Source organism: Taudactylus pleione, unplaced genomic scaffold (genome assembly GCF_031769625.1).
Source record: "Taudactylus pleione unplaced genomic scaffold, aTauple2 ptg000300l, whole genome shotgun sequence".
Taxonomy (NCBI): Eukaryota; Metazoa; Chordata; class Amphibia; order Anura; family Myobatrachidae; genus Taudactylus; species Taudactylus pleione.
Window position 1 is genome coordinate 1,621 of NW_028284701.1, and position 72,089 is coordinate 73,709.

The 72,089-nt window shown below is 47.4% G+C and overlaps 1 protein-coding gene across 1 annotated transcript; it reads left to right on the top strand.

Annotated features, from left to right (window-relative positions):
* The first annotated feature begins 13,200 nt into the window (after positions 1–13,200).
* Positions 13,201–41,475, top strand: LOC148511644 (cathelicidin-2-like). Its single transcript, XM_088482943.1, has 4 exons — positions 13,201–13,421; positions 20,327–20,428; positions 28,665–28,724; positions 41,256–41,475. The coding sequence occupies exons 1-4, from the start codon at positions 13,233–13,235 to the stop codon at positions 41,328–41,330; spliced, it is 426 nt and encodes a 141-aa protein (XP_088339069.1). The 5' UTR covers positions 13,201–13,232; the 3' UTR covers positions 41,331–41,475.
* The last annotated feature ends 30,614 nt before the right edge of the window (positions 41,476–72,089 follow it).

Here is a 72,089-nt window from a genome sequence, read left to right on the forward strand (position 1 = left end):
TACTCAGTGCAATCTATGTCACAACATCTGTACTCAGTGCAATCTATGTCACAACATCTGTACTCAGTGCAATCTATGTCACAACATCTGTACTCAGTGCAATCTATGTCACAACATCTGTACTCAGTGCAATCTATGTCACAACATCTGTACTCAGTGCAATCTATGTCACAACATCTGTACTCAGTGCAATCTATGTCACAACATCTGTACTCAGTGCAATCTATGTCACAACATCTGTACTCAGTGCAATCTATGTCACAACATCTGTACTCAGTGCAATCTATGTCACAACATCTGTACTCAGTGCAATCTATGTCACAACATCTGTACTCAGTGCAATCTATGTCACAACATCTGTACTCAGTGCAATCTATGTCACAACATCTGTACTCAGTGCAATCTATGTCACAACATCTGTACTCAGTGCAATCTATGTCACAACATCTGTACTCAGTGCAATCTATGTCACAACATCTGTACTCAGTGCAATCTATGTCACAACATCTGTACTCAGTGCAATCTATGTCACAACATCTGTACTCAGTGCAATCTATGTCACAACATCTGTACTCAGTGCAATCTATGTCACAACATCTGTACTCAGTGCAATCTATGTCACAACATCTGTACTCAGTGCAATCTATGTCACAACATCTGTGCTCAGTGCAATCTATGTCACAACATCTGTGACTCAGTGCAATCTATGTCACAACATCTGTGACTCAGTGCAATCTATGTCACAACATCTGTAGCTCAGTGCAATCTATGTCACAACATCTGTGCTCAGTGCAATCTATGTCACAACATCTGTGCTCAGTGCAATCTATGTCACAACATCTGTGCTCAGTGCAATCTATGTCACAACATCTGTGCTCAGTGCAATCTATGTCACAACATCTGTGCTCAGTGCAATCTATGTCACAACATCTGTGCTCAGTGCAATCTATGTCACAACATCTGTGCTCAGTGCAATCTATGTCACAACATCTGTGCTCAGTGCAATCTATGTCACAACATCTGTGCTCAGTGCAATCTATGTCACAACATCTGTGCTCAGTGCAATCTATGTCACAACATCTGTGCTCAGTGCAATCTATGTCACAACATCTGTGCTCAGTGCAATCTATGTCACAACATCTGTGCTCAGTGCAATCTATGTCACAACATCTGTGCTCAGTGCAATCTATGTCACAACATCTGTGCTCAGTGCAATCTATGTCACAACATCTGTGCTCAGTGCAATCTATGTCACAACATCTGTGCTCAGTGCAATCTATGTCACAACATCTGTGCTCAGTGCAATCTATGTCACAACATCTGTGCTCAGTGCAATCTATGTCACAACATCTGTGCTCAGTGCAATCTATGTCACAACATCTGTGCTCAGTGCAATCTATGTCACAACATCTGTGCTCAGTGCAATCTATGTCACAACATCTGTGCTCAGTGCAATCTATGTCACAACATCTGTGCTCAGTGCAATCTATGTCACAACATCTGTGCTCAGTGCAATCTATGTCACAACATCTGTGCTCAGTGCAATCTATGTCACAACATCTGTGCTCAGTGCAATCTATGTCACAACATCTGTGCTCAGTGCAATCTATGTCACAACATCTGTGCTCAGTGCAATCTATGTCACAACATCTGTGCTCAGTGCAATCTATGTCACAACATCTGTGCTCAGTGCAATCTATGTCACAACATCTGTGCTCAGTGCAATCTATGTCACAACATCTGTGCTCAGTGCAATCTATGTCACAACATCTGTGCTCAGTGCAATCTATGTCACAACATCTGTGCTCAGTGCAATCTATGTCACAACATCTGTGCTCAGTGCAATCTATGTCACAACATCTGTACTCAGTGCAATCTATGTCACAACATCTGTACTCAGTGCAATCTATGTCACAACATCTGTACTCAGTGCAATCTATGTCACAACATCTGTACTCAGTGCAATCTATGTCACAACATCTGTACTCAGTGCAATCTATGTCACAACATCTGTACTCAGTGCAATCTATGTCACAACATCTGTACTCAGTGCAATCTATGTCACAACATCTGTACTCAGTGCAATCTATGTCACAACATCTGTACTCAGTGCAATCTATGTCACAACATCTGTACTCAGTGCAATCTATGTCACAACATCTGTACTCAGTGCAATCTATGTCACAACATCTGTACTCAGTGCAATCTATGTCACAACATCTGTACTCAGTGCAATCTATGTCACAACATCTGTACTCAGTGCAATCTATGTCACAACATCTGTACTCAGTGCAATCTATGTCACAACATCTGTACTCAGTGCAATCTATGTCACAACATCTGTACTCAGTGCAATCTATGTCACAACATCTGTACTCAGTGCAATCTATGTCACAACATCTGTACTCAGTGCAATCTATGTCACAACATCTGTACTCAGTGCAATCTATGTCACAACATCTGTACTCAGTGCAATCTATGTCACAACATCTGTACTCAGTGCAATCTATGTCACAACATCTGTACTCAGTGCAATCTATGTCACAACATCTGTACTCAGTGCAATCTATGTCACAACATCTGTACTCAGTGCAATCTATGTCACAACATCTGTACTCAGTGCAATCTATGTCACAACATCTGTACTCAGTGCAATCTATGTCACAACATCTGTACTCAGTGCAATCTATGTCACAACATCTGTACTCAGTGCAATCTATGTCACAACATCTGTACTCAGTGCAATCTATGTCACAACATCTGTACTCAGTGCAATCTATGTCACAACATCTGTACTCAGTGCAATCTATGTCACAACATCTGTACTCAGTGCAATCTATGTCACAACATCTGTACTCAGTGCAATCTATGTCACAACATCTGTACTCAGTGCAATCTATGTCACAACATCTGTACTCAGTGCAATCTATGTCACAACATCTGTACTCAGTGCAATCTATGTCACAACATCTGTACTCAGTGCAATCTATGTCACAACATCTGTACTCAGTGCAATCTATGTCACAACATCTGTACTCAGTGCAATCTATGTCACAACATCTGTACTCAGTGCAATCTATGTCACAACATCTGTACTCAGTGCAATCTATGTCACAACATCTGTACTCAGTGCAATCTGTCACAACATCTGTACTCAGTGCAATCTATGTCACAACATCTGTACTCAGTGCAATCTATGTCACAACATCTGTACTCAGTGCAATCTATGTCACAACATCTGTACTCAGTGCAATCTATGTCACAACATCTGTACTCAGTGCAATCTATGTCACAACATCTGTACTCAGTGCAATCTATGTCACAACATCTGTACTCAGTGCAATCTATGTCACAACATCTGTACTCAGTGCAATCTATGTCACAACATCTGTGCTCAGTGCAATCTATGTCACAACATCTGTGCTCAGTGCAATCTATGTCACAACATCTGTGCTCAGTGCAATCTATGTCACAACATCTGTGCTCAGTGCAATCTATGTCACAACATCTGTGCTCAGTGCAATCTATGTCACAACATCTGTGCTCAGTGCAATCTATGTCACAACATCTGTGCTCAGTGCAATCTATGTCACAACATCTGTGCTCAGTGCAATCTATGTCACAACATCTGTGCTCAGTGCAATCTATGTCACAACATCTGTGCTCAGTGCAATCTATGTCACAACATCTGTGCTCAGTGCAATCTATGTCACAACATCTGTGCTCAGTGCAATCTATGTCACAACATCTGTGCTCAGTGCAATCTATGTCACAACATCTGTGCTCAGTGCAATCTATGTCACAACATCTGTGCTCAGTGCAATCTATGTCACAACATCTGTGCTCAGTGCAATCTATGTCACAACATCTGTGCTCAGTGCAATCTATGTCACAACATCTGTGCTCAGTGCAATCTATGTCACAACATCTGTGCTCAGTGCAATCTATGTCACAACATCTGTGCTCAGTGCAATCTATGTCACAACATCTGTGCTCAGTGCAATCTATGTCACAACATCTGTGCTCAGTGCAATCTATGTCACAACATCTGTGCTCAGTGCAATCTGTCACAACATCTGTGCTCAGTGCAATCTATGTCACAACATCTGTGCTCAGTGCAATCTATGTCACAACATCTGTGCTCAGTGCAATCTATGTCACAACATCTGTGCTCAGTGCAATCTATGTCACAACATCTGTGCTCAGTGCAATCTATGTCACAACATCTGTGCTCAGTGCAATCTATGTCACAACATCTGTGCTCAGTGCAATCTATGTCACAACATCTGTGCTCAGTGCAATCTATGTCACAACATCTGTGCTCAGTGCAATCTATGTCACAACATCTGTGCTCAGTGCAATCTATGTCACAACATCTGTGCTCAGTGCAATCTATGTCACAACATCTGTGCTCAGTGCAATCTATGTCACAACATCTGTGCTCAGTGCAATCTATGTCACAACATCTGTGCTCAGTGCAATCTATGTCACAACATCTGTGCTCAGTGCAATCTATGTCACAACATCTGTGCTCAGTGCAATCTATGTCACAACATCTGTGCTCAGTGCAATCTATGTCACAACATCTGTGCTCAGTGCAATCTATGTCACAACATCTGTGCTCAGTGCAATCTATGTCACAACATCTGTGCTCAGTGCAATCTATGTCACAACATCTGTGCTCAGTGCAATCTGTCACAACATCTGTGCTCAGTGCAATCTATGTCACAACATCTGTGCTCAGTGCAATCTATGTCACAACATCTGTGCTCAGTGCAATCTATGTCACAACATCTGTGCTCAGTGCAATCTATGTCACAACATCTGTGCTCAGTGCAATCTATGTCACAACATCTGTGCTCAGTGCAATCTATGTCACAACATCTGTGCTCAGTGCAATCTATGTCACAACATCTGTGCTCAGTGCAATCTATGTCACAACATCTGTGCTCAGTGCAATCTATGTCACAACATCTGTGCTCAGTGCAATCTATGTCACAACATCTGTGCTCAGTGCAATCTATGTCACAACATCTGTGCTCAGTGCAATCTATGTCACAACATCTGTGCTCAGTGCAATCTGTCACAACATCTGTGCTCAGTGCAATCTATGTCACAACATCTGTGCTCAGTGCAATCTATGTCACAACATCTGTGCTCAGTGCAATCTATGTCACAACATCTGTGCTCAGTGCAATCTATGTCACAACATCTGTGCTCAGTGCAATCTATGTCACAACATCTGTGCTCAGTGCAATCTATGTCACAACATCTGTGCTCAGTGCAATCTATGTCACAACATCTGTGCTCAGTGCAATCTGTCACAACATCTGTGCTCAGTGCAATCTGTCACAACATCTGTGCTCAGTGCAATCTATGTCACAACATCTGTGCTCAGTGCAATCTATGTCACAACATCTGTGCTCAGTGCAATCTATGTCACAACATCTGTGCTCAGTGCAATCTATGTCACAACATCTGTGCTCAGTGCAATCTATGTCACAACATCTGTGCTCAGTGCAATCTATGTCACAACATCTGTGCTCAGTGCAATCTATGTCACAACATCTGTGCTCAGTGCAATCTATGTCACAACATCTGTGCTCAGTGCAATCTGTCACAACATCTGTGCTCAGTGCAATCTATGTCACAACATCTGTGCTCAGTGCAATCTATGTCACAACATCTGTGCTCAGTGCAATCTATGTCACAACATCTGTGCTCAGTGCAATCTATGTCACAACATCTGTGCTCAGTGCAATCTATGTCACAACATCTGTGCTCAGTGCAATCTATGTCACAACATCTGTGCTCAGTGCAATCTATGTCACAACATCTGTGCTCAGTGCAATCTATGTCACAACATCTGTGCTCAGTGCAATCTATGTCACAACATCTGTGCTCAGTGCAATCTATGTCACAACATCTGTGCTCAGTGCAATCTATGTCACAACATCTGTGCTCAGTGCAATCTATGTCACAACATCTGTGCTCAGTGCAATCTATGTCACAACATCTGTGCTCAGTGCAATCTATGTCACAACATCTGTGCTCAGTGCAATCTATGTCACAACATCTGTGCTCAGTGCAATCTGTCACAACATCTGTGCTCAGTGCAATCTATGTCACAACATCTGTGCTCAGTGCAATCTATGTCACAACATCTGTGCTCAGTGCAATCTATGTCACAACATCTGTGCTCAGTGCAATCTATGTCACAACATCTGTGCTCAGTGCAATCTATGTCACAACATCTGTGCTCAGTGCAATCTATGTCACAACATCTGTGCTCAGTGCAATCTATGTCACAACATCTGTGCTCAGTGCAATCTATGTCACAACATCTGTGCTCAGTGCAATCTATGTCACAACATCTGTGCTCAGTGCAATCTGTCACAACATCTGTGCTCAGTGCAATCTATGTCACAACATCTGTGCTCAGTGCAATCTATGTCACAACATCTGTGCTCAGTGCAATCTATGTCACAACATCTGTGCTCAGTGCAGTCTATGTCACAACATCTGTGCTCAGTGCAGTCTATGTCACAACATCTGTGCTCAGTGCAGTCTATGTCACAACATCTGTGCTCAGTGCAGTCTATGTCACAACATCTGTGCTCAGTGCAGTCTATGTCACAACATCTGTGCTCAGTGCAGTCTATGTCACAACATCTGTGCTCAGTGCAGTCTATGTCACAACATCTGTGCTCAGTGCAGTCTATGTCACAACATCTGTGCTCAGTGCAGTCTATGTCACAACATCTGTGCTCAGTGCAGTCTATGTCACAACATCTGTGCTCAGTGCAGTCTATGTCACAACATCTGTGCTCAGTGCAGTCTATGTCACAACATCTGTGCTCAGTGCAGTCTATGTCACAACATCTGTGCTCAGTGCAGTCTATGTCACAACATCTGTGCTCAGTGCAGTCTATGTCACAACATCTGTGCTCAGTGCAATCTATGTCACAACATCTGTGCTCAGTGCAATCTATGTCACAACATCTGTGCTCAGTGCAATCTATGTCACAACATCTGTGCTCAGTGCAATCTATGTCACAACATCTGTGCTCAGTGCAATCTATGTCACAACATCTGTGCTCAGTGCAATCTATGTCACAACATCTGTGCTCAGTGCAATCTATGTCACAACATCTGTGCTCAGTGCAATCTATGTCACAACATCTGTGCTCAGTGCAATCTATGTCACAACATCTGTGCTCAGTGCAATCTATGTCACAACATCTGTGCTCAGTGCAATCTATGTCACAACATCTGTGCTCAGTGCAATCTATGTCACAACATCTGTGCTCAGTGCAATCTATGTCACAACATCTGTGCTCAGTGCAATCTATGTCACAACATCTGTGCTCAGTGCAATCTATGTCACAACATCTGTGCTCAGTGCAATCTATGTCACAACATCTGTGCTCAGTGCAATCTATGTCACAACATCTGTGCTCAGTGCAATCTATGTCACAACATCTGTGCTCAGTGCAATCTATGTCACAACATCTGTGCTCAGTGCAATCTATGTCACAACATCTGTGCTCAGTGCAATCTATGTCACAACATCTGTGCTCAGTGCAATCTATGTCACAACATCTGTACTCAGTGCAATCTATGTCACAACATCTGTACTCAGTGCAATCTATGTCACAACATCTGTACTCAGTGCAATCTATGTCACAACATCTGTACTCAGTGCAATCTATGTCACAACATCTGTACTCAGTGCAATCTATGTCACAACATCTGTACTCAGTGCAATCTATGTCACAACATCTGTACTCAGTGCAATCTATGTCACAACATCTGTACTCAGTGCAATCTATGTCACAACATCTGTACTCAGTGCAATCTATGTCACAACATCTGTACTCAGTGCAATCTATGTCACAACATCTGTACTCAGTGCAATCTATGTCACAACATCTGTACTCAGTGCAATCTATGTCACAACATCTGTACTCAGTGCAATCTATGTCACAACATCTGTACTCAGAGCAATCTATGTCACAACATCTGTACTCAGTGCAATCTATGTCACAACATCTGTACTCAGTGCAATCTATGTCACAACATCTGTACTCAGTGCAATCTATGTCACAACATCTGTACTCAGTGCAATCTATGTCACAACATCTGTACTCAGTGCAATCTATGTCACAACATCTGTACTCAGTGCAATCTATGTCACAACATTTGTACTCAGTGCAATCTATGTCACAACATACTGGTTTGAAATACCGCCGGACTCAAGACAGCGCGTGCCCAACATGGCTGAATATCCCGATCATCCCTAGGTAAGCATTTTCTAACCTGACCTCCCCCCCTAACCCTCCCTTAGGGGTGCCTAACGCTAACCATCCCCCTAGCCTAACCCTAACCTTCCCCCCAATGCCTAACCCTAACCCCCCCTTCCCCGCTGCCTAACCCTAAGTCCCCATCGGGGGTGCCTAACCCTCCCTCCTTCTAGCCTAACCCTAACCTTCCAGGGGGTTGCCTAACCCTAAGTCCCCCCCAGGAGCCCTAACCTAAACCTAACCCGCCCCCCCCCCCCTGCAGCTGTCCACAGCGGCACCCAGCATTGGTAAAATGACAGGCGCCTAGATTTAGACACCTGTCATTTAACCTTCGCCGGGATAAAGCAGTCGGGAAGCCGGCCATCGGGATTACGTCCGCCGGCTTCCCGACTGCATCCCGCTGATATGTGCTGTTCTACAGCAGCAGTTTATTGTACAGGAATAGAGCATTACAAAGAGCAAAGGAAAATCTGCATATACAGGTATGTAATATGAGTATTGTTATGTTACTCACCAATAGGGGCCGGGGTTGGAGGTCTCTCTATATCCTCAATATGAGACCCAGGTAGGATCTCTGGGGGGAATGATTTGTTTGAGCTCTTCTACATAAGATGTGTAGTGTATGGGGATGTGACGCCCACCACCGGTCTTGCGGGACTGCTTCACTTCAACCGCCATTTTCCTCTTTAACACACATTTGATGTTGTTGAAAAGCTTCTTCATGTTGTAAATATCATGTTTGCAGCTACTGGCAGCATTAACACCATCTGTGATGCCAAGCCACATTTGTTTCATTCTGGCCAGGGGGGTACAGTGTGCGTTCTCCAGGAGACGTGTGAACACTGGTACCATAGCATGTACAGTACCAGTTCTGAATTTTCTTCATAGGTGAAGCGAATATTGTGCCCACAGTGCGTCTTCCCAGGCAAAAGACCAGCAGACTCAGCCTCCTTCTCTTCTTCCTCCACCTCATCTTCCTCCTCCATCTCTGTGTCATCGTCCTCCTCCTCCTCTTGTGCTTCCTGGTCAGACAAACCTTCCTCCTCCTCCTGACTGTGACTGACAGTCACCTCCTCCTGATCCTCGTCCAGCCTCTGCTGAGCTCCCCCAGCTCTCCTGCCTGCCATGCTACATACAATATACTAAAAATCTGCCTGTCTCCTGTCATGATTCAAGCTCCTTACTTCCTATCAAAGCACAAAATGGTGCCTCAGGGGCTTATATAGTGTGTGAGATGCTCAGCTGAAGTCATGGGACTTTGCCCTGCCAATGGGGGGATCTGTTTGTGTCAGTATGCTGGGAGAAATACAAATCGCATTCTGGTTGGTCTAAAATTCGTGCCTGTGAGTTTTCATTGCGAGATGTCACTTGCGACCTGAGTAGGATGCTGAAATATTGCTACCTATTACATATGCGAATTTAGAGTCATGCTTGCAACTTTTAAAGGCGCGAGGAGGTGCAAATCCATATGTGCGAAAAAACTCACACCCTATTACATTCGGCTCATAATGTGTATGGGGTCACTAAGGTGCTCCATACTTGCCTACTTTTGAAAAAGCATTTCAGGGAGATTGTGAAAGCAGCACCTATGAGCACGGCGGTAAAGTGGCGTGTACTGCTACATCTGAGAGGTGGGTCTTAAAATTGATTTACATCCAAATGTAAATGAGCCCCAAAGCAGTTAGTAAGATCTACTTGTTGATGAAAATACACTAATACTTCTCAGAAAATACATGTAGCCATAGGGATCATTGTGCCTTATAATAACCAATGCAGGGAAATTATGTATATATCTCTGTTTTTTCTTTTATATAACAGCTTCATAATGGGGGTAAGGTGAAATGAGGGAGATTGGTAGAGTCTTCAGGGAGACAGGGATATTGCTGCTATTTCAGGGAGTCTCCCTGACAATGAGGGAGAGTTGGCAAGTATGAAGTGCTCCAACTTTGGGAGTTAGTCTGTAGCACGCCTGTATCTAGCTGTGTCTAATACTCTCCTCCACCATAACCACTATTGTGGGCTGCTACACTCCACACCAGCAGAGCAGGGGTTAAATGTTTGGTGGCAGCACTGTAACTAAATAATAATAATAATATCCCCCTGTCTGGGGTCAGAAGCTGCAGTGAGTGAAAGCACTGACCTCAGGCAGGGAGACGGGGAGAGATGCTGCTGTTGTGCCCTGAGTAACACCCTCACCCTGCTGTACCCACTATCAATCAGCATGGGCACTGACAAGGCTGGGCTTCACAGCCTGCCCAGTGCCCATGTCAGATGGAGAAGAGAGAAGAGGCTGCACCAGTGGGATGCTGTGCATAGGTCAGAGGTTTTGTCTCCAGGCAAGTTGGTGGGTCCTAGTGCCCGGCTGCTGTTTGGCTCCAATGCATCCAAATCAGAGACAGGGCAGAGTGTGCCTCCAACAGGTCAGGACATGGATCACTTTGGTGGTCCAATCAGCAACAGTCCAAGAGAGAAGGAGAACTAAGTCACCTCCAAGCAGGCCGGCCCAGTGGGAACTGTTACCAGGGGCCCAATCCCTGGTGTTAAATATACCATGGCAGAAGCCAATCTGTAGCATTGTGTATGGAAATGTTTTATAATTAGATGGTTCTGGCTCCAAGTCCAGAGATGCACAGAGTAACATTTGGCAAATATCAAAACTTTGGAGCGGACACACCTTGGAAAATTCCCTCTGGGTGATATAATCACTGTTACTGGCTTCTAATGATGTAGAACAACTGTCACAATTCCGGGTAATGTTCCCAAAACCAGGCCCTGTTTCTTACCTATTAGGCCACTTGTCATACACCTGGCGATCAGGGAATGTGCTACCCGCACCAGCTATGGTAGTCTCCATGGTGGATCCCGTGAGTGCCGATAAAGCTGCTGGTGTGTGCAGTGAGCAGGATTTGGGATGCAGTGCTGGCATCCCTCATGGCATTGTTCCCGCTGGCTCCTCGACATGGAAGGTGCCATTTTGCCCAGCATCAGGTGATTAGATTCATACCAATCCTGTTCAGTCAGGCACTCAGCTGACACTTCCAGCCAATCCAGATCTACCCATGGGTATAAAGCTTCCAGGTCAGCAGGGCTGGGTTGCCAGTGCCATAAATCACACAGGTCTGCATGTGAGCTTTGTATCTGTGCTCACCTGTACTCCCAGACGGCTCCAGCGGATCCTGACTGCTGTTCTGAATCTGTTAGTGATTATTCTGGTGTCTATTCTGCCTTGGTTTCTTAGCCACAGTTATCGGTGCAAGTCCGATATTCCTCAGTCATCTGTACAAGTCCGATATTCCCCAGTCATCTGTACAAGTCCGATATTCCTCAGTCATCGGTGCAAGGCCGATATTCCTCAGTCATCTGTACAAGTCCGATATTCCTCAGTCGTCTGTACAAGTCTGATATTCCCCAGTCAATGGTGCAAGTAAAATATTCCTCAATCATCAGTACAAGTCCAATATTCATCAGTCACCCATTTTAAAGGATTAACTGCAAATTTTTAGTATCCCCTGGATGTATTATGGAGGGACCGCAGCAGATATCTACGATACTTGCTGCAATCACTTCATTCGCATAGGCAGCCACATCCCCATAGGTTTTTATGGGGGATGCGATGCTGCCAAATTTACCAACATCCGTAATGCAAAGCGTTCTGGATATTTCCCCCCACAGCTAACTCCATCTGAAGATGGCATAATCCGCTGTAGCCTATGAGCTACACATCGCATAATTAGCCGGTGGAACCCTCCCCGGCAATGGCGGCTGTGCATGTGCAGTCAGAGGGACAGCGCATGCGCAGAACCCATGGCAGCTCTCTGGGCACATCGCAGGGACGGGTTCCTTTCGGATCCTGGTGATGGGATTGCATATTGCTATGTAATGTCATACCCAGATCACATTACAAATGCGACTAATAATAAATGGAGGCGTAAGGGAGAACATAAAAGCGCACCTATAATGGGGCTCATTTACAGCCAGAGACACAATCTGCGCCTTTTATTTCTCCACGTATGGCAGTAATTTCCTCTGCACCCGCGTGCCAAAGCACGCCCGTCTGCAGCAGGAAAGAAGATTAGTTGATCTTTTAAAGGGTAAAATAACTGATGCTTTCTGCCAGGAGCACTGAGGGGGTAATAAGTACCAGGGCCCTAGTCATGCCTCCAACGTGGCACAGCCATACTACCATCAGCACCCGTAATTCATGATTCATTGCCACATTCCCGTCTACATCATATTCACAGAAGAGAGAAGTGAGCATTGTGGTCGGGTATTTTTATTTTTCATTTTAAATGGAAGAGAACTAAGTCTGCTATAAATGTCATTAATGTGCAGATTGTGGTGACAATAATACCATGGAAGTGACGAGGGAAATTAGTATCTACATTATATCACACCCTGCAAATTTGATGTTAGAGGAGGAGGAGGCTGTATAAGGTATAAAGGTGCAAAACAGACTCAGAGACCGGAGGATCCCTCTAACCCAGCACAAGATTGGGATGCAAAAGGGGAGTTGAGGAGGAGGAGGACCAACTGGTCCCTCTGCAGTGGTGTCATGAGGCGGGTGAGCAAGTACCAGGGCCCCTATCTTGCCCCTAACATGGCATGACCATACTACATTCAGCACCTGTAATTGCTGACATGGCATTGCCACATTCCCTTCATCAGCATAAATCACAGAAGAGAGAACTGAGCATTGTGGTCAGGTATTTTTAGTTCTTATTTTATCTGGAAGAGAACTAAGTCTGCTAGTAACCTCTGTACAGCGCAGATTGTGGTGACAATATTAAAGAGGAAGTAATGAGGCAAATCAGTAGCTACATGATATCATATCCAGCAAATATAATGTTACAGGAGGAGGAGGAGGCTGTGTATGGTATAAAGGTGCAAAACAGTCTCAGAGACCGGAGGATCCCTCTAACCCAGCACAAGATGAGGAGCTGCTGGCTGTCTCTGCTCTTACTCTCTGCAGTCACATTAGACATCTGTCTCTCTCAGTCTCCAGGATGGGACACCCCAGTTGGAAAACGGATAAAAGAGGCTGTGAAATGCTTCAACCAGAGAGAAAATGTCCCGTATTTATATAAACCGCAGAATGATGTCCCTATTACACTCCTAAAGGTACAGAATGGGTGTACTTGCTTTCTCTTGGGTGCTAATGAAATTGCAGTATATTCAGTGGTTACAAGCCAGTAAACTTAGATACAGCTATAGGACAGGACAATGTTATCACTGACATACATCACAGGGAACCAAGAGAGGAACAGAGCATCGCCAGGACACAGCTAGAGGACAGGACAGTGTTATCACTGACATACATTACAGGGAACCAGGAGAGGAACAGAGCATCGCCGGGACACAGCTATAGGACAGGACAGTGTTATCACTGACATACATTACAGGGAACCAGGAGAGGAACAGAGCATCGCCAGGACACAGCTATAGGACAGGACAGTGTTATCACTGACATACATTACAGGGAACCAGGAGAGGAACAGAGCATCGCCGGGACACAGCTATAGGACAGGACAGTGTTATCACTGACATACATTACAGGGAACCAGGAGAGGAACAGAGCATTGCCGGGACACAGCTATAGGACAGGACAGTGTTATCACTGACATACATTACAGGGAACCAGGAGAGGAACAGAGCATTGCCGGGACACAGCTATAGGACAGGACAGTGTTATCACTGACATACATTACAGGGAACCAGGAGAGGAACAGAGCATTGCCGGGACACAGCTATAGGACAGGACAGTGTTATCACTGACATACATTACAGGGAACCAGGAGAGGAACAGAGCATTGCCGGGACACAGCTATAGGACAGGACAGTGTTATCACTGACATACATTACAGGGAACCAGGAGAGGAACAGAGCATCGCCAGGACACAGGTATAGGACAGGACAGTGTTATCACTGACATACATTACAGGGAACAAGGAGAGGAACAGAGCATCGCCAGGACACAGCTATAGGACAGGACAGTGTTATCACTGACATACATTACAGGGAACCAGGAGAGGAACAGAGCATCACCAGGACACAGCTATAGGACAGGACGTGTTATCACTGACATACATTACAGGGAACCAGGAGAGGAACAGAGCATCGCCGGGACACAGGTATAGGACAGGACAGTGTTATCACTGACATACATTACAGGGAACCAGGAGAGGAACAGAGAATCGCCGGGACACAGCTATAGGACAGGACAGTGTTATCACTGACATACATTACAGGGAACCAGGAGAGGAACAGAGAATCGCCGGGACACAGCTATAGGACAGGACAGTGTTATCACTGACATACATTACAGGGAACCAGGAGAGGAACAGAGCATCGCCAGGACACAGCTATAGGAGAGGATGGTGTTATCACTGACATACATTACAGGGAACCAGGAGAGGAACAGAGCATCGCCAGGACACAGCTATAGGAGAGGATGGTGTTATCACTGACATACATTACAGGGAACCAGGAGAGGAACAGAGCATCGCCGGGACACAGCTATAGGACAGGACAGTGTTATCACTGACATACATTACAGGGAACCAGGAGAGGAACAGAGCATCGCCAGGACACAGCTATAGGACAGGACAATGTTATCACTGACATACATTACAGGGAACCAGGAGAGGAACAGAGCATCGCCGGGACACAGCTATAGGAGAGGACAGTGTTATCACTGACATACATTACAGGGAACCAGGAGAGGAACAGAGCATTGCCTGGACACAGCTATAGGACAGGACAGTGTTATCACTGACATACATTACAGGGAACCAGGAGAGGAACAGAGCATCGCCAGGACACAGCTATAGGACAGGACGTGTTATCACTGACATACATTACAGGGAACCAGGAGAGGAACAGAGCATCGCCAGGACACAGCTATAGGACAGGACGTGTTATCACTGACATACATTACAGGGAACCAGGAGAGGAACAGAGCATTGCCGGGACACAGCTATAGGAGAGGATGGTGTTATCACTGACATACATTACAGGGAACCAGGAGAGGAACAGAGCATCGCCAGGACACAGCTATAGGAGAGGATGGTGTTATCACTGACATACATTACAGGGAACCAGGAGAGGAACAGAGCATCGCCAGGACACAGCTATAGGACAGGGCAGTGTTATCACTGACATACATTACAGGGAACCTGGAGAGGAACAGAGCATCGCCAGGACACAGCTATAGGACAGGGCAGTGTTATCACTGACATACATTACAGGGAACCAGGAGAGGAACAGAGCATCGCCAGGACACATTTATAGGACAGGACAGCGTTATCACTGACATACATTACAGGGAACCAGGAGAGGTACAGAGCATCGCCAGGACACAGCTATAGGACAGGGCAGTGTTATCACTGACATACATTACAGGGAACCAGGAGAGGAACAGAGCATTGCCAGGACACAGGTATAGGACAGGACAGTGTTATCACTGACATACATTACAGGGAACCAGGAGAGGAAAAGAGCATTGCCAGGACATGGGCCACTCTCATGTCTGGGGGCACAGAGAGGGGGTGATATGGCTATGACCATGTATTGTCTTATGGGGGCAGAGTAGGGAACTTAGGGGAAGCAGAAACCTTGGAGGCCGGGTATCAGTAAGCCCCACTCATCTCTGTGCCCCATAGTGTATGTGGTATCCGGTTGTCTGTTCGACCTCAGTTAGATTGACAATACATACATCGACCACCATACATCGACTCCATCGAGGTCGACAGGTACTATAGGTCGACAAACCATAGATCGACTGCACCTCTATATCGACAAACACGAGAATGACATGAACATTAGATCGAAACTACATATGATCGAAATAACTCATACCAACATATGAAGATCGACAACACACATGATAGACATAACAAAAGATCGAAGCTAAATAGGTTGTCAGTTAATAGATAGACATATAAAAAATTAATCCATACTCAGTGTATGTGACCCCTGTGGTCCTGACCCTCAACTGAATGATTTATTCTGTGCACTTTAGATTTCCTGACTATTAAATGACAGCAGAAAGGTAGAGAAAATATCACATACGGTTCCCTAACCTAAATCTTACCTTCTCTCTCAGCTTAGGGACATTGGACCTCATTGAGACCCGGTCACAAGCGCTGAGCATTCGCAACCGGGTCGATGTTTAGCCCCTGTACACACGTAGCGGCCGCACTGCGTGTGCGCAAGCCCCGGAGCGAGAGAGAAATTCTCTCGCTCCGGAGCTCACTACAAAAGGGGTATCTGTCGATGTTGATCGACAGCTCGATCCGTTTTGAAGGCATGGCGGGGGTGGGGTGCTTTCACAAACGGAGGCGTTCCTTAAGGAACGCTGGAATGCCTGTCATTTTGTGGGCGGCCACACTGACATCAGTAGTGATGTCAGTGGAGAGCTTCCTGCTCAATCAGAACAGGAAGCTCCCTGGGGCTTGCGGTTGCCGAGCCCCAAACTTAGGGTCTAGTCGCAAGCCCCAACGGTCGCGATGGTCTTGACCATCGCGACCATCAACCAGGTTGGTCGCTAAAGCTGTGGGTGGTTACCCACAGCTTAGCTAGCGACCAGGAGGCCGCACTTGAAAAGTCAAGTGGCCGCCCTCATTCAGATCGAGCGCTCGCTTCTTGCGACCGCCTCTGAATGAGGGCCATTATGTGCTGTGTGATTGTGTAATGTGGATCTGGTCAATTTACATTAATAGAGGAAATGGAAAATGAGACCCATTCTCTGAGAGCAAACGTGTACAAAGCAGCGTCCAATGACATGTAATCAGACTGCGCTCCTTCTCACTCATAGACAGTTATAGATCATTCTCCAACATTAATAACATGTAAGTGAAATTATTTATTATTCATATAATATCCATTATTATTATAACAAACACTAAAAATAAACACTAATAATAATAATAATAATAATAATAATAATAATAATAATACATCAATACAGCATAGAATCAGTAAAGGAGCATACACACGGTCAGATATGTCAGATGAACGATTGGACGATTGAACGATTTGCAAACGATTGAACGATTTCAGCCTGTATTAAAATGAATGGAAATCTTACAAAACTGACTGCAAACACATCAGATGTCAGATATCGTTATCTGACAAACGGGAACGCACATCGTTCATCGTTCATCATTGCACACACATCAGATTTTTCTTTTAGATATGAACGATTAAACGATTTTTAAAATCGTTATTGTTCAGATCTGAAGAAAAATCTGACCGTGTGTATGCACCATAACAGGTTATAGAGCTCTCATAAATGTAAATATAATTCTAAAACTTGTATCCAATAATACCAAATATATGGTGATGTTTTTACATAAGTTGGAATATAGGCCCTGATTCAGAGCCAGACGCTCTGACCAGAGCGCTCGCTCTGAATCAGGGCCCACCTCCATTAAAATGGAGCGTCCTCCTGGACGCTCGTATAGCTGTGGGTCACCACCCACAGCATATACGAGCGTCCAACAAGATGGTCGCGATGGTCTTGACCATCGCGACCATCGGACTTGCGAGTGAAACCCTGTGGTCGGGTTTCTCAACCGCAAGGCCAGGAGTGATTTTGGCTCTATCAGAGCCAAAATCACTCCCACTGACATCACTAGTGATGTCAGTGGGCCCGGCTTCAGACTGTAGGCGTTCCCATAGGAATGTCTCCGTCTGCAAGGCACGCCCCCGGCACGCCCACCAAAGGGGGCGTGCTGTTGATGTTGATTGACAGCACGCCCCCTTTGGTGCGAGACCCGGAGCGATGGAAAGTCCTTCGCTCGCCGGGTCTCCCTCCGTCGCGCGCATGCGCAGTGGGGACCATCGATCCACTTGCGAGCGTACTGCCGCTTGTGAGTGGGTCTGAATGACCCCCATAAATCAGCATGTAGGATCATCTGTAATATTCATCCCCGTGATATCTTAATTTATAGATTCAAAAGGGTTTTGTGTACACAGGGCTTCATTCAGAGCCACTCGTAAGCGGCCGTTCGTTCGTTCCGAGCGATGTTCGCACATCTGCGCATGCGTACGGGTTGTAATACGCATGCGCGAACCAGTCAGTGCGGCCGAAAATTGTGTGCTCGCAAAATAGCGAATGCCTGCTAAGTTGAGTGACAGGATGAGGCGTATGTGGGTGGTAACAGGGGAAGGTGCTTGAAAACGGGGAGTGGAGATCAGAACGCAGGCGTGCCTAAAGGTCAAAACGGGCGTTTTATAGGTGTGCAAAATTAGCAAAGCAGCATCATCGACCACGTCAGTTGGGTGTTTTTTAGTCAGAACTGCTCGCATGATTGCGGTAGGAAAATCCAGCCACAAGAATAGCGAGCAGTTCATACGCCGTTCGATGTACTCGATTAATCTAATAAATAGCGGACATGACGTATGATGCGAGCGGCCAGGGGGCGTTTTTCTCAAAATAACGACCGCATGTTTTGTTCGCTCGTTCAGACATAGAGGCATGAACAGACCGCAAAGAGCGAACGGTTAATTTAAATAGCCAGCCCCTTTTTCTGAACGAGCGAGCGCAAATAGCGTCCGGCTCTGAATCAGACCCACAGTCATTAGTGGATGGTTCAATTTGACATTAGAGAGTCTATAAAAAAGTTTTTCAAAATGATGGGCAGCACATGATTAGGTGGAGAGATATATAATCAGACTGCAGTAAGTGAAGATCATTACTGGCTGACTAGTAATACAGTAGGAGGCCTTTTAGCACCACTTGAAGTTTGCAGAAATGTCAAATCTCTTCAATTGGATCCTTCCAGCCGATATGTTTGCGTCAATGTGCACATGCTGGTAACTCATTAGTTACTCAGAACCATCTGTTTTGAGCAGTCCAGCAAGTCAAGGATTAAATCCCACTGACGCACGAGAGGACATCAGAGTGCCTGTCCTTTTGAACGCTGTTACTTGGGCGTGTACTCATTGCGTACGACGAGACTTGCAGTTTCTGAGTCAGGGCAGAGCTGCTGTAATTATGCGTGAGAGCCAATGTTACTTGTTACTGATGTATTTGCAGGACTGTGAGGTATTACGGATGTGAGATAGCGCTAGTGGGCGTCTCTTTGCTGGCTGTGCAATTGAAAACATTAGCATATTTTTTTGCAGCAGACCTGAATCAGACCTCATAATGTCACGTAACAATTTACCAATGTTACAGTGTGTTCACATTTCAGAGATTCTAAGACATTGATTTAGTTTTGGTGGAACTGGAAAAAGAAATCTAATCAAATCTATCTATAAAATGCAAACATATAAAAAGTTAAATCAAAATAACATACTGTAGAAATGTGCCTTGTATACTGAGTATTTAGTGGCTTTAGCTACGTATCATGAACTGTGCTCAGATCAGAGCCAACATAAATTCTCTGATCTCTTCTGTACATCAGTAAGTGATCACTGGGCCTGATTCAGACCCGGTCGCAAGCGCTGAGCACTCGCAACCGGGTCGATGGTGGCCCACAGCGCATGCACACGACGGAGCCGGCTCCGTCGTGCGCATGCGCGAGACCCGGCTAGCGACGGGCAATCTGTTGCTCCGGGTCTCGCACCAAAGGGGGCGAGCTGTCGATGTTGAGTGACAGCTCACCCCCTTTGGTGGGCGGGCTGGGGGGGTGGCTGCCCAAACAGTGGCATTCCCGAGGGAACGCTTGCCGGTTTTGGGCGGCCCCACTGACATCAAGAGTGATGTCAGTGGAGAGCTTCCGGCTCTGTTGGAGCTGAAAGCTCTCTGGGGCTTGCGATGAATGAGACCCTACCACAAGGGTCTCGTCGCAAGCCCGATGGTCGCGATGGTCTTGACCATCGCGACCATCATCATGGCCGCTCGCTCTATAGCTGTGGGTGGTCACCCACAGCTATGTGAGCGGCCAAGAGGCCGCTCCAAAAAACAAAAAAGCCAGGCCCTGATTCAGAGCGAGCGGCTCTGAATCAGGCCCATGGATAATTATCTTTACATTTATAAGAGATCACATGGTTACATTTTATATATATTTTCTTTTTAGGAGCAGGGGAATTCTCGGACTTTGCGTTTCAGAATAAGAGAAACCAGGTGCCCCAAAGGTGCAAGTAGAGATTTATTAAGATGTGAATATCAAAGAAATGGGGTGAGTATTTAGGAGAAAGGTAAATAAAATGGCTATATTCTAATGATTTGAGTTCTATATTTCTCCAATATATCCTGTAAATTATGAAGGTGCCAATGTCCTCATGAATACAATAATAAAACATCATAAACATATTTCCTGTGTTCTCAAAGATGTAATGTGGCACTTTATATTTTCAATTATAACGCCCCGTTTACTCTCAGTACCAGGTTACTAAATCCTGTGTAGGCTAATGCCCCCCCATGGTGTACATCATGTTATCAGTGCCTCCACCCAAGTATATTGGTCAGTGTGGGCCTACTTGGGAAAACCCAAATGTTAATAGGGATTAAGTAATATGGGGTAAATAACCCAGTATATATGTTATAATAGTAGTCCTGTCCCAATCCTGTCCCTCTTAGGTTAGGTGCTCACAAATAGCTCTCGGCGCTCCTCCAGATAAGTAACACACTTACCTAATAATTTATATATCTTTATATGTATAATACCTAGGCAATAACAAATATGTACTATATACTTTAACTCTGAAATACACAGTTATACATGTTTATATATTCATACATTTTAACTGAACAATACATTTATACCACATTTAATATCACAAATATATATGAATCCCCAAATTGAAGCTATACAGGAATCTAGAGTATTACAGCGAATCCGACATCCCTCTAAATATCACAGTTATATACAGTTATCCATTTCCACCTAACAAGTATTCCGAATTAGAGTAATAATGATGTAATATAAATCCAGCAGATGTAGAAGCCATAAAATAAATGATGAGATGACTTCTGGCTCTGACATCCTCTAGTATCTAGATCTGTAGTAATACAGAATACTTCTTATTTTATCCCTACTAAAATGTATCTCCTTTAATTGGCAACACTTGTATTTCTATTTAGAGCTGCTGCAAAGTCTACGCCTCCTGCTAAATGGATAATTAGTGCTGCAGTAAAGTTAAAGTTGAATTGCTGTAACCCCTGGAATTAGTAGTTCTCCTAGTGACAGAATACCTGAATGTCTGTTATATAAATAATAACCTGAGTGAGGGGAGGATCTATTTCTGTACAGCGCTGGACTGAGACTAAAAATAGGCCCTGGCACACAGCCACAGGGGTGCCAAGAGGGGGGGGGGAGTGGGTACTAATTACCTGGGCCTGAGCTTGCTGGAGGGGCCCGCTCCGCTCCCCTCCCCTCTTACATCACAACAGCCCAGGACGCGCTACTGTGTGCTGGGCTGTACTGGGAGACTACTCGCTGCTGCTCCTATGCCTGTGGGGGGAGGGATCAAGCTGATCGCGCCCCCCACTGGTTATGCGCTGGGCTGAGGGGGCTCACTGCATCCACCTCACCAGCACGCAGCGCCGCTCTGCAAAACTTTTCTTTCTTTCTTTTTTTTTACTTAAGGGGGCATGGCCACACCTCCCACAATTAGGCTATGCCCCCTTTACCTGGGCCCGGCGCGGCTCTTGGCGGGCCTGCACAGGCCCACCACGTGTCAGCATCTGAATGCAGAGGATGACACATCAGTACACACCAAAGCAGAGCCATAACTACACATTTTGGTGCCCTATATACATGAAGAGCATTGGTGCTGTCATCAACAAATGCAGTAGAGATGGTGAGCACCGAAAAAATACAGGTGCATTCTCATTGGGAAGGGACCACATAATAGTACCTTCAGTTCAAATTATGCCATACATTAGTGCCCCTTCGTCACATTACACCGCACAGTAGTGTCCCTTATTCACAAATGATAACACAGTAGTGTCCCTTATTCACATTACGCCACACAGTAGTAGTGCCCCTTACACATTATGCCCCACAATAATGCCCCTTATAACACTTTATGCCCCACATTATTGCCCCTTATAACACATTATGCCACACAGTATTGCCCCTTATAACACATTATGCCACACAGTATTGCCCCTTACACATTATGTCACACATAGTAATGCCCTTTAAAACACATTATGCCCCACAGTAATTCCCCTTATAACACATTATGCCACACAGTATTGCCCCTTACAACACATTATGCCACACAGTATTGCCCCTTATAACACATTATGCCCCACAGTAATTCCCCTTATAACACATTATGCCACACAGTATTGCCCTTTATAATACATTATGCCACACAGTGTTGCACCTTACACATTATGCCTCCACCCCCACCCCGTGTCCCTCTTGCAGCTTCTCACCTTCCCTGTTGAATTTGGTGCCAGGCCGCCATCACCTCAATGTAGCCGCAGCCATGGGGAGGGAATAGGCGCAATGTCATTTTTTATCTTGCACTGGTTGCGAGCCAAATGGAGCTCATGGACCAGCATCTACTGATGATTGGCTGCCAGTCCACAAGTTCCCATTGGCTCGCGACCAGCGCCTGATTAAAAATTACATAAAAAATTACATTGGCGCTGTTTCCCAAATCTTCCGCAGCTGCATGCAGGTCACCAAATCAGTGCCCCCCTCATTGGCATTGGCCAGACTGGCCCACCTGGCTATCGGCCCTTCTGCCATTTGCCAGGACTGACAGATGGGCAGTCCGGCCCTGTTGCAGTATATGTAACCCACACGGTTAATACTCCTAACATCCTCCCCCAGCTCTTCCCTCAAGTTGAAGATTTCTTAGAAGTGCTGAGTGTAATTATTATTATTATTTATATTATATAGCCATTATTTGGCTAGATGCAGCTGTCTCCTCCCGGGCGGCTGAATAGTCCGGCCCCTCTGGTGCTGCTCCGCCTCCTATTACAGCTAAGCCCTCTCAGATGACTCCACCTCCTAAACTGCAGGCGCGCCCCCTCTCCTGGAACACAGCCACTCTCCTGGAATATCTGCCACAACCCTGCCTTTCATGTCAGCGGGTCTCCTTTTGCCACTGTCAAAACCAGTTCCCACCTCCGCTTCTATACAGCCGCTGACAACCATAATCACCTCTCTCTGGGCAGGGCAGGATGAGTACTACTGCACCCACCAGCTTCCCTGATCACTCTCTGACTCCACCCTCCTGTGCCATCCTGTCAGCTACTCTGCTATAGTCTGCTGCTCACCCTTACAGCCGCTGGTCACCTGGCAATGGAACTCGGCCACAGAGTGGCCTCTCAGACAGGGGCAGAGTGAGTACCCCCCTCATCACCTCACAGCTCATGCTGTGATAGGTTCCCTCCCCGGCTCCACTCCCTGCACCTGGCAGCCTTTCCATAGCTCTGCGGCTGCTCAGGACACAATGGGGGTGGGGAGGGTGGGCACTGGCAGCTCCTTGTATACCTCTCTCTATACCCTGCCCTTCTTTCCCTGATAGGAGCCCAATCACTCCCAGCTATATCCCTCCGCCACTTCTTCTATAGTGCATGTGTATCCCATATACTGAGCCCATCCTCACCAAAGAAAGAAGTACCTCATACATGTATTCTGTAAGCAGATCTCATTGTATATTCTCACATATATGTAAAACATTTATAGCAGTTTTCATTTACCATATTATAACGTACATTTATTAGTACAATACTTCTTTTAAACCGGGTTACATAAACAATCAGTTTTGTACCTCTGAAATATGAAGCTTAATTCCATTAGATTCTCCTTCTGTATAACTGAGTTGTATATCTGTAACACTGAACAGTGCGGCAGATTTCTGCGCTATGTATATGCGTATCGGGACTGAAACTTGTTCCCTTTCCCTTCCCTCCATCATTACAAAACAGCGACAAAATAACCCCAGCCCCCAATCTGCTTAGGCCACTCCCCCAATACATTTTAACTCAAGCCAGTTATGCCCACTCTATGACAAAGCCCCACCCCTTTCCTGTAAGCCCCTCCTACAGTATTTCAGCTTCACAAAATGGGACTATTTAGAGGTATAGAGGGATAATTATCTAAATTGTGCTTTATAGCATCCAGTCTTGTTGCTTACAAACTTCTCCATGTTGTGTAGTGTTTTGCAATCTCCTCAGTGGCCATATTATAAGATGGCAGAGAGAGGAGGAGGAGGATAGAGATTGAGTTATGGACCATCAGGGTCAGGGTCCACAACAGAAATATCAGGGCCTGGTACACTCCCTCCCTCGTAAGTACAGGCTGGTTGAAAATCTGCTCATCCCCCCCCGTATCTCCATATCCATCCCAGTTTCTTCACTACCATCCGTTCCTTGTCTCTCCAGCCTCATCCCCCTCTCTGTCTGTGCATCCCCAGTTACAGTATCTGTGCCTCCATCTCCTGTCTCATCCCCCCTCTCTCTCCAGTCTCATCCCCCTCTCTGTCTGTCCATCCCCAGTTACAGTATCTGTGCCTCCATCTCCTGTCTCATCCCCCCTCTCTCTACAGTCTCATCCCCTTCTCTGTCTGTCCATCCCCAGTTACAGTATCTGTGCCTCCATCTCCTGCCTCATCCCCCCTCTCTCTACAGTCTCATCCCCCTCTCTGTCTGTCCATCCCCAGTTACAGTATCTGTGCCTCCATCTCCTGTCTCATCCCCCCTCTCTCTCCAGTCTCACCCCCCTCTCTGTCTGTCCATCCCCAGTTACAGTATCTGTGCCTCCATCCCCTGTCTCATCCCCCCTCTCTCTCCAGTCTCATCCCCCTCTCTGTCTGTCCATCCCCAGTTACAGTATCTGTGCCTCCATCTCCTGTCTCATCCCCCCTCTCTCTCCAGTCTCATCCCCCTCTCTGTCTGTCCATCCCCAGTTACAGTATCTGTGCCTCCATCTCCTGTCTCATCCCCTCTCTCTCTCCAGTCTCATCCCCCTCTCAGTCTGTACATCCCCAGTTACAGTATCTGTGCCTCCATCTCCTGTCTCATCCCCCCTCTCTCTCCAGTCTCATCCCCCTCTCTGTTTGTCCATCCCCAGTTACAGTATCTGTGCCTCCATCTCCTGTCTCATCCCCCTCTCTCTCCAGTCTCATCCCCCTCTCTGTCTGTCCATCCCCAGTTACAGTATCTGTGCCTCCATCTCCTATCTCATCCCCCCTCTCTCTCCAGTCTCATCCCCCTCTCTGTCTGTCCATCCCCAGTTACAGTATCTGTGCCTCCATCTCCTGTCTCATCCCCCCTCTCTCTCCAGTCTCATCCCCCTCTCTGTCTGTCCATCCCCAGTTACAGTATCTGTGCCTCCATCTCCTGTCTCATCCCCCCTCTCTCTCCAGTCTCATCCCCCTCTCTGTCTGTCCATCCCCAGTTACAGTATCTGTGCCTCCATCTCCTGTCTCATCCCCCCTCTCTCTCCAGTCTCATCCCCCTCTCTGTCTGTCCATCCCCAGTTACAGTATCTGTGCCTCCATCTCCTGTCTCATCCCCCCTCTCTCTCCAGTCTCATCCCCCTCTCTGTCTGTCCATCCCTAGTTACAGTATCTGTGCCTCCATCTCCTGTCTCATCCCCCCTCTCTCTCCAGTCTCATCCCCCTCTCTGTCTGTGCATCCCCAGTTACAGTATCTGTGCCTCCATCTCCTGTCTCATCCCCCCTCTCTCTCCAGTCTCATCCCCCTCTCTGTCTGTCCATCCCCAGTTACAGTATCTGTGCCTCCATCTCCTGTCTCATCCCCCCTCTCTCTCCAGTCTCATCCCCCTCTCTGTCTGTGCATCCCCAGTTGCAGTATCTGTGCCTCCATCTCCTGTCTCATCCCCCCTCTCTCTCCAGTCTCATCCCCCTCTCTGTCTGTCCATCCCTAGTTACAGTATCTGTGCCTCCATCTCCTGTCTCATCCCCCCTCTCTCTCCAGTCTCATCCCCCTCTCTGTCTGTGCATCCCCAGTTACAGTATCTGTTCCTCCATCTCCTGTCTCATCCCCCCTCTCTCTCCAGTCTCATCCCCCTCTCTGTCTGTGCATCCCCAGTTACAGTATCTGTGCCTCCATCTCCGGTCTCATCCCCACTCTCTCTCCAGTCTCATCCCCCTCTCTGTCTGTCCATCCCCAGTTATAGTATATGTGCCTCCATCTCCTGTCTCATCCCCCCTCTCTCTCCAGTCTCATCCCCCTCTCTGTCTGTCCATCTCCAGTTACAGTATCTATACCTCCATCTCCTGTCTCATCCCCCCTCTCTCTCCAGTCTCATCCCCCTCTCTGTCTGTCCATCCCCAGTTACAGTATCTGTGCCTCCACCTCCTGTGCCACAGAAGCAAAAAAAAACAAACACCCTTTGTGCAGACTGATCATCGAGCTCCCTCTTCATGCCTACACCCTGTGGTATTCACTGCAATGTCACAGGTAGGGCCGACAGTCAGAACCTACATTGTATTCTGCGTTCTCCTAATTGGCTGGGCCCCTAGGAGTCTTGTTCCCATAGCACCCCTGGCATCAATGGAAGTGGATAGATCCCCTTCAATTTCTGTGCCCTGATGTCATCAGCCAGTGTCCAACGTCATTCCCTACCATCTAAGTGGGCATAGAGGGGGAACATAACCATGTGGCGAGCATAGCGAGCCACTGAGCCCGAAACTTGGCGAGCGAAGCGAGCCGGCGAGGGGCGAACTTTCTTTTTTTGGTGGACTGTGTGGGCAGGAAACTACACTTCTGCCCTCAGTGTACGTCTCTTCAAGGTACATCTACTGAAGGGGAAATATACCTTTCCATCACTAGAGGTGTGCTGGGGTGCGGGCCGCACTGGGTGACACCATCCAAGGGGATGACAACAAAATAGCAGAGCTGCTCTGCTATTTTGGCATCACCCCTCTGATGATATCACCGAGCAGCCACACTGCAGTGAGAGTCAGGGGAGAGGCTGGGGGCTGCACCAGGCTTACTCTGTGGAGCAGCAGCTACTGGGCAGGGCAGCCCCCAGCCTCTCCCCTGCCTCTGAGCCCCATTGAGTGCCGTGAATGTGGGGCGTGACATATCTTCACACCTCCAATAGTGGCACACTTGAGTGGGCATGGCTTTCGCGGCACAAGTTCACGCTCCCTTGAACACACATGCGCTGGAGGTGGGTCCCTGACTCCCGCACTGGGTGTCAGAAAGGCTAGTACTGCTTGTTATCGGGCCTGCTCAGGGTGAGGAGACTGGCATGATATAATACAGTATAAGGAGAGACACTCCTTGGTGCATGCGTAAATCACAATTTAGAAACAATGTTACATGACATTATTAGGCTTGTAACAATGGCAGGGAAAATGTAACCATTCGATGCAGCCCTACTGGTGCCCATCTCACCATCTCACTAATGCCCACCTAATGACAGAACCCCAGATGCCTGTGAATTGGGAATGTCCTATTGAAATGATTATACTCATGGGGTGTGTTCTGAATATTAGTCAGAGGAAATGCAGCTCATTTGTTGATCACAAGGAAATGACATGTAATCCTGTAGAAGTGAGGTTGGACTCGCCAGTTTCTAAGATTTGTAAATAATATATTGTTTAACCTACAAATACATTACATCTAATGACATTTAGCAAATATCTTGTTCTAAATATTTTATTTAAAAAAATCTCCCCTTATTAGTGCAGCCTGAGTAAAAAGCTAATTGTATAGTACAGTATTTATCCTAGTAACTATTAATGACAAAACCAGCTACTAGCTAAGCCCCGCCCTCTGTCTTGTGCGTCCACTTGTTGCACTAATGTCATGTGATAGTTGTGACTCAATAAATTTATCACAACTGTCCTGATTCAGGCCATACAGTCCTGATCTGAGGGAACTATCCCACCACCTCAGCAGTTAGAACCTGGTTCGTAGCTAGGGGAGTACATGTGGTGCTGCCACCCAGGGAGCAAGGCCGAGGAGGTGGCATGATCGATGCCCTGGTAGCACCTATATTTGGTTTGCATGGTTCCTGGAACATGCCCAGTGCTCAGCTTCCTGGTCCCTTCTTCCCAGACAACATGACATTAATGCCCTGCTATGGCGCTGGTGGGCACACTGCCCTGCACCCACAGATAGTTGTGAGGTATTTCCCCGCAGGAATCTCACCAAGGTGAGCAGGAGCCACACACAGCTGAAACCTGTGCTCCTGACAAATCCAAAGTTATTTTGGGATCGTGGACAGTAGTTGTGGCAGATGCACTGAGCGCACCATGGGGGGATGACCCTGTCCCCAACATGGGATGACAACTTACTTTTTATGTGTAAAGCTGCACAATGTGGAATGGGATCAATGTGAGGAAAGCTGTCAGGTTTCCTTACGGAGTTATGATGCTTATATATATGTTATCAGGTGTACGGTTTGCACATTTGGAGTAAGCGATTAGCCCACTGTTACTAATGACAGTATGCTGTATTGTATTTTGTAGCAGTTTCAGGAGTGTACCATTGTGCTGGGTGAGAAGGACGCCAGTGAGATAACATGCCAGGTAAGAGATTGGTGGCCATTGATTATAGTACATAGGGACACACCCCTGATGTACACGGCTTCTCTCACACTGACACATACACATATAAAGACTGATGATAGCACATAGGGACGCACCCCTGATGTACATGGCTTCTCTCACACTGACACATACACATATAAAGACTGATGATAGCACATAGGGACACACCCCTGATGTACACGGCTTCTCTCACACTGACACATACACATATAAAGACTGATGATAGCACATAGGGAAGCACCCCTGATGTACATGGCTTCTCTAACACTGACACATACACATATAAAGACTGATGACAGCACATAGGGACGCACCCTTGATGTACACGGCTTCTCTCACACTGACACATATACATATAAAGACTGATGATAGTACATAGGGACGCACCCCTGATGTACACGGCTTCTCTCACACTGACACATACACAAATAAATACTGATGATAGCACATAGGGACGCACCCCTAATGTACACGGCTTCTCTCACACTGACACATACACATATAAAGACTGATGATAGCACATAGGGACGCACCCCTGATGTACATGGCTTCTCTCACACTGACACATACACATATAAAGACTGATGATAGCACATAGGGACGCACCCCTGATGTATAGGGCTTCTCTCACACTGACACATACACATATAAAGACTGATGATAGCACATAGGGACGCACCCCTGATGTACACGGCTTCTCTCACACTGACACATACACATATAAAGACAGATGATAGCACATAGGGACGCACCCCTGATGTACACGGCTTCTCTCACACTGACACATACACATATAAAGACTGATGATAGTACATAGGGACGCACCCCTGATGTACACGGCTTCTCTCACACTGACACATACACATATAAAGACTGATGATAGTACACAGGGACACACCCCTGATGTACACGGCTTCTCTCACACTGACACATACACATATAAAGACAGATGATAGCACATAGGGACGCACCCCTGATGTACATGGCTGCTCTCACACTGACACATACACATATAAAGACTGATGATAGTACATAGGGACGCACCCCTGATGTACATGGCTTCTCTCACACTGACACATACACATATAAAGACTGATGATACACATAGGGACGCACCCCTGATGTACACGGCTTCTCTCACACTGACACATACACATATAAAGACTGATGAGAGCACATAGGGACGCACCCCTGATGTACACGGCTTCTCTCACACTGACACATACACATATAAAGACTGATGAGAGCACATAGGGAAGCACCCCTGATGTACACAGCTTCTCTCATACTGACACATACACATATAAAGATTGATGATAGTACATATTGACGCACCCCTGATGTACATGGCTTCTATCACACTGACACATACACATATAAAGACTGATGATAGTACATAGGGACGCACCCCTGATGTACATGGCTTCTCTCACACTGACACATACACATATAAATACTGATGATAGCACATAGGGATGCACCCCTGATGTACACGGCTTCTCTCACACTGACACATACACATATAAAGACTGATGATAGTACATAGGGACGCACCCCTGATGTAAACGGCTTCTATCACACTGACACATACACATATAAAGACTGATGATAGTACATAGGGACGCACCCCTGATGTACATGGCTTCTCTCACACTGACACATACACATATAAAGACTGATGATAGCACATAGGGACGCACCCCTGATGTACACGGCTTCTCTCACACTGACACATACACATATAAAGACTGATGATAGTACATAGGGACAGACCCCTGATGTACATGGCTTCTCTCACACTGACACATACACATATAAAGACTGATGATAGTACATAGGGACAGACCCCTGATGTACATGGCTTCTCTCACACTGACACATACACATATAAAGACTGATGATAGCACATAGGGACGCACCCCTGATGTACACGGCTTCTCTCACACTGACACATACACATATAAAGACTGATGATAGTACATAGGGACAGACCCCTGATGTACATGGCTTCTCTCACACTGATACATACACATATAAAGACTGATGATAGCACATAGTGACGCACCCCTGATGTACACGGCTTCTCTCACACTGACACATACACATATAAAGACTGATGATAGCACATAGGGACGCACCCTGATGTACATGGCTTCTCTCACACTGACATATACACATATAAAGACTGATGATAGTACATAGGGACACACCCCTGATGTACATGGCATCTCTCACACTGACACATACACATATAAAGACTGATGATAGCACATAGGGACGCACCCCTGATGTACATGGCTTCTCTCACACTGACACATACACATATAAAGACTGATGATAGCACATAGGGACGCACCCCTGATGTACACGGCTTCTCTCACACTGACACATACACATATAAATACTGATGATAGTAAATAGGGACGCACCCCTGATGTACACGGCTTCTCTCGCACTGACACATACACATATAAAGACTGATGATAGTACATAGGGACGCACCCCTGATGTACACGGCTTCTCTCGCACTGACACATACACATATAAAGACTGATGATAGCACATAGGGACGCACCCCTGATGTACACGGCTTCTCTCACACTGACACATACACATATAAAGACAGATGATAGTACATAGGGACGCACCCCGGATGTACATGGCTTCACTCACACTGACACATATACATATAAAGACTGATGATAGCACATAGGGACGCACCCCTGATGTACACGGCTTCTCTCACACTGACACATACACATATAAATACTGATGATAGTAAATAGGGACGCACCCCTGATGTACACGGCTTCTCTCGCACTGACACATACACATATAAAGACTGATGATAGCACATAGGGACGCACCCCTGATGTACACGGCTTCTCTCACACTGACACATACACATATAAAGACTGATGATAGTACATAGGGACGCACCCCTGATGTACACGGCTTCTCTCGCACTGACACATACACATATAAAGACTGATGATAGCACATAGGGACGCACCCCTGATGTACACGGCTTCTCTCACACTGACACATACACATATAAAGACTGATGATAGTACATAGGGACGCACCCCTGATGTACACGGCTTCTCTCACACTGATACATACACATATAAATACTGATGATAGCACATAGGGACGCACCCCTGATGTACACGGCTTCTCTCGCACTGACACATACACATATAAAGACTGATGATAGCACATAGGGACGCACCCCTGATGTACACGGCTTCTCTCACACTGACACATACACATATAAAGACTGATGATAGTACATAGGGACGCACCCCGGATGTACATGGCTTCACTCACACTGACACATATACATATAAAGACTGATGATAGCACATAGGGACGCACCCCTGATGTACACGGCTTCTCTCACACTGACACATACACATATAAAGACTGATGATAGTACATAGGGACGCACCCCTGATGTAGATGGCTTCTCTCACACTGATACATACACATATAAAGACTGATGATAGTACATAGGGACGCACCCCTGATGTACACGGCTTCTCTCACACTGACACATACACATATAAATACTGATGATAGCACATAGGGACGCACCCATGATGTACACGGCTTCTCTCACACTGACACATACACATATAAAGACTGATGATAGCACATAGGGACGCACCCTGATGTACATGGCTTCTCTCACACTGACATATACACATATAAAGACTGATGATAGTACATAGGGACACACCCCTGATGTACATGGCATCTCTCACACTGACACATACACATATAAAGACTGATGATAGCACATAGGGACGCACCCCTGATGTACATGGCTTCTCTCACACTGACACATACACATATAAAGAATGATGATAGCACATAGGGACGCACCCCTGATGTACACGGCTTCTCTCACACTGACACATACACATATAAAGACTGATGATAGCACATAGGGACGCACCCCTGATGTACACGGCTTCTCTCACACTGACACATACACATATAAAGACTGATGATAGCACATAGGGACGCACCCCTGATGTACACGGCTTCTCTCACACTGACACATACACATATAAATACTGATGATAGTAAATAGGGACGCACCCCTGATGTACACGGCTTCTCTCGCACTGACACATACACATATAAAGACTGATGATAGTACATAGGGACGCACCCCTGATGTACACGGCTTCTCTCGCACTGACACATACACATATAAAGACTGATGATAGCACATAGGGACGCACCCCTGATGTACACGGCTTCTCTCACACTGACACATACACATATAAAGACTGATGATAGTACATAGGGACGCACCCCGGATGTACATGGCTTCACTCACACTGACACATATACATATAAAGACTGATGATAGCACATAGGGACGCACCCCTGATGTACACGGCTTCTCTCACACTGACACATACACATATAAAGACTGATGATAGTACATAGGGACGCACCCCTGATGTACATGGCTTCTCTCACACTGATACATACACATATAAAGACTGATGATAGTACATAGGGACGCACCCCTGATGTACACGGCTTCTCTCACACTGACACATACACATATAAATACTGATGATAGCACATAAGGACGCACCCCTGATGTACACGGCTTCTCTCACACTGACACATACACATATAAAGACTGATGATAGTACATAGGGACGCACCCCTGATGTACACGGCTTCACTCACACTGACACATATACATATAAAGACTGATGATAGCACATAGGGACGCACCCCTGATGTACACGGCTTCTCTCACACTGACACATACACATATAAATACTGATGATAGTACATAGGGACGCACCCCTGATGTACATGGCTTCACTCACACTGACACATACACATATAAAGACTGATGATAGCACATAGGGACGCATCCCTGATGTACACGGCTTCTCTCACACTGACACATACACATATAAATACTGATGATAGCACATAAGGACGCACCCCTGATGTACACGGCTTCTCTCACACTGACACATACACATATAAAGACTGATGATAGTACATAGGGACGCACCCCTGATGTACACGGCTTCACTCACACTGACACATATACATATAAAGACTGATGATAGCACATAGGGACGCACCCCTGATGTACACGGCTTCTCTCACACTGACACATACACATATAAATACTGATGATAGTACATAGGGACGCACCCCTGATGTACATGGCTTCACTCACACTGACACATACACATATAAAGACTGATGATAGCACATAGGGACGCATCCCTGATGTACACGGCTTCTCTCACACTGACACATACATATATAAAGACTGATGATAGTACATAGGGACGCACCCCTGATGTACATGGCTTCACTCACACTGACACATATACATATAAAGACTGATGATAGCACATAGGGACGCACCCCTGATGTACATGGCTTCACTCACACTGACACATACACATATAAAGACTGATGATAGCACATAGGGACGCACCCCTGATGTACATGGCTTCTCTCACACTGACACATACACATATAAAGACTGATGATAGTACATAGGGACGCACCCCTGATGTACACGGCTTCTCTCACACTGACACATACACATATAAAGACTGATGATAGCACATAGGTACGCACCCCTGAGGTACATGGCTTCTCTCACACAGACACATACACATATAAAGACTGATGATAGTACATAGGGACGCACCCCTGATGTACACGGCTTCTCTCACACTGACACATACACATATAAAGACTGATGATAGCACATAGGGACGCACCCCTGATGTTCACGGCTTCTCTCACTCTGACACATACACATATAAAGACTGATGATAGCACATAGGGACGCACTCTGATGTACACGGCTTCTCTCACACTGACACATACACATATAAAGACTGATGATAGTACATAGGGAAGCACCCCTGATGTACATGGCTTCTCTCACACTGACATATACATATAAAGACTGATGATAGCACATAGGGACGCACCCCTGATGTACATGGCTTCTCTCACACTGACACATACACATATAAAGACTGATGATAGCACATAGGGACGCTCCCCAGATGTACACGGCTTCTCTCACACTGACACATACATATATAAAGACTGATGATAGTACTTAGGGACGCACCCCTGATGTACATGGCTTCTCTCACACTGACACATACACATATAAAGACTGATGATAGTACATAGGGACGCACCCCTGATGTACATGGCTTCTCTCACACTGACACATACACATATAAAGACTGATGATAGTACATAGGGACGCACCCCTGATGTACATGGCTTCTCTCACACTGACACATACACATATAAAGACTGATGATAGCACATAGGGACGCTCCCCTGATGTACACGGCTTCTCTCACACTGACACATACACATATAAAGACTGATGATAGTACATAGGGACGCACCCCTGATGTACACGGCTTCTCTCACACTGGCACATACACATATAAAGACTGATGATAGCACATAGGGACGCACCCCTGATGTATAGGGCTTCTCTCACACTGACACATACACATATAAAGACTGATGATAGTACATAGGGACGCACCCCTGATGTACACGGCTTCTCTCACACTGACACATACACATATAAAGACTGATGATAGCACATAGGGACGCACCCCTGATGTATAGGGCTTCTCTCACACTGACACATACACATATAAAGACTGATGATAGCACATAGGGACGCTCCCCAGATGTACACGGCTTCTCTCACACTGACACATACACATATAAATACTGATGATAGCACATAGGGACGCTCCCCTGATGTACACGGCTTCTCTCACACTGACACATACACATATAAAACTGATGATAGCACATAGGGACGCACCCCTGATGTACACGGCTTCTCTCACACTGACACATACACATATAAAGACTGATGATAGTACATAGGGACGCACCCCTGATGTACACGGCTTCTCTCACACTGGCACATACACATATAAAGACTGATGATAGCACATAGGGACGCACCCCTGATGTATAGGGCTTCTCTCACACTGACACATACACATATAAAGACTGATGATAGTACATAGGGACGCACCCCTGATGTACACGGCTTCTCTCACACTGACACATACACATATAAAGACTGATGATAGCACATAGGGACGCACCCCTGATGTATAGGGCTTCTCTCACACTGACACATACACATATAAAGACTGATGATAGTACATAGGGACGCACCCCTGATGTACACGGCTTCTCTCACACTGACACATACACATATAAATACTGATGATAGCACATAGGGACGCACCCCTGATGTACACGGCTTCTCTCACACTGACACATACACATATAAAGACTGATGATAGCACATAGGGACGCACCCCTGATGTACACGGCTTCTCTCACACTGACACATACACATATAAAGACTGATGATTGCACATAGGGACGCACCCCTGATGTACACGGCTTCTCTCACACTGACACATACACATATAAAGACTGATGATAGTACATAGGGACGGACGCCTGATGTACACGGCTTCTCTCACACTGACACATACACATATAAATACTGATGATAGCACATAGGGACGCACCCTGATGTACACGGCTTCTCTCACACTGACACATACACATATAAAGACTGATGATAGCACATAGGGACGCACCCCTGATGTACATGGCTTCTCTCACACTGACACATACACATATAAAGACTGATGATTGCACATAGGGACGCACCCTGATGTACACGGCTTCTCTCACACTGACACATACACATATAAAGACTGATGATAGCACATAGGGACGCACCCCTGATGTACACGGCTTCTCTCACACTGACACATACACATATAAAGACTGATGATAGCACATAGGGACGCACCCCTGATGTACATGGCTTCTCTCACACTGACACATACACATATAAAGACTGATGATAGCACATAGGGACGCACCCCTGATGTACATGGCTTCTCTCACACTGACACATACACATATAAAGACTGATGATAGCACATAGGGACGCACCCCTGATGTACACGGCTTCTCTCACACTGACACATACACATATAAAGACTGATGATAGCACATAGGGACGCACCACTGATGTACACGGCTTCTCTCACACTGACACATACATATATAAAGACTGATGATAGTACATAGGGACGCACCCCTGATGTACACGGCTTCTCTCACACTGACACATACACATATAAAGACTGATGATAGTACATAGGGACGCACCCCTGATGTACACGGCTTCTCTCACACTGACACACACATATAAAGACTGATATTAGCACATAGGGACGCACCCTGATGTACACGGCTTCTCTCACACTGACACATACACATATAAAGACTGATGATAGCACATAGGGACGCACCCCTGATGTACACGGCTTCTCTCACACTGACACATACACATATAAAGACTGATGATAGTACATAGGGACGCACCCCTGATGTACACGGCTTCTCTCACACTGACACATACACATATAAAGACTGATGATAGCACATAGGGTCGCACCCCTGATGTATAGGGCTTCTCTCACACTGACACATACACATATAAAGACTGATGATAGTACATAGGGACGCACCCCTGATGTACACGGCTTTTCTCACACTGACACATACACATATAAAGACTGATGATAGTACATAGGGACACACCCCTGATGTACACGGCTTCTCTCACACTGACACATACACATATAAAGACTGATGATAGCACATAGGGACGCACCCCTGATGTACACGGCTTCTCTCACACTGATACATACACATATAAAGACTGATGATAGCACATAGGGACGCACCCCTGATGTATAGGGCTTCTCTCACACTGACACATACACATATAAAGACTGATGATAGCACATAGGGACGCACCCCTGATGTACACGGCTTCTCTCACACTGACACATACACATATAAAGACTGATGATAGTACATAGGGAAGCACCCCTGATGTACACGGCTTCTCTCACACTGACACATACACATATAAAGACTGATGATAGTACATAGGGACGCACCCCTGATGTACATGGCTTCTCTCACACTGACACATACACATATAAAGATGAATGGACCAGTGAAGAGTTAGCAGCCCATATTCACAGCTCCCAACATGACCCATACCAGGAGGTATAAAATGCTCTGGTCCTGGACTTCTCTCTTACTGTGTGATCACTGTCACCTGTGTTGTGAGGGAAATCCAGGACCAGAGCATTTTTTTCCTCCTGGAATGGATTATGTTGGGAGTTATGATATTGTCAATTGGCCTCCATACTGACAGCAGAGGCAGCGTAGCTTCATGTGACCCCACAGGCCAGCTAGCATGTATCTGTATAACGTATATGATGATTATTATAACTGTACCAATTTGGGGTTCAGTACACTAAGGCAGTACATGTCAATGCATTCTCTATGGGGCTTATGTAGACAAGTTTGTGGGGTCATTTTGGGACCTACAGTAGGTGCAATAATTTGACATCACAAGTACATGAAACACAGTAGTATATTCTGGCCAAATTTGGTTTCCCTAGGCCTTAAAGGGAGGGGGAACTAGGGTGATCCCACAAACGTATAACAATGTTACCCCTGTAAATACTATAGGCTTCAATGTGGCCTAATGTTAAGTCTACGGGGTCATTTTGAAACAAAATCCTGTCACTGTTTTAAGTGTTAGGATCCCCAATTTTGTACCATATGTGCAATTTCTAATCAAGCGTAAGTAGTAAGGTCCAGGAAGCCCCCTAAAAGTGGGAAAACCAGCCATTTTGTGTGTATTCTACCCTATTTTACCGTATCGGGGTCCCTGGGTGTCAACATTTTTATCACAAAGACACTGGTTCCAACTTCTTAGGCCTTAAGCCTTGATGCTCTATAAAATATGGGAATAAAAGTACGTTAGCACTCTTTTATATGGAGAAACTTTAATTCCCTAGGGAAACTTTACTTTTACATTTGGGATCAATATACAGCAGATGAGTACTAATATCCCTAATAAAGCTATTTTAGGTACTTTCATTTTGACAATTGCTGGCTGTTAGCCTCCTTATAAAAGTGGTGAAGAATGCCATAATGCAGTATTTTTTGGTGAAAATAAGTAGCCCTGTCAAATTTGGGGTACATGATAATGGGTGCTAGCATATTTTAAAGTCTCTAAAGTGAAGTTAAAAAATACATGAAAACCGCACCTGTTACATGCACCTGCAATCCTAAAAACACCTGACCCATCCTTGCAGACCACCAAAAAGTCTATTTTGCTAGTTTTTATGCTTGTCCCCCCACTGTTTACTTTTTCACCCCCCAAAATTAAAGTACTTTTTTGGGGTGTTCTTAGTTTTTTTTCTGGGATTTTTTGACACATTTGTCCTGGGGCTGTCCCAATGGTTCTGAGTGGTTTCCCCACCTTTGCACCCCAAAATTAAAATGTTGCACTTCTATTCACCTGCTATTCAGAAACGTAATCCTTTTCGCCTATCACATTGCATTGAATTTCTGCGTACATGAAGAGCGGCTGTTTTGAATACAGAGATAAGTTTCCTCCACACGAAAAGCAGAGATCGGCGATACTTTTCCGTGGATCTCGGCTTTTCGCGTCTAATTGAATACGGCATTTATGGAAATAATATATACCGTGATGATGAGCTAATTTACGGCCACAAGGGATTACGTGTCTCACAGCAGATGAATGAAATGTATGGTATGCCCATAGTACCCATTGGGGTGCCTGAATAAAAGCATCTGAAACATTCCTGCCATGACACATGGTGACCCTGAGTAACCACGGCCCAAAGCGATGTAACACAGCCGATACTTTAGCCAGTGGTTGTGTTGCTGCACGGATGCTGATCGCAGACTCTGGGTCAGTCTGTGTGGCGCGACTTGTAGCGCATGGAGGATAGATGTATGTAGACACATCTGTGCAATGAGCCCTTTTGTTAAATAAAATACCACTTAAATACTGCACATTCCCATATAATTGTGGGCGGTCTCATTGAAAGAATAAGATGACACTTGCTCCCTAAATGTGCCCCCAATTAGCCTTGAATTTCCCGTGTGGATAAACTACAAGTAATGTCTGACTTTAGTTTCTTTTATTTCCTCCATTAAATCTTATTGGGAATATAAACTTAGTTTCAGGAGTACGGCTTTTAAAGCTCTATTGGGAGGATGTTGTGATAAGTAACCAATCAGCTTGTAATGCTGGATACACACTGGATGATATATCATTGGTACAGCCAACACACAATATATTGTCCCGACTGTATATCTGGAAATGATGTCATTCGCAGATATATCACATCGGTCATGCAGCAACACAGATGTAATATATCTGGCAACCAACCGACCCATATGTCGGCTGCAGGAACCGGCACCAATCACGTCACAACCGTCTCCTGCAGCCAGACACATCGGTCAGGTGACTGGTAAGGTAAGTGTGTATGGACAGCCGCATCATTACCAAAAATATTGTTCGGGCAAAGTGTGTACCCCACATTACTGTTATGTATATAGCACAGTGTCTGAGATGCTTGTTAGAAGGCAATCTTCTCCACTTCATCTCTCTCCAAGGGCCTGATTCAATTACCAGTGATATTATCGCACCCGCAATATTAGATATTATCACATCGGTGATAATTTATCGTCGATTTTTCATATAAAAATGGAGAAAACTTTTCTCCATTTTGAGAAATTGGAAAAAATTAGCAAAATGCCTATTTTTGGGTACAAATTTGGGGATTTCTTACAGAACCCTTTGGACAGCCCCCCTAATGATACTTTAGAGACTTTTTATTTTTTGTAAGTTGCGTGCTTTGGCGAAAAAGCAACCTCTGAAATTTTGGTATAATTATTTTTATTTTTTTTCGTGAAAAATGCGTTTAACGTATTGGGTGTGGTATTTCAGAGGGCCGTAAGGATGCGTCAATTATTTTAAACATCGCACATGGCTGGCGCAGATGTTTTTTTAGCGGTTTAAAAAAACACCTGCGCCAGCCACGTGTGGTGTTTAAAACACTTGGCGAATCCTTATGGCTCTCCGAAATACCACACCCAATACGTTGAATGCAGTTTTCATGAAAAAAAAACAATTTTGACTGAAATGTTAGCGATCGTTTTTCGCCAAAGTACGCAACTTACGAAAAACAAATTTGCTAAACTATCATTAGGGGGGCTGTCCAAAGGGTTCTGAAAGAAATCCTCACAATAGGGATGTTTCTAAAAATTTTTGCCGGACCTAGGCAAAAAACAGCCATTTTTCGCTATTGTTGGCAAAATCAGCCGATCGACACTGATATTGGCCGCAAAACCGGACGGTCTGACGGCTGATTTCGCCAACGACAGCGAAATTGGATGATTTTGCCTCTAATTGAATTCCCCCCCCCAAGTCTTGATACCTCTCCCTCTATTTGTTGTACATCAGGACGATAATGCAGATATAACACACAATATAATCTCTATTCTCTCTTTCAGCTTTGGAAACCTCCGCCTGGATATTTGAGCAGCATTTCACTTGTAGTAGGATCTACTGTAAAATCGAAATCATAGCAGCCTGCAGTCTGAAATGCCATCAGTACCGTACATTTCCCTGACACTAATGATGAGCGCCCCCTAGTGCTATAAAATGATACTGTGTATAATCATGAGTTTAACAAGACAAACACTGCTAAATGTAAAACTACTAAATAATAAATAAACCAATAAAATGAAATCTTTTGTGTATTTGTTATGGGATTTGCCGTCTGATCACTGAGGTGTGAGATCCTTTATTGCCCATCAGTGGAGTTTCTGCCATTTATAATATATTACCAAGCAGCTAGATTTGAACATTTTGGGGTCAATTCGCTTAGGAGCAGTGGTCGAAGTGGGGCGGTATACGGCGGTATGACATACCGCCACTTCCCGGCCCCACTTCATTTTAGCCGCAGAAGAGAATGCACCAGCGCTGGGATACAGTATGGCACAGCGGCGGAAATGTGTAGAGATGTGTCCCTCAGGGGACACATCTCGATCGGCGGCAGTGGAGATGCTGGCATGTAGCCGGGACAAAGCATCCGGTCCCGGCTACAGTCAGCACACACTGGCCGCCAGCCAATCGCAAGGCTGGCGGCCGCAAGCCAATCACAGGGCTCGCGGCCGCCAGCCAATCACGGAGCTCGCAGCCGCCAGCCAATCACAGGGCTCGCGGCCGCCAGCCAATGAGAAGCTGCCAAGTGGCAGCTTCTCATTGGCTCGCACAACTGCAGCAGCAATGTAGGACCCGGTACTCCTGAGTCCAGGCAGCTCCATTCCAGCAGCGCACTGAGCGCAAGTCAGAGGTAAGTAGTGAGAGGGAATAGAGAGAGGGGAGGATGTGAGAGGGAATAGAGAGAGGGGAGGATGTGAAAGGGAATAGAGAGAGGGGAGGATGTGAGAGGGAATAGAGAGAGGGGAGGATGTGAGAGGGAATAGAGAGAGGGGAGGATGTGAGAGGGAATAGAGAGAGGGGAGGATGTGAGAGGGAATAGAGAGAGGGGAGGATGTGAGAGGGAATAGAGAGAGGGGAGGATGTGAGAGGGAATAGAGAGAGGGGAGGATGTGAGAGGGAATAGAGAGAGGGGAGGATGTGAGAGGGAATAGAGAGAGGGGAGGATGTGAGAGGGAATAGAGAGAGGGGAGGATGTGAGAGGGAATAGAGAGAGGGGAGGATGTGAGAGGGAATAGAGAGAGGGGAGGATGTGAGAGGGAATAGAGAGAGGGGAGGATGTGAGAGGGAATAGAGAGAGGGGAGGATGTGAGAGGGAATAGAGAGAGGGGAGGATGTGAGAGGGAATAGAGAGAGGGGCAGACAGAGGGAGGCAGGCAGTTAGTATTGTCAGCGCACATCTCTGGTTCCTAGTAAAGTGCGCATAATGGATCCTCATTAACAAAGGGTCAGCTCACTAATTGGGAAAAGTCAGTGAAAATAATTTTATTTAAGGGAAAATATTATTCCCCAGTGTTGGAGATACAAACAATTGAAATAAAGATGTGTGGTCGGTTCCTTGCAAATCAAATCCGCCTGAATTTCATTAATCTGGACAGAGCCAAGATGCAGTTCAGATCTTCCCGTGGTTCAGAATTCAGATTTAAAATTAGAATTTCGGATTTTGGATTGCAAAAATTACATGATTTTAGCTGTTTTTTAAAAACTTTTTATCAATTAAAAAAAATAAAAATAAACCCAGTTCCAAAACCAAAACTAAAACACATGAGGGTGGTTTCGCAAAACACAAAGATGAATCCGCATCCAAGACCAAAACACGGGGTCAGCGCACATCTCTAAATTGGCTGTCTCCAGCAGCTCCTTAGTGTAATTGCCATTATAATTATTAATTGCCAAGTGCTTATAGAACATGTTCTGAGGAAGATAATGACACAGTTCTGGAACCCTCTGTTCTGTCAGGTTTCCACTTCATACTTGTTCTCAGATTATTGGATTTTTTGTGTTTTCCGGCGATTGAACAAATGAATAAAGAGCAACGTACAATTAATAACCTCTCCACGGTACACTATGAAACATCAAAGGGGTTGTTTAATGTCCACTGTCTCTAATCTGCATTTTCTCCATAAAACAATTGAATTAAAGTTTCAACAGCCATAAAATAAACCTACAGATTCCCAGCCGCATTATAAGCAAATAATCATCTTATAGTCATTGTATGAAGGATCAGGCCCTTCGGGGCCGAGGGATGTGTAACCGTGAATAAGAGCTGGTGAAGGTTATGGAAGGACAATATGGTTTGTTTCTGAGGGAATTAGCCCAGTGTCACTATAGCAACCAATGCAGATTACCTGAAAAGTGACTAAATTTGGACCCTGAAATGCAGCGTTTTTAGGTACATCTCAATATACAGTAAATGGCCAAAATCTTTTGGTGTCTCATTTGGATGGTCATTAACCTGTGTTTTTTACTGACTTTCTTCCGTATCGATTACGTTATGTTTTACAATTACTGGCAGCCATGTTGATGGTTTTCATACTTAAGACAGCAAAGAGATATGAAAACATACTGTATCGTGATGGAAAAAAGAATTTGCTAGCCCTAGACCATCAATAAATGTACAACCAAAAAGTACAGTATAAAATGCTAAATAAAAAAAAGTTTTGAAAGTCCATGTGGCGCTTTCTTCTGTCAACACAAATTATTCAATGTTCTTCATTTCCTCATATGTGCATGTGAGGGAGGAAATAAATAAAAATGAAAATATATTGACTGAAACTTGCAACGTCCACTGTGACAGATTAAGGCCTCTGAAAATTAGGGTGTAACCACTTCCAGATAGGAAACAGATGGACCAATTTAAAAAAGAATATAAACTTTACTTATAATTTCACTGAAATCAGGAAGGAAGGTTCTTCCTCATATATCTCCCAATCTATAAGGGTTTCAGCAAAGGAAATATACAGTAGGTGCAAAATAAAAATAAAAAAACAATCTAAAAGCTGGAGATATTGTTTTCTTCTAGGTTGACATCTAAATAGGTGCAGTGTTCAATAACGTGCGTCCATGTATCCTCGTGTGATACCCTCTTTCCTGATTTCATTGAAATGATAAATTACATTATATGCTGCTGGGGGAGATGGTTAGGGTTAGGCTGCAGGAGGGTTAGGCTGGGGGAGATGGTTAGGGTTAGGCTGCGGGAGGGGAGGGTTAGGCTGCAGGAGGGGAGGGTTAGACCGTGGGAGGGGTTAGGCTGGGGAGGGAAGGGTTAGGCTGGGAATGGTTAGGATTAGGCCGCAGGAGGGGAGGGTTAGGCTGCTGGAGGGGAGGGTTAGCCTGTGGGAGGGGAGGGTTTGGCTGCGGGAGGGGTGGGTTAGGCTGCGGGAGGGGAGGGTTAGCCTGTGGGAGGGGAGGGTTAGGCTGTGGGAGTGGAGGGTTTGGCTGTAGGAGGGGAGGGTTAGGCTGTGGGAGGGGAGGGTTAGGCTGGGGAGGGTTAGGATTAGGCCGCAGGAGTGGAGGGTTAGGCTGCGGGAGGGGATGGTTAGGCTGTGGGATGGGAGTTTTAGGCTGTGGGAGGGGAGGGTTTGGCTGTGGGAGGGGAGGGTTAGGCTGTGGGAGTGGAGGGTTTGGCTGTAGGAGGGGAGGGTTAGGATTATGCCGCAGGAGTGGAGGGTTAGGCTGCGGGAGGGGATGGTTAGGCTGTGAGAAGGGAGGGTTAGGCTGTGGGAGGGGAGGGTTTGGCTGTGGGAGTGGAGGGTTAGGCTGTGGGAGGGGAGGGTTAGGCTGTGAGAAGGGAGGGTTAGGCTGTGGGAGGGGAGGGTTTGGCTGTGGGAGGGGAGGGTTAGGCTGTGGGATGGGAGGGTTAGGCTGTGGGAGGGGAGGGTTAGGCCACAGGAGGGGAGGTTTAGGCTGTGGGAGGGGAGGGTTAGACCATGGGAGGGAAGGGTTAGGCTGTGGGAGTGGAGGGTTAGGCTGTGGGATGGGAGGGTTAGGCTGTGGGAGGGGAGGGTTTGGCTGTGGGAGGGGAGGGTTAGTCTGTGGGAGGGTAGGATTTGGCTGTGGGAGGGGAGGGTTAGGCCACTGGAGGGGAGGTTTAGGCTGTGGGAGGGGAGGGTTAGACCATGGGAGGGAAGGGTTAGGCTGTGGGAGGGTTAGTGTTAAGCTATGGGAGGGTTAGGGTTAGGCTATGGGAGGGTTAGGGTTAGGCTGTGGGAGGGTTAGGGTTAGGCTGTGGGAGGGTTAGGGTTAGGCTGCAGGAAGGAAGGGTTAGGGGTAGAGTTAGGGGAATGATTACAATACTTACCTGCACGCATCAGAATTTTCACTGGATTACGCTGCCAGTATTCTGACCGCCGACTTTATCAGCGCCGTGATATCGTACCCAACCCACCCAAAAATCCCAGAAGAGGACTTACAGTATGTGAAGGATCTGATGGGATATCCTGTGAGGATACTGTGTTTATGTATGCAATTATGCATTATTATCGCCTTGAGAAAGGCAGCTCCTGCACGTTACCCCCGGTTCCTTTATCAGTTCCTTGGATCACACAGGACACGCACAATAGTGAAGGTACAATTATACCTGTATAGTACACAGCACACATTGCCAGTGGTATTAGCCACACTCTGAGAGCCGGGCAGCCCCTAAGCACTTCAGTAATAGAAAGAGAATTACTGAGTCATGCTACCCACCTGTACTGGGGAAATTACCACTGTGGTGGAGGCACCTTCAACTTACCATCTTCTTGGAGAGACTGCTCTTCCACAGCAGCGCAGCATGGATGAAATACGTGACAGAGAGCCGCACATGCGCAGAAGGAGAGCTGCTGGGTCCTAGTGCCCACTGTTGGCTGGTATTAGTATAAGTAAGAGGAGACTGTGGCACTGGTGGGGTGACAGTGGCGCTGGTAGGGTGGCTGCAGTTTTGGCCACAGCTCCCTGGGCAATAGCCCTGCCAGTCTGCCCCTGAGCAGCCCCTAATAAGACCCCCATGTTTTGGTTTTAGTTTTGGTTCTAAATCATCATCGTATTTTGGTTTGGGTTTTGGCAATTGGGATTTTTTTTTAAATGTAAAAAAAAAAAAAAGCAGCTAAAATCCTATCATTTGGGCCTGTTTTTTGCTCCTACAGTATTAATATTTATTACCAGTTATTTACATAGCATACACATATTCCGCAGCGCTATACAGAGAATATTTGACCAATCATATCAGTCCCTGCCCCAGTGGAGCTTACACTCTATGTTCCCTACCACATGTACACATGCACACACAGTTGGATTAAATTTTTGTTGGGAGCCAATTAACCCATCAGTACATTTTTGAAATGTTGGAGGAAACCTGAGCACCATGAGGAAACCCACACAAGCACAGGGAGAATATACAAACTCCACACAGTTAGGTCAGTGCTGTGAGGCAGTAATGCTAACCATTACACCGTCTGTGCTGCCTAACCTCAATGGCATTGATCTCCAGTCATTTCCAGTCAATTTTGACCACCTCACAGCTCACAATATTGTTTTCAGTTATCACCCATATTGGCCAGAGGCTGCAGCGAGCTGGCTGGCTAAACTAAGCGGCAGAGCAGCGGCACAGACACACGGCAGAGTAAAAGAATATAGCACATTTAGGAAATACATTGGAAAGTAATTGTAGCTCACTACAAGCTCACTTCTAACAATCATACACAAGAGCCTGTGTGCACGGGATTGCAGGTGCTGCTAGTGCCTGATAAACTAACATACACAGTGACAAAGATACCGGCAGTGTTATACACGTGACCCACCCACTCCATTTATTTATAACTCTCTCTGATGGCGACTAGTGAGTAGTATTGCGGTATGAACTACAGCCTTCACCCTCCCCATACACTCTTCATGGCGCCTGATATCATCAGGGAGGGTCTTACATGCAATCCAGATAAGGCAAGATCCATTTTTGAGATCCAAGTTGGCGAGGAGACCAAAGCCGGGACTCCGAACCCCAAAGTTAAGCAAAACCAAGCCGCTTATCTCCAATGATGACTTCCAATGACCATATGAGATTTTCCTGGCTTATGATCAGTGTGAAATGATGACAGGCCCAGTTTGTACAGGCTTTGCCTACAATGTTATTTAAAGGAAAAATTACAATTTCAGCCCAAGACACTTACTGTACCACTCTCTAAATAATTTAGTCAACTTTTGGCTTTATAGCTGATATAGAACTACATGTCCCATCATGTGCTTCCATTGTAGTACCACAAGAGGGTGCTATTACACAAGTGATAACTGGTGTACAGGACATGTCTTGTTATTTCGGAGGGATGTGAGTGAATTCATTACAGCTGATACTTTATAAATATAACAAGGTGGAAATTACATTACATTACGTGTGGGGAATACTTTCCACCTCTCCTTATATGTGTTTATATATGCTCCTAGGCTTCTTTCTATAATAATTGGAAAATGTATGTTTGCTCTGTCCTGACTCAAGTGATAAATGTGCAGTGATTTGTATTATATTTGGTATAATGAGCCCCCTACTTTGATATATAAATTTATTAATGATACCGAGTAGTTCTGTGATCATATAAAATACTAGTAATACTACCGTACATGCAGATTTGCTTAAATGGGCAGCACCCCCTGGGCTCATATATAAAATATAACTGTAGCACAGGAGCCAGGGTATTTGCAGATTAGAATTAGGGGAGTGGTCATTGATAAATGTCATATATGATAGTTCACCCAGCATTGGGAATTTTGTACTGGGTGTGGCTATAGCAGGGGAAAGCCACACTAGGTGCCCCTTCTACCAGCTAAGGAGAGGTAACAGAGGCTCCAGTGGGCACTGGATCACCATCATGGGGCAAAGTGTGAGAAAACGTGGCCTGGTCTGACGAATCTCTATATTTGCTGCGATATGCAGATTGTAGGGTCAGAAATTGGCGTAACCAACATGAATTATGGTTTGACCCTGCCCTGTATTGTGTGACTGGATCAGGCTGCTGTGGTGTAATGATGTGGGGGAATTTCTTTTTGGCACACCTCCCCTCACATCTTCTGCCTTATCACATTGTATGCCCCTCCCCTCACAGCTTCTGCCTTATCGCATTGGATGCCCCTCCCCTCACAGCTTATGCCTTATTACATTGTATGCCCCTCCCCTCACAGCTTCAGCCTTATTACATTGTATGCCCCTCCCCTCACAGCTTCAGCCTTATTACATTGTATGCCCCTCCCCTCACAGCTTCTGCCTTATCACATTGGATGCCCCTCCCCTCACAGCTTCTGCCTTATCACATTGGATGCCCCTCCCCTCACAGCTTCTGCCTTATCACATTGTATGCCCCTCCCCTCACAGCTTCTGCCTAATCACATTGTATGCCCCTCCCCTCACAGCTTCTGCCTAATCACATTGTATGCCCCTCCCCTCACAGCTTCTTCCTTATCACATTGTATACCCCTCCCCTCACAGCTTCTGCCTTATCACTTTGTATGCCCCTCTCCTTACAGCTTCTGCCTTATCACTTTGTATGCCCCTCCCCTCACAGCTTCTGCCTTATTACATTGTATGCCCCTCCCCTCACAGCTTCAGCCTTATTACATTGTATGCCCCTCCCCTCACAGCTTCAGCCTTATTACATTGTATGCCCCTCCCCTCACAGCTTCTGCCTTATCACATTGGATGCCCCTCCCCTCACAGCTTCTGCCTTATCACATTGGATGCCCCTCCCCTCACAGCTTCTGCCTTATCACATTGTATGCCCCACCCCTCACAGCTTCTGCCTAATCACATTGTATGCCCCTCCCCTCACAGCTTCTGCCTAATCACATTGTATGCCCCTCCCCTCACAGCTTCTGCCTTATCACATTGTATACCCCTCCCCTCACAGCTTCTTCCTTATCACATTGTATACCCCTCCCCTCACAGCTTCTGCCTTATCACTTTGTATGCCCCTCTCCTTACAGCTTCTGCCTTATCACTTTGTATGCCCCTCCCCTCACAGCTTCTGCCTTATCACATTGTATGCCCCTCCCCTCACATCTTCTGCCTTATCACATTGTATGCCCCCTCCCCTCACAGCTTCTGCCTTATCGCATTGGATGCCCCTCCCCTCACAGCTTCTGCCTTATTACATTGTATGCCCCTCCCCTCACAGCTTCAGCCTTATTACATTGTATGCCCCTCCCCTCACAGCTTCAGCCTTATTACATTGTATGCCCCTCCCCTCACAGCTTCTGCCTTATCACATTGGATGCCCCTCCCCTCACAGCTTCTGCCTTATCACATTGGATGCCCCTCCCCTCACAGCTTCTGCCTTATCACATTGTATGCCCCTCCCCTCACAGCTTCTGCCTAATCACATTGTATGCCCCTCCCCTCACAGCTTCTGCCTAATCACATTGTATGCCCCTCCCCTCACAGCTTCTGCCTTATCACATTGTATACCCCTCCCCTCACAGCTTCTTCCTTATCACATTGTATACACCTCCCCTCACAGCTTCTGCCTTATCACTTTGTATGCCCCTCTCCTTACAGCTTCTGCCTTATCACTTTGTATGCCCCTCCCCTCACAGCTTCTGCCTTATTACATTGTATGCCCCTCCCCTCACAGCTTCAGCCTTATTACATTGTATGCCCCTCCCCTCACAGCTTCAGCCTTATTACATTGTATGCCCCTCCCCTCACAGCTTCTGCCTTATCACATTGGATGCCCCTCCCCCTCACAGCTTCTGCCTTATCACATTGGATGCCCCTCCCCTCACAGCTTCTGCCTTATCACATTGTATGCCCCACCCCTCACAGCTTCTGCCCTAATCACATTGTATGCCCCCTCCCCCTCACAGCTTCTGCCCTAATCACATTGTATGCCCCTCCCCTCACAGCTTCTGCCTTATCACATTGTATACCCCTCCCCTCACAGCTTCTTCCTTATCACATTGTATACCCCTCCCCTCACAGCTTCTGCCTTATCACTTTGTATGCCCCCTCTCCTTACAGCTTCTGCCCTTATCACTTTGTATGCCCCTCCCCTCACAGCTTCTGCCCTTATCACATTGGATGCCCCTCCCCTCACAGCTTATGCCTTATCACATTGTATGCCCCTCCCCTCACATCTTCTGCCTTATCACATTGTATGCCCCTCCCCTCACAGCTTCTGCCTTATCGCATTGGGATGCCCCTCCCCTCACAGCTTCTGCCTTATTACATTGTATGCCCCTCCCCTCACAGCTTCAGCCTTATCACATTGGATGCCCCTCCCCTCACAGCTTCAGCCTTATCACATTGGATGCCCCTCCTCTCACAGCTTCTGCCTTATCACATTGTATGCCCCCTCCCCTCACAGCTTCTGCCTAATCACATTGTATGCCCCTCCCCCTCACAGCTTCTGCCTAATCACATTGTATGCCCCTCCCCTCACAGCTTCTGCCTTATCACATTGTATACCCCTCCCCTCACAGCTTCTTCCTTATCACATTGTATACCCCTCCTCTCACAGCTTTCTGCCTTATCACTTTGTATGCCCCTCTCCTTACAGCTTCTGCCTTATCACTTTGTATGCCCCTCCCCCTCACAGCTTCTGCCTTATCACATTGGATGCCCCCTCCCCTCACAGCTTCTGCCTTATCACATTGTATGCCCCTCCCCCTCACAGCTTCTGCCTTATCACATTGGATGCCCCCTCCCCTCACAGCTTCTGCCCTTATTGCATTGGATGCCCCTCCCCTCACAGCTTCTGCCTTATCGCATTGTATGCCCCCTCCCCTCACAGCTTCTGGACTTATCGCATTGTATGCCCCATCCCCTCAAAGCTTCTGCCTTATCACATTGTATGCCCCTCCCCTCACAGCTTCTGCCTTATCACATTGTATGCCCCTCCCCTCACAGCTTCTGCCTTATCACATTGTATGCCCATCCCCTCACAGCTTCTGCCTTATCACATTGTATGCCCCCTCCCCTCACAGCTTCTGCCTAATCACATTGTATGCCCCCTCCCCTCACAGCTTCTGCCTAATCACATTGTATGCCCCTCCCCCTCACAGCTTCTGCCTTATCACATTGTATACCCCTCCCCTCACAGCTTCTTCCTTATCACATTGTATACCCCTCCCCTCACAGCTTCTGCCTTATCACTTTGTATGCCCCCTCTCCTTACAGCTTCTGCCTTATCACTTTGTATGCCCCTCCCCCTCACAGCTTCTGCCTTATCACATTGGATGCCCCCTCCCCTCACAGCTTCTGCCTTATCACATTGTATGCCCCTCCCCTCACAGCTTCTGCCTTATCACATTGGATGCCCCTCCCCCTCACAGCTTCTACCTTATCGCATTGGATGCCCCTGCCCCTCACAGCTTCTGCCTTATCGCATTGTATGCCCCTCCCCTCACAGCTTCTGACTTATCCCATTGTATGCCCCTCCCCTCAAAGCTTCTGCCTTATCAACATTGTATGCCCCTCCCCTCACAGCTTCTGCCTTATCACATTGTATGCCCCTCCCCTCACAGCTTCTGCCTTATCACATTGTATGCCCCTCCCCCTCACAGCTTCTGCCTAATCACATTGTATGCCCCTCCCCTCACAGCTTCTGCCTTATCACATTGTATGCCCCTCCCCTCACAGCTTCTGCCTTATCACATTGGATGCCCCTCCCCTCACAGCTTCTGCCTTATCACATGGAAAGCCCCTCCCCTCACAGCTTCTGGCTTATCACATTGGATGCCCCTCCCCTCACAGCTTCTGCCTTATCACATTGTATGCCCCTCCCATCACAGCTTCTGCCTTATCACATTGTATACCCCTCCCCTCACAGCTTCTGCCTTATCACATTGTATACCCCCTCCCCCTCACAGCTTCTGCCTTATCACTTTGTATGCCCCTCTCCTCACAGCTTCTGCCTAAATCACATTGTATGCCCCTCCCCTCACAGCTTCTGCCTTATCACATTGTATGCCCCTCCCCCTCACAGCTTCTGCCTTATCACATTGTATGCCCCTCCCCTCACATCTTCTGCCTAATCACATTGTATGCCCCTTCCCTCACAGCTTCTGCCTTATCACATTGTATGCCCCTCCCCTCACAGCTTCTGCCCTTATCACATTGGATGCCCCCTCCCCTCACAGCTTCTGCCTTATCACATTGTATGCCCCCAACCCCTCACAGCTTCTGCCTTATCACATTGTATGCCCCTCCCCTCACAGCTTCTGCCTTATTACATTGTATGCCCCTTCCCGTACAGCTTCTGCCTTATCACATTGGATGCCCGCTCCCCTCACAGCTTCTGCCTTATCACATTGTATGCCCCCTCCCCTCACAGCTTCTGCCTTATTACATTGTATGCCCCTCCCCTCACAGCTTCTGCCTTATCACATTGTATGCCCCTTCCAGTACAGCTTCTGCCTTATCACATTGTATGCCCCTTCCCGTACAGCTTCTGCCTTATCACATTGTATGCCCCTCCCCTCACAGCTTCTGCCTAATCACATGGAATGCCCCTCCCCTCACAGCTTCTGCCTTATCACATTGGATAACCCTCACCTCACAGTTTCTGCACTATCACATTGTATGCCCCTCCCCTCACAGCTTCTGCCTTATCACATTGTATGCCCCCTCCCCCTCAGCTTCTGCCTAATCACATTGGATACCCCTCCCCCTCACAGCTTCTGCCTTATCACATTGGATGCCCCTCCCCTCACAGCTTCTGCCTTATCATATTGGATGCCCCCTTCCCTCACAGCTTCTGCCTAATCACATTGGATGCCCCCTCCCCTCACAGCATCTGCCTTATTACATTGGATGCCCCCTCCCCTCACAGCTTCTGCCTAATCACATTGGATGCCCCCTCCCCGTACAGCTTCTGCCTAATCACATTGCATGCTCCTCCCCATACAGCATCTGCCTTATCACATTAGATGCCCCCTCCCCTCACAGCTTCTGCCTTATTACATAGGATGCCCCCTCTCCTCAATGCTTCTGCCTAATCACATTGGATGCCTCTCCCCTCACAGCTTCTGCCTAATCACATTGGATGCCCCTCCCCTCACAGCTTCTGCCTAATCACATTGGATGCCTCTCCCCTCACAGCATCTGCCTAATCACATTGTATGCCTCTCCCCCTCACAGCTTCTGCCTTATCACATTGGATGCCCCTTCCCGTACAGCATCTGCCTTATCACATTGGATGCCCCTCACTGCTTCTGCCTTATTAATGTAATAATGTAATGTAAACAATGTGTATGCCCCAACCCCTCACAGCTTCTGCCTTATCACATTGTCTGCCCCAACCCCTCACAGCTTCTGCCTTATCACATTGTATGCCCCTTCCCGTACAGCATCTGCCTTATCACATTGTATGCCCCTTCCCGTACAGCATCTGCCTTATCACATTGTATGCCCCTCCCCTCACAGCTTCTGCCTTATCACCTTGTATGCCCCTTCCCGTACAGCATCTGCCTTATCACATTGTATGCCCCTCCCCTCACAGCTTCTGCCTGATCACATTGCATGCCCCTCCCCTCACAGCTTCTGCCTTATAACATTGTAAGCCCCTCCCCTCACAGCTTCTGCCTTATCACATTGGATGCCCCTTCCCGTACAGCATCTGCCTTATCACATTGTATGCCCCTCCCCTCACAGCTTCTGCCTTATTACATTGTATGCCCCAACCCCTCACAACTTCTGCCTAATCACATTGTATGCCCCTCCCCTCAGCTTCTGCCTAATCACATTGTATGCCCCTCCCCTCACAGCTTCTGCCTTATCACATTGGATGCCCCTCCCCTCACAGCTTCTGCCTTATCACATTGGATGCCCCTCCCCTCACAGCTTCTGCCTTATCACTTTGTATGCCCCTCCCCTCACAGCTTCTGCCTTATCACATTGTATGCCCCTCCCCTCAAAGCATCTGCCTTATCACATTGGATGCCCCTTCCCTCACAGCTTCTGCCTTATCACATTGTATGCCCCTCCCCTCACAGCTTCTGCCTTATCACATTGTATGCCCCTCCCCTCACAGCTTCTGCCTAATCACATTGTATGCCCCTCCCCTCACAGCTTCTGCCTTATCACATTGAATGCCCCTCCCCTCACAGCTTCTGCCTTATCACATTGGATGCCATTCCCCTCAAAGCTTCTGCCTTATCACATGGAAAGCCCCTCCCCTCACAGCTTCTGGCTTATCACATTGGATGCCCCTCCCCTCACAGCTTCTGCCTTATCACATTGTATGCCCCTCCCATCACAGCTTCTGCCTTATCACATTGTATACCCCTCCCCTCACAGCTTCTGCCTTATCACATTGTATACCCCTCCCCTCACAGCTTCTGCCTTATCACTTTGTATGCCCCTCCCCTCACAGCTTCTGCCTTATCACATTGGATGACCCTCCCCTCACAGCATCTGCCTTATCACATTGGATACCCCTCCCCACACAGCTTCTGCCTTATCACACTGGATGCCCCTCCCCTCACAGCTTCTGCCTTATCACATTGGATGCCCCTTCCCTCACAGCTTCTGCCTTATCACATTGTATGCCCCTCCCCTCACAGCTTCTGCCTTATCACATTGGATGCCCCTCCCCTCACAGCTTCTGCCTTATCACATTGGATGCCCCTCCCCTCACAGCTTCTGCCTTATCACATTGTATGCCCCAACCCCTCACAGCTTCTGCCTTATCACATTGTATGCCCCTCCCCTCACAGCTTCTGCCTTATTACATTGTATGCCCCTTCCCGTACAGCTTCTGCCTTATCACATTGGATGCCGCTCCCCTCACAGCTTCTGCCTTATCACATTGTATGCCCCTCCCCTCACAGCTTTTGCCAAATCACATTGTATGCCCCTCCCCTCACAGCTTCTGCCTTATCACATTGTATGCCCCTTCCCGTACAGCTTCTGCCTTATCACATTGTATGCCCCTTCCCGTACAGCTTCTGCCTTATCACATTGTATGCCCCTCCCCTCACAGCTTCTGCCTAATCACCTGGAATCTCCCTCCCCTCACAGCTTCTGCCTTATCACATTGTATGCCCCTCCCCTCACAGCTTCTGCCTTATCACATTGTATGCCCCTCCCCTCACAGCTTCTGCCTTGTCACATTGTATGCCCCTCCCCTCAGCTTCTGCCTAATCACATTGGATGCCCCTCCCCTCACAGCTTCTGCCTTATCACATTGGATGCCCCTCCCCTCACAGCATCTGCCTTATCACAATGGATGCCCCTTCCCTCACAGCTTCTGCCTAATCACATTGGATGCCCCTCCCCTCACAGCATCTGCCTTATTACATTGGATGCCCCTCCCCTCACAGCTTCTGCCTAATCACATTGGATGCCCCTCCCCGTACAGCTTCTGCCTAATCACATTGCATGCCCCTCCCCATACAACATCTGCCTAATCACATTAGATGCCCCTCCCCTCACAGCTTCTGCCTTATTACATTGGATGCCCCTCTCCTCAATGCTTCTGCCTAATCACATTGGATGCCTCTCCCCTCACAGCTTCTGCCTAATCACATTGGATGCCCCTCCCCTCACAGCTTCTGCCTAATCACATTGGATGCTTCTCCCCTCACAGCATCTGCCTAATCATATTGTATGCCTCTCCCCTCACAGCTTCTGCCTTATCACATTGGATGCCCCTTCCCGTACAGCATCTGCCTTATCACATTGGATGCCCCTCACTGCTTCTGCCTTATTAATGTAATAATGTAATGTAACAATGTGTATGCCCCAACCCCTCACAGCTTATGCCTTATTACATTGTACGCCCCAACCCCTCACAACTTCTGCCTAATCACTTTGTATGCCCCTCCCCTCAGCTTCTGCCTAATCACATTGTATGCCCCTCCCCTCACAGCTTCTTCCTTATCACATTGGATGCCCCTCCCCTCACAGCTTCTGCCTTATCACATTGGATGCCCCTCCCCTCACAGCTTCTGCCTTATCACATTGTATGCCCCTCCCCTCACAGCTTCTGCCTTATCACATTGTATGCCCCTCCCCTCACAGGTTATGCCTAAGCACATTGGATGCCCCTCCCCTCACAGCTTCTGCCTTATCACATTGAATTCCCCTCCCCTCACAGCTTCTGCCTTATCACATTGGATGCCCCTCCCCTCACAGCTTCTGCCTTATCACATGGAATGCCCCTCCCCTCACAGCTTCTGGCTTATCACATTGGATGCCCCTCCCCTCACAGCTTCTGCCTTATCACATTGTATGCCCCTCCCATCACAGCTTCTGCCTTATCACATTGTATACCCCTCCCCTCACAGCTTCTACCTTATCACATTGTATACCCCTCCCCTCACAGCTTCTGCCTTATCACTTTGTATGCCCCTCTCCTCACAGCTTCTGCCTTATCACTTTGTATGCCCCTCCCCTCACAGCTTCTGCCTTATCACATTGGATGACCCTCCCCTCACAGCTTCTGCCTAATCACATTGGATGCCCCTCCCCTCACAGCTTCTGCCTTATCACACTGGATGCCCCTCCCCTCACAGCTTCTGCCTTATCACATTGGATGCCCCTCCCCTCTCAGCTTCTGCCTTATCACATTGTATGCCCCTCCCCTCACAGCTTCTGCCTTATCACATTGGATGCCCCTCCCCTCACAGCTTCTGCCTTATCACATTGGATGCCCCTCCCCTCACAGCTTCTGCCTTATCACATTGTATGCCCCAACCCCTCACAGCTTCTGCCTTATCACATTGTATGCCCCTCCCCTCACAGCTTCTGCCTTATCACATTGTATGCCCCTTCCCGTACAGCTTCTGCCTTATCACATTGTATGCCCTTCCCGTACAGCTTCTGCCTTATCACATTGTATGCCCCTCCCCTCACAGCTTCTGCCTAATCACATGGAATGCCCCTCCCCTCACAGCTTCTGCCTTATCACATTGTATGCCCCTCCCCTCACAGCTTCTGCCTTATCACATTGTATGCCCCTCCCCTCACAGCTTCTGCCTTATCACATTGTATGCCCCTTCCCGTACAGCTTCTGCCTTATCACATTGTATGCCCCTTCCCGTACAGCTTCTGCCTTATCACATTGTATGCCCCTCCCCTCACAGCTTCTGCCTAATCACATGGAATGCCCCTCCCCTCACAGCTTCTGCCTTATCACATTGTATGCCCCTCCCCTCACAGCTTCTGCCTTATCACATTGTATGCCCCTCCCCTCACAGCTTCTGCCTTATCACATTGTATGCCCCTCCCCTCAGCTTCTGCCTAATCACATTGTATGCCCCAACCCCTCACAGCTTCTGCCTTATCACATTGTATGCCCCTCCCCTCACAGCTTCTGCCTTATCACTTTGTATGCCCCTCTCCTCACAGCTTCTGCCTTATCACTTTGTATGCCCCTCCCCTCACAGCTTCTGCCTTATCACATTGGATGACCCTCCCCTCACAGCTTCTGCCTAATCACATTGGATGCCCCTCCCCTCACAGCTTCTGCCTTATCACACTGGATGCCCCTCCCCTTACAGCTTCTGCCTTATCACATTGGATGCCCCTTCCCGTACAGCTTCTGCCTTATCACATTGTATGCCCCTTCCCGTACAGCTTCTGCCTTATCACATTGTATGCCCCTCCCCTCACAGTTTCTGCCTAATCACATGGAATGCCCCTCCCCTCACAGCTTCTGCCTTATCACATTGTATGCCCCTCCCCTCACAGCTTCTGCCTTATCACATTGTATGCCCCTCCCCTCAGCTTCTGCCTAATCACATTGGATGCCCCTCCCCTCACAGCTTCTGCCTTATCACATTGGATGCCCCTCCCCTCACAGCTTCTGCCTTTTCACATTGGATGCCCCTTCCCTCACAGCTTCTGCCTAATCACATTGGATGCCCCTCCCCTCACAGCATCTGCCTTATTACATTGGATGCCCCTCCCCTCACAGCTTCTGCCTATTCACCTTGGATGCCACTCCCCATACAGCTTCTGCCTAATCACATTGCATGCCCCTCCCCATACAGCATCTGCCTAATCACATTAGATGCCCCTCCCCTCACAGCTTCTGCCTTATTACATTGGATGCCCCAACCCCTCACAGCTTCTGCCTTATCACATTGTATGCCCCAACCCCTCACAGCTTCTGCCTTATCACATTGTATGCCCCTTCCCATACAGCATCTGCCTTATCACATTGCATGCCCCTCCCCTCACAGCTTCTGCCTTATAACATTGTAAGCCCCTCCCCTCACAGCTTCTGCCTTATCACATTGGATGCCCCCTTCCCGTACTGCATCTGCCTTATTACATTGTATGCCCCAACCCCTCACAACTTCTGCCTAATCACATTGTATGCCCCTACCCTCAGCTTCTGCCTAATCACATTGTATGCCCCTCCCCTCACAGCTTCTGCCTTATCCCATTGTATGCCCCTCCCCTCACAGCTTCTGCCTTATCACATTGGATGCCCCTCCCCTCACAGCTTCTGCCTTATCACATTGTATGCCCCTCCCCTCACAGCTTCTGCCTTATCACTTTGTATGCCCTTTCCCTCACAGCTTCTGCCTTATCACATTGGATGACCCACCCCGTACAGCTTCTGCCTAATCACATTGCATGCCCCTCCCCATACAGCATCTGCCTAATAACATTAGATGCTCCTCCCCTCACAGCTTCTGCCTTATTACATTGGATGTCCCTCCCCTCACAGCTTCTGCCTAATCACATTGGATGCCCTCCCTTCACAGCTTCTGCCTAATCACATTGGATGCCCCTCCCCTCACAGCTTCTGCCTAATCACATTGGATGCCTCTCCCCTCACAGCATCTGCCTAATCTCATTGTATGCCTCTCCCCTCACAGCATCTGCCTAATCACATTAGATGCCCTTCCCCTCACAGCTTCTGCCTTATCACATTGGTTGCCCCTCCCCTCACAGCTTCTGCTAATCACATTGGATGCCCCTCCTCGTACAGCATCTGCCTAATCACATTAGATGCCCCTCCCCTCACTGCTTCTGCCTTATTACATTGGATGCCCCTCCCCTCACAGCTTCTGCCTAATCACATTGGATGCCCCTCCCCGTACAGCTTCTGCCTAATCACATTGCATGCCCCTCCCCATACAGCATCTGCCTAATCACATTAGATGCCCCTCCCCTCACAGCTTCTGCCTTATCACATTTGATGCCCCTTCCCGTACAGCATCTGCCTTATCACATTGGATGCCCCTCACTGCTTCTGCCTTATTAATGTAATAATGTAATGTAACAATGTGTATGCCCCAACAACTCACAGCTTATGCCTTATTACATTGTACGCCCCAACCCCTCACAACTTCTGCCTAATCACTTTGTATGCCCCTCCCCTCACAGCTTCTACCTTATCACATTGTATACCCCTCCCCTCACAGCTTCTGCCTTATCACTTTGTATGCCCCTCTCCTCACAGCTTCTGCCTTATCACTTTGTATGCCCCTCCCCTCACAGCTTCTGTCTTATCACATTGGATGACCCTCCCCTCACAGCTTCTGCCTAATCACATTGGATGCCCCTCCCCTCACAGCTTCTGCCTTATCACACTGGATGCCCCTCCCCTCACAGCTTCTGCCTTATCACATTGGATGCCCCTCCCCTCTCAGCTTCTGCCTTATCACATTGTATGCCCCTCCCCTCACAGCTTCTGCCTTATCACATTGGATGCCCCTCCCCTCACAGCTTCTGCCTTATCACATTGGATGCCCCTCCCCTCACAGCTTCTGCCTTATCACATTGTATGCCCCAACCCCTCACAGCTTCTGCCTTATCACATTGTATGCCCCTCCCCTCACAGCTTCTGCCTTATCACATTGTATGCCCCTTCCCGTACAGCTTCTGCCTTATCACATTGTATGCCCCTTCCCGTACAGCTTCTGCCTTATCACATTGTATGCCCCTCCCCTCACAGCTTCTGCCTAATCACATGGAATGCCCCTCCCCTCACAGCTTCTGCCTTATCACATTGTATGCCCCTCCCCTCACAGCTTCTGCCTTATCACATTGTATGCCCCTCCCCTCACAGCTTCTGCCTTATCACATTGTATGCCCCTTCCCGTACAGCTTCTGCCTTATCACATTGTATGCCCCTTCCCGTACAGCTTCTGCCTTATCACATTGTATGCCCCTCCCCTCACAGCTTCTGCCTAATCACATGGAATGCCCCTCCCCTCACAGCTTCTGCCTTATCACATTGTATGCCCCTCCCCTCACAGCTTCTGCCTTATCACATTGTATGCCCCTCCCCTCACAGCTTCTGCCTTATCACATTGTATGCCCCTCCCCTCAGCTCCACATTGGATGCCCCTCCCCTCACAGCTTCTGACTTATCACACTGGATGCCCCTCCCCTCACAGCTTCTGCCTTATCACATTGGATGCCCCTTCCCGTACAGCTTCTGCCTTATCACATTGTATGCCCCTTCCCGTACAGCTTCTGCCTTATCACATTGTATGCCCCTCCCCTCACAGCTTCTGCCTAATCACATGGAATGCCCCTCCCCTCACAGCTTCTGCCTTATCACATTGTATGCCCCTCCCCTCACAGCTTCTGCCTTATCACATTGTATGCCCCTCCCCTCACAGCTTCTGCCTTATCACATTGTATGCCCCTCCCCTCAGCTTCTGCCTAATCACATTGGATGCCCCTCCCCTCACAGCTTCTGCCTTATCACATTGGATGCCCCTCCCCTCACAGCTTCTGCCTTATCACATTGGATGCCCCTTCCCTCACAGCTTCTGCCTAATCACATTGGATGCCCCTCCCCTCACAGCATCTGCCTTATTACATTGGATGCCCCTCCCCTCACAGCTTCTGCCTATTCACCTTGGATGCCCCTCCCCATACAGCTTCTGCCTAATCACATTGCATGCCCCTCCCCATACAGCATCTGCCTAATCACATTAGATGCCCCTCCCCTCACAGCTTCTGCCTTATTACATTGGATGCCCCAACCCCTCACAGCTTCTGCCTTATCACATTGTATGCCCCAACCCCTCACAGCTTCTGCCTTATCACATTGTATGCCCCTTCCCATACAGCATCTGCCTTATCACATTGCATGCCCCTCCCCTCACAGCTTCTGCCTTATAACATTGTAAGCCCCTCCCCTCACAGCTTCTGCCTTATCACATTGGATGCTCCTTCCCGTACTGCATCTGCCTTATTACATTGTATGCCCCAACCCCTCACAACTTCTGCCTAATCACATTGTATGCCCCTCCCCTCAGCTTCTGCCTAATCACATTGTATGCCCCTCCCCTCACAGCTTCTGCCTTATCCCATTGTATGCCCCTCCCCTCACAGCTTCTGCCTTATCACATTGGATGCCCCTCCCCTCACAGCTTCTGCCTTATCACATTGTATGCCCCTCCCCTCACAGCTTCTGCCTTATCACTTTGTATGCCCTTTCCCTCACAGCTTCTGCCTTATCACATTGGATGACCCACCCCGTACAGCTTCTGCCTAATCACATTGCATGCCCCTCCCCATACAGCATCTGCCTAATAACATTAGATGCTCCTCCCCTCACAGCTTCTGCCTTATTACATTGGATGTCCCTCCCCTCACAGCTTCTGCCTAATCACATTGGATGCCCTCCCTTCACAGCTTCTGCCTAATCACATTGGATGCCCCTCCCCTCAAAGCTTCTGCCTAATCACATTGGATGCCTCTCCCCTCACAGCATCTGCCTAATCTCATTGTATGCCTCTCCCCTCACAGCATCTGCCTAATCACATTAGATGCCCTTCCCCTCACAGCTTCTGCCTTATCACATTGGTTGCCCCTCCCCTCACAGCTTCTGCTAATCACATTGGATGCCCCTCCCCGTACAGCATCTGCCTAATCACATTAGATGCCCCTCCCCTCACTGCTTCTGCCTTATTACATTGGATGCCCCTCCCCTCACAGCTTCTGCCTTATCACATTGGATGCCCCTCCCCGTACAGCTTCTGCCTAATCACATTGCATGCCCCTCCCCATACAGCATCTGCCTAATCACATTAGATGCCCCTCCCCTCACAGCTTCTGCCTTATTACATTGGAAACCCCTCTCCTCAATGCTTCTGCCTAATCACATTGGATGACCCTCCCCTCACAGCTTCTGCCTAATCACATTGGATGCCTCTCCCCTCACAGCATCTGCCTAATCACATTGTATGTCTCTCCCCTCACAGCTTCTGCCTTATCACATTGGATGCCCCTTCCCGTACAGCATCTGCCTTATCACATTGGATGCCCCTCACTGCTTCTGCCTTATTAATGTAATAATGTAATGTAACAATGTGTATGCCCCAACCCCTCACAGCTTCTGCCTTATCACATTGTATGCCCCAACCCCTCACAGCTTCTGCCTTATCACATTGTATGCCCCAACCCCTCACAGCTTCTGCCTTATCACATTGTATGCCCCTTCCCGTACAGCATCTGCCTTATCACATTGTATGTCCCTCCCCTCACAGCTTCTGCCTAATCACATTGGATGCCCCTCCCCGTACAGCATCTGCCTAATCACATTAGATGCCCCTCCCCTCACAGCTTCTGCCTTATTACATTGGATGCCCCTCCCCTCACAGCTTCTGCCTAATCACATTGGATGCCCCTCCCCTCACAGCTTCTGCCTTATAATATTGGATGCCCCTCCCCTCACAGCTTCTACCTTATCACATTGGATGCCCCTCCCCTCACAGCATCTGCCTAATCACATTAGATGCCCCTCCCCTCACAGCATCTGCCTTATCACATTGGACACCCCTCCGCTCACAGCATCTGCCTAATCACATTGAACACTCCTCCTCTCATTTCCAAATTTTCTCACAATTTTCTTTATATCTTCTATTTCTAAGTGTGTGTTCATCCTGGGAAATCTTCTTTTGGGTGGGATGCATTCTGCCGGTCATCGCATACATGCTAGCGTTGGTAACACTGGTATGAATGAAGATTCCTGCAATGGACCGCTCTGTCAGTAAGATCGGCCCTTTGCGGTGGAGGGGTTTCCGGGTCTATGACGCCGGGGTTGCTGGGAGCGATCTGATTGGATCCCTCTCTCAGCTCACTCCCAATAGAAGCCCATAGGCTTCTATGGGTAACGCCATCAGGAAGATGCCATTACCCACCGCACCCAATCCCCGCAGTGAATCACGTTCTGAGTCTTGGTGCATATGAGAAATTAGGTCAAATCCGCATTTTTGGGGTTTGACTGCATTTTTCTCATCGATGCATCCCGCCCTTTATGAGGGTCGTTGCCTATATTTAATATACTGTATTCCTTGTATAGTTTGTGTTTTTGTGTGTGTCATGTTTGAGTCTTTTTTAACATGAATATGTAATAAAATGTATAGTTTATATTGTATACACAAACAGTAAGCAGTAAGCCCTTCAAATTCTACTTCTTTTTGCAAGAACAGAACTTTAACAGATTAAACATTTTTTTTTTTTAAAGTTATATTTTGAATAAAGTAAATTTTTTCATTAAGAAAGTTTTAAAATATATTTTGTAAGGTATTTAAAAAATGTTTCCCCCATATTAATGGAACTGTGGACCCAAATCTCCTCTATGCGGGCAATCGGCAGTGCAGGGGCATACGCAGCCATACCGGAAGCTGTACACAGGAAGCGGGCAAAATCCTGCGGCAGGTCAGGTCATCCACTATTATGCTAATGGGTCCGATGGTTCTCGATGTTACCGATGGTTACGCTATCTTGAGTGCTGATCAGGCTGTGAGTAAAGGGAGATTGGCGGCTTCGTATGGGGCTGGGCGTCAGCATCTTGTGCTGCTGTCTCTGTGCGTATGCATTGATTAGCATATTCACGCAGTGGCCAGGTGCGTACGTCTACATCCGTGCGTTCCTTACTGAATCAGCCCCCATGTCCACTGCACACCTTGCACCAATTATAGATACACCAATGGGCTTATTGATAAATAGATCCCCTAGTCTCCATGAGTCAGGCTGATCACCTTCCTCTTTACACCCAGTAATGTCAGCTCTATTGTTCGGAGACCTATCAGAGGAAGTGAGGCCGTAATATGAGGGTAACTGACATGTGCACACATGTCCCTCTCAGCTTGATATCATCTCGAGAAATGACCTCACATATCACTGGTGAATGACATTTACACAAGAGACACAAGAGATTATTGGTCACTATATAACACATCAAGCTACAAGTGATGAATGACAGGTAATATTGGATACAGTTATACACATGTACAATGAAGGTCCTGATTCCAATGTACAGATAGTATAGTTAGTACTTATTATACTATGTACATACAGGAGACCAGGAGAGAATGTCCTTATCTGTAGTTCCTGTTAGGTATAATCAGATATAGCAGAGAAGAGCCTCCAATTACAGTAACTCACAGACAGATTTATTTCATAAATAGAGTAAACACATGTACAGTATAAATTAAGAAGAGATAAACAGTTCTTAGCTGTTCCTGTGCTCCAGGTGAGTCTCTTCGTTCCCCTTCTGCTGGTATCACTTTGGCTCAGTCTTGAGAAACATTGTTTCCAATTCAGGTAAAGTGTTCCTACCCTACGCGTTTCATTCAAAGAGAATGACGTCTGATCCTGATTGTTCCAATTTATATCCTAAAAGAAGTTCACCAGTTGCTGCAGCCAATACTGCAGCACGGCTAATTATTTCTCCAATGTATGCTTGCCGTAACATTTCATGAGTTTCAATTCCAACTTTAACAAAAAATTCAATCACACATCTCTGACGGAATCTCACAGACACGTCTTCTTCATCAGCCATGATGAAACGCACGAGGATCTTCCACTCACTGTAAGTGTAATCAAACAAAGAAGACTACAGCAGTCCAACCGAAGGTTCAGACAAATCGATGTATGAGCTTCACAATAACTACCATAGCGTTGCTACATCTACCTATGGGACAAATCATAAGTACAATGCAATGTAAACTGATAGTAATAAAATGACTGTGTAGAAGGAAGACGAGGGTGGGGTAACTATTAGCAGATGCACTATATAGGAGCAGTAAAGAGTATAATCACACAGGAGCTCTTATTTAATTATAAACAGGATAAAACACATGCTGCCATCTTGGACACGCTGCTTTCTGGTTCTACATTAATTAGGATATAAATATCACCTTCTTCTGTATCACAGTTTTTTATTTTAATCGACAGGTGAACACTGACGACATTTGCATGTATACTAAATACATTGAGAAAAGTGGTTACAATATAAAAATGACACATGTCTAATACCTTATCTGACCGACGGCTTCTCAAAACAGTCCCATCTAGTGTGTCTAGTCCCATCTTCGATCTAATGTCCTCAAACTTGGGACTGGCTTTGTCAAAACATATGCCAGTATATTTACAGCGTCCCCCACTGCTTGTCTGTACTGTTCAGTATTGTTACATTTTCTCCTTCCAATTATGGATATAGATATGTCCTCACACATCTAGCCTTGATAATCCATGCGGTGTGAGATGCCTGGCACAAGTGAGCTGCCAAACCCCTTACTTGCGCTAAGTCAGCCCCTCTACAGCCGAAAATGCATCTCAGTCACAAACGGAAGTGACACAAGAATGCACTCATTAATCTGATGTGCAACACATGTATATGTGTGTGTGTGTATATGTGTGTGTGTGTACATGTGTGTGTGACTGAGGGCCTGATTCAGACCCACTCGCGAGCGGCTGTCCGCTCGCAAGTGGGTCAATGTTATGCACTGAGCATGCGCACGACGGAGGGAGCTCCGTCGTGCGCATGCACCAGACGCGACGAGCGAAGGAAAGTCCTTCGCTCGTTGTGTCTGATCAAAGGGGGCGTGCTGTCGATGTTGATTGACAGCACGCCCCCTTTGGTGGGCGTGCCAGGGGCGTGCCTTCCTGACGGGGGCGTTCCCACGGGAACGCCTCCCGTCAGAAGCCGGCCCACTGACATCACTAGTGATGTCAGTGGGAGTGATTTTGGCTCTGATAGAGCCAAAATCTGATAGAGCCAAAATCACTCCGGAGCCTGCGGTTGAAAACCTCAACCGCAGGCTCCGGCTCGCAGTTTCGATGGTCGCGATGGTCACGACCATCGCGGCCATCAAAATGCACGCTCGTATAGGCTGTGGGTGGTGACCCACAGCTATACGAGCGTCCAGGAGGACGCTCCATTTTCATGGAGGGCGGTCCTCATTCAGAGCGTGCGCTCTGCTCAGAGCATACGGCTCTGAATGAGGGCCTGAGTCTGTATATATGTGTGTGTGTGTGTGTATATGTGTGTGTGTGTATATGTGTGTGTGACTGAGGGGTCTATTTACTAAGCTGTGTTAGGAGATAAAGTGAACGGTGATAAGGTACCAGCCAATCAGCTCCTAACTGCCATGTCACATGCTGTGTTTGAATAATGGCAGTTAGGAGCCGATTGGCTAGTACCTCATCTCCGTTCACTATATCTCCTAACAAAGCTTAGTAAATAGACTCCTGTGTCTGTATATGAAGCAGAAGAGAACTTGGCGTGCAAAAAAGCAAGAGACGCTGCATCGTAGAACGCCGTATACACGACATGCTTCCCTATGGATCGCTATTCAGCTTATACGCACGCAGCGCAGTTTCTGATATCAGTGGTTCTATATAAATCATACTTGCCTACCTTTTATTTCTCCTTCCCGGGAGAAGCCCGGGGAGGAGAATCAGGTGGGTTGCAACGGGGGTGGGGTCTGACGATTCGCGTCATTAAGCCCCGCCCCTTCATGGTAAACTGTCACAATTAGTGCAAAATAAAAAAGTGGACGGGGCTAAATGATGTGATTCATGAAGAATTGTGTCATTAAGCCCCGCCCACCACTTGGGGACCCGTGATCGCCGCGGAAATTCTCCACATTCTGCCCACTTCACTAGGAAGTGGGCATAATGCGTTTGCAGGAGGACATAAGGACGCCCAATTCCCCTTACTCACATCCGTATACTAGGGGAACATAGCGAAACAATCGATAACATCAAGTAACATCTGAGCCATATGCACACTGGCACAAGCCCTGACCTTACTCATAATTTGCTACCAGTCATGCACGCTATCAGTGCTATGGCTGCTTATGGCCGCGCTCGCTGCCACGCACGCTATCAGTGCTATGGCTGCTTATGGTCACGCATGCTATCAGTGTTATGGCTGCTTATGGCCACGCACGCTATCAGTGCTATGGCTGCTTATGGCCGCGCACGCTATCAGCGCTATGGCTGCTTATGGCCACGCACGCTATCAATGCTATGGCTGCTTATGGCCGTGCACGCTTTCAGCGCTATGGCTTCTTATGGCCAGGCACGCTATCAGCGCTATGGCTTCTTATGGCCACGCACGCTATCAGCGCTATGGCTTCTTATCGCCACGCACGCTATCAGTACTATGGCTGCTTATGGCCATGCACGCTATCAGTGCTATGGCTGCTTATGGCCACGCACGTTATCAGTGCTATGGCTTCTTATGGCCACGCACGCTATCAGCGCTATGGCTTCTTATGGCCGCGCACGCTATCAGTGCTATGGCTATCAGTGCTATGGCTGCTTATGGCCACACACGCTGTCAGCGCTATGGCTGCTTATGGCCACGCACGCTGTCAGTGCTATGGCTGCTTATGGCCATGCACGCTATCAGTGCTATGGCTGCTTATGGCCGTGCAAGCTATCAGCGCTACGGCTGATTATGGTCACGCATGCTATCCATGCTATGGCTGCTTATGGCCGCGCACGCTATCAGCGCTATGGCAGCTTATGGCTGCGCATGCTATCAGCGCTATGGCTGCTTATGGTCGCGCACGCTATCAGTACTAGCACGCTATCAGTGCTATGGCTGCTTATGGCCACGCACGCTATCAGTGCTATGGCTGCTTATGGTCACGCACGCTATCAGTGCTATGGCTGCTTATGGTCCTGCACGCTATCAGTGCAATGGCTGCTTATGGGCGCGCACGCTATCAGTGCTATGGCTGCTTATGGGCGCGCACGCTATCAGTGCTATGGCTGCTTATGGCCGCGCACGCTATCAGTGCTATGGCTGCTTATGGCCGCGCACGCTATCAGTGCTATGGCTGCTTATGGCCACGCACGCTATCAGAGGTATGGCTGCTTATGGCCACGCACGCTATCAGCGCTATGGCTGCTTATGGCCACGAACGCTATCAGTGCTATGGCTGCTTATGGCCACGCACGCTATCAGTGCTTAGGCTGCTTATGGCCACGCACGCTATCAGAGGTATGGCTGCTTATGGCCACGCACGCTATCAGCGCTATGGCTGCTTATGGCCACGCACGCTATCAGTGCTATGGCTGCTTATGGCCACGCACGCTATCAGTGCTATGGCTGCTTATGGCCACGCACGCTATCAATGCTATGGCTGCTTATGGCCATGCACGCTATCAGCGCTATGGCTTCTTATGGCCAGGCACGCTATCAGCGCTATGGCTTCTTATGGCCACGCACGCTATCAGCGCTATGGCTTCTTATCGCCACGCACGCTATCAGTGCTATGGCTGCTTATGGCCACGCACGCTATCAGTGCTATGGCTTCTTATGGCCACGCATGCTATCAGCGCTATGGCTTCTTATGGCCACGCACGCTGTCAGTGCTATGGCTGTCAGTGCTATGGCTGCTTATGGCCACACACGCTGTCAGCACTATAGCTGCTTATGGCCACGCACGCTATCAGTGCTATGGCTGCTTATGGCCATGCACGCTATCAGTGCTATGGCTGCTTATGGCCACGCACGCTATCAGTGCTATGGCTGCTTATGGCCACGCACGCTATCAGTGCTATGGCTTCTTATGGCCACGCACGCTATCAGTGCTATGGCTTCTTATGGCCGCGCATGCTATCAGTGCTATGGCTGCTTATGGCCATGCACGCTATCAGTGCTATGGCTGCTTATGGCCACGCACGCTATCAGTGCTATGGCTTCTTATGGCCACGCACGCTATCAGTGCTATGGCTTCTTATGGCCACGCACGCTATCAGCGCTATGGCTTCTTATCGCCACGCACGCTATCAGTACTATGGCTGCTTATGGCCATGCACGCTATCAGTGCTATGGCTGCTTATGGCCACGCACGCTATCAGTGCTATGGCTTCTTATGGCCACGCATGCTATCAGCGCTATGGCTTCTTATGGCCGCGCACGCTGTCAGTGCTATGGCTATCAGTGCTATGGCTGCTTATGGCCACACACGCTGTCAGCGCTATAGCTGCTTATGGCCACGCACGCTATCAGTGCTATGGCTGCTTATGGCCATGCACGCTATCAGTGCTATGGCTGCTTATGGCCACGCACGCTATCAGTGCTATGGCTGCTTATGGCCACGCACGCTATCAGTGCTATTGCTTCTTATGGCCACGCACGCTATCAGTGCTATGGCTTCTTATGGCCGCGCATGCTATCAGTGCTATGGCTGCTTATGGCCGCGCACGCTATCAGTGCTATGGCTGCTTATGGCCACACACACTATCAGTGCTATGGCTTCTTATGGCCACGCACGCTATCAGCGCTATGGCTTCTTATGGCCACGTAAGCTATCAGTGCTATGGCTATCAGTGCTATGGCTGCTTATGGCCACACACGCTGTCAGCGCTATGGCTGCTTATGGCCATGCACGCTATCAGTGCTATGGCTGCTTATGGCCACGCACGCTATCAGTGCTATGGCTGCTTATGGCCATGCATGCTATCAGTGCTATGGCTGCTTATGGCCATGCACGCTACCAGTGCTAGGGCTGCTTATGGCCACGCACGCTATCAGTGCTATGGCTGCTTATGGCCGCGCACGCTATCAGTGTTATGGCTGCTTATGGCCACGCGGTGGATAATTTATGAACGCCCCTGCAACTTCCTGTCAATCACTCTGCTCTAGGTCTGCGTATCCTCTGCTATCGCAGTAATGATATCGCAGTGGCTAGTTCATGCATGTGCATTGTGATGCATACGTATGCGCAGTTGGAACAATCGGCCAATTGCATGTGTATAAGCAACTGCATTCCCTGCTAAATCAGGCCTACAGATTCATACTCAGTCGCACACAGATATACAAGTGTCACATATCAAATTAATCAGTGCAATCTCGTGACCCTTCCACTTCAGCAATTGCTGGATCATACATAGTAACTTCATTTACATCTTCCTCTTCCTCCGGTCATAGGCAAATACAGGGGAAGGGGGGGTTCTGGTTACCTGGAAACCCCCCTCACAAGCCCACAACATAAATAGCATATAATGCTAAAGTTGTATATTTTTAAGTTCATCTCATTGTCACAATTATTAATACTGTATAACATAGGTTCTTAACCTCGGTCCTCAGGACCCCAAACAGTGCATGTTTTGCATCCACCTGTGGATGTTTTAAAATGTGTCAGTGAGTAATGAGTACACATGTGCTCCTGCTGGGCGACCTGCTGTTTGGGGTCCTGAGGACCGAGTTTGTGAACCTGCGCTTTATAATAATACACCAGACCCTCCAACTTGATCCCTTCCACCTAGTACAAAATGCTCTGCTCCTGGATTTCTCTCTTAATTGATGATTGCAGCCACCTGTGCTGAAACACCTGTCTCATCTATTATTAACACAGATGGCTGCAATCATCAAGTAGGTGGGAAGTCCAGGAGCGGAGAATTTTGTACATATAATGGCTTACTGTGGGCCATAATTACCTACCTAATATGATTCGCGTCATTAAGCCCCGCCCCCTCGTGGCAAAACTGCCGCGATTGGGTACAATTTACATAGGGGCGGGGCCAAATGCTGTGATTCATGCAGAATCACATCTTACGCCCCGCCCCCTTCACAGAGACCCGCGATCGCCGCAGGTATTCTCCTCATTCTGCCCACTTCACTAGGAAGTGGGCAGAATGCGGGAGAAATGCCTACCCTTCCAGGGGTGCGGGGGGTTACCCGAAAAATCGGGAGCCTCCCGCGAAAACCGGGAGGGTAGGCATGTATGCTTTGGGCTCCATTTACTAATGAGTTTGTGCAGCGACTGTACAGTATGTTATTTTAGCAATACCGTTCACCGCAGCTTTTAGGTTTTCTTTACTTGAATTTATCAAATGTTTGTTCCCCAGCGAGCGGTAATACTAAAGATCCTGTCAGCGCTGTTTTTTTCTCTCCAAACAGCGCTGACAGCGCTGACAAATGGAAGTTGTTTTTTTGTTGTAATGGGTGCATGCGCCGTGAGACCTGGCTCTCTTCTTCCTCTTGTTTTCCCAGCAGCGACAGCAATCTCTCCTCCCAGCCCAGTATGTTGTATGTGTGTGAAGGGGTAGGTGTGTGTAATAAAGTTTTACTAATCACAGTGTGTGTTTTGTGTTTCTTTAACTATTTATTTTACAGTGGGGGTACAGGTGCGGCCCGTCTGCTGGCACTTGTAGTTCCATAAGTGCCAAAGGGCAGGCATGCTGGCACCTGTAGTCCCACTGTAAAATACAATAGTTTACTTAAATTTCCCCACTTTATTACCCCCGTACCTAACGCTCCAGTGATGCGGGGAAGAGCCCCAGCCTTCAGACCAAGCCTGGAGTTAAGGGAGACTGGGGACCCCTTATTTGGGGGGTCCCCACCTCCCCTGAGATCCCCGGCTTGGCCTGACCGGCTTGGGCTGCTAATGCTTTGGACCTGGAGCCCCAGTTAAAGGGTCTCCGGGCTGTGGCATTACAGCCCACCTGTTTTGGGTCTGGTGCTGGTTTTAAATATAGGGGGGAACATATGCAATGTTTTCCTCCCTATATTTAAAATCAGGACTGGCCCTGCAGCCTGGTGTTGGTTTCTAAATTATGTGGGAACGTTACACATTTTGTTCCCTGTAATCTTAGAAACCAGGACAGGCTGGCAAGCCTGGGGCTGGTTAAGCTTCAGGGGGGCGGGGGGCTA

Bases quoted from the DNA above. Each gene is read 5' to 3' on its own strand.
- LOC148511644 (XM_088482943.1), top strand. From the start codon at position 13,233: ATGAGGAGCTGCTGGCTGTCTCTGCTCTTACTCTCTGCAGTCACATTA. The intron at 13,422-20,326 runs GTACAGAATGGG...TTTTCTTTTTAG, and splicing joins TCCCTATTACACTCCTAAAG to GAGCAGGGGAATTCTCGGAC. The intron at 20,429-28,664 runs GTGAGTATTTAG...TGTATTTTGTAG, and splicing joins GTGAATATCAAAGAAATGGG to CAGTTTCAGGAGTGTACCAT.